The sequence below is a fragment of the Lactuca saligna genome, chromosome 2 (assembly GCF_052625555.1).
Source record: "Lactuca saligna cultivar CGN05327 chromosome 2, ASM5262555v1, whole genome shotgun sequence".
Classification (NCBI taxonomy): Eukaryota; Viridiplantae; Streptophyta; class Magnoliopsida; order Asterales; family Asteraceae; genus Lactuca; species Lactuca saligna.
In genome coordinates, this window is record NC_136418.1 from 38,359,589 (window position 1) to 38,431,677 (window position 72,089).

General features: G+C 37.5%; 1 protein-coding gene across 1 annotated transcript; it reads left to right on the top strand.

Annotated features, from left to right (window-relative positions):
- Positions 1 to 25,696: 25,696 nt before the first annotated feature.
- Positions 25,697 to 39,723, top strand: LOC145028838 (AT-hook motif nuclear-localized protein 1-like). The gene is made up of 5 exons (XM_078977561.1): positions 25,697 to 26,080; positions 29,060 to 29,127; positions 29,222 to 29,359; positions 38,705 to 38,860; positions 39,377 to 39,723. The coding sequence occupies exons 1-5, from the start codon at positions 25,708 to 25,710 to the stop codon at positions 39,488 to 39,490; spliced, it is 849 nt and encodes a 282-aa protein (XP_078833687.1). The 5' UTR covers positions 25,697 to 25,707; the 3' UTR covers positions 39,491 to 39,723.
- The last annotated feature ends 32,366 nt before the right edge of the window (positions 39,724 to 72,089 follow it).

Below are 72,089 nucleotides of genomic sequence, written 5' to 3' on the forward strand. Positions count from 1 at the left end.
TGTGGATAACGACCACAGACTGCTTCTAGACAGTCTCGTGGAACGCTAGCAGGTTCATAACCTGTAGGTGTTGTGAATGATGTGTTCACCGGTGTACTCTATCCCCCTCATGGTTGCCTTTAGGATGTCTATTAGTGAGGAAACCCCTTAGCAGTAATGTCCGTCCCGATGAAAATCCTAGATTAGGTCCCATGAGATAGTTGCTGTTTTAGGGACATAAAGTGAGGATAACGGGAATGGGTAATCGGGATAGTGATTGGTTGGTGAAATTAAATATAATTTATTTATTGTGGGTTGAAAACCCTATATGCTCACCAGGCTCCCAAGCCTGACCCACTCAGTTTTATTTGTATTACAGGAAGTGGCACAAGGGCGTAAGATGGATGAATCATCAAATTGTTTTGTTTACAAGTCTGTATATGTATATATTTGTTGAATGACTTGTAATGTTTTCGTTTATGCTTTATGGTTTGTATCGGAACATAACACCCCGAGTTTTAATTATATAATGAAAATGCATCTCTTGATGAAATGCTTTGATAAATATTATTTTATCATGTTTTGTTTTGGGAACGAATTCTGCAACACTTTTAAATCAAAAGGATTTACTCTGAAATTATTTTAAAAAGCATAAATGAAATCGGTCTTTTCTGGCCGTGATTTTGGGGATGTCACAGTTGGTATCAGAGCATTAGTTTAAGTGAACTAGGAATTTGTAGGATTTCTAGACTTAAACTTAGAATGCTAAGTAGAATTTTGAGATGTGTGTCTGTTGGATTTTAGACACGAGCACTAGTTTATTTTTAGAAAAGTTGCCTAAAATATTTTTATGTGCTAAATGTTATATGTTGCCATATATGATATTATTTGTTCGGATCTACGGTTTGTTGCCAACCGGATCTGAAGGTTTATGTGTTTAGGATTCTAAGCGTATGTATATGATATTAGAACTAGCATGTAATCGTTTCGGAGTGATAAGGATGATTTGAAATCTGTCATGAATGAAGATCTAAATTTCACCTTATTCGGTGTGTAGATCAAAAATGGTAAGAACTTCTTGGGCGCCAAACCGCCAAGTCTTTCTGGGAGCCCAAAGCTTGTTGAAATTATGGATTGGATCTCCGAAATGGAGATGGTATTTGAAAACCCTGGTAAAAGTGTAACAAAAGTAAACATCTATTTGATACATAGTTCGTATACAGCAAAAGTGTAACAAAAGTATAAAAGATGCGACTCTATATGCTTTGTCTTCTCAAAATCCTACGGGGTACCCATCTAATGGTTCCCTGAGAATACAAAAGATTTTTAAAGCGTATCAAAATTTAAGTTGGTGAGTTCATAATAATGTTTTTGTAGTGAAAACCCATCTTTGAATCTGTGAAAATGTTTGCAGGTTTTCCTAATAAAATCCAATATTTTCTTTAGTAGAGTAAAGTAGTCTTAAACCCTAAGACCCGAAATGTATGTTTGTTACCGTATCCTGTATTAGTATATGAAAATATTAGTTTGTATGCCTGGTTACCACCAGTTGTATTGTATAGTCTGTTCTATACGAAAACCTTTGTATGAAAACCCTAGCTACCACCAGTAATCCATAGTAGTTTTATCAATTAAAATAAAACCATGTATTTGTATTCAATGGAGTCCTCCAGTATAGTGCATAGTAGTTCTATAAACTAAAATAAAACTAATGAAGAATGAAATCCTGTACACATATTGTTAGTTTATACTGTTGTGAGTTTGGTATAACCATACTTTATATGACCTAGTGACCTCTACGATGTTCTTCAGGTGTCAGAACGGTAAGATATTTGTCACCCTAGGCATGCCTGCCTAACTATAGCTAGCAGTTTAGGTGTGGGATTGTTAGTCCCGAATAGATGTATTCGCAAATCTCATGCTCCCCCTCCAGGAGACTCTGGTTATACTGTGGTAGGATTTATTCCGCACCCCAAAGGGTACAATTGAAGCAATACCTCACAACCCTGTATTAACTAGTTTACGTGTAGTATTGTAGTGTTCTCTTGTACTTGCAATTATAGGTATACTTGTAGGATAAAATAATTATACTTAAATAATTATTTAATGTTGTACTCTTGTGTTCAACAAATAGTATCGTATGTCATAAACTACACCTATCATAGTTTATATATTTGTTAATGTATAAGCTCTGGAATTGATAAAAATGTGTGTTGAATCCCACACTATACCTATTATAGTTTGCATGTATGTTATGTATTCGATTCACGTATTGTTCTAAAAACTTTGCAATTATGGTTGTAGTTGAAAACTTCCCTTATTTTCTGCATGTTACAAAAGGTATAAAATATCTAAATATTTTATAAAAAGTTAGTGATCTCTAGGTTGTATCAATTGCATAAGTTTTAATTCTGTTGAAATCCTTTGTATAAATCACAAAATTATTCCATGTGATTGGCTTGTATTCTCCCCCTAAAAATGTTAATAATAGTAAAAGCGTAGGGGTATGAACTCACAATTGATTATGTGCATGTGCTCAACAGCAAAACCGGAAAGATGACCCTCGAGTTGGAGTACGCAGATTTAATGGTATCCTGATGATAATTAAACACATAATTATATTTTAATTAGCGAAACTATTAATTATAGTGATAGAAAACAATTGATTTTGGGTTAGAAATGTTACCGAGACTTGTTTGAAGTGGGAAAAGAGGGTTTTCAACCAAGGTTCACGGTTCAAATTTGTTTGCGGGCTGGGATCTAGGGTTTCCGATCGTGAACTGAGTTTGCGGCTGTGAACAGGTATGCGGCTATGAATGGTTTGCGGCTATAACCAGGTTTGCAGTAGTGAACTGGTTTGCAGCCCTTGAAGTTATGAAGGTTGTTCTTAGTGTTCTCGGTGTTCTTGGGGAAAAACTTGAAGATTTGAAGGTGTAACACCCGGTCTCAGGTACGCATTTCAATTTAAGTCAAACTTCATATTTTTACCATTGGAATCGGTGAGTTGAAGGCTCAACTCGTCGAGTAGGATCGACTCCGGGTCAGGGGATTAAGTGACCTACACGACGATTCAGAAGACCGAATCGGCGAGTAGAAGTTGTCTGAGTGAAACCCTGAATTGGAGGGTTTGCACCCTACTTTAAACAAATTATGAGGCTTTCACGCCAAAATCCATCACCCCCAAGTCCTATCCTCGAAACCCTAATCAGTTGTGAGAATCTTTGAGCTATATTGAGCCTTTGCATCTTGATTTGAAGCTAGAAGAAGGAAGGGAAGTTTGGTGAATCAAGGAGCAAGTCAATGGATTCCGAGTTTGGTTGCATTTCCAGTGTATTTGGGGTAAATAGCCCTTATCTTGACCTCCTATGTGTTAGATCTAAATTGGGAATTGAACCTAGGTATCTTTAGGGGCATTTCCATGTCAATTCGGATTCTAAGGTCTAATGTAGGGTAGAAGCTTCATATCTAGAACATTGGAGGGTCCTCATGGCATAAAGGTGCCATCTTTATGGCCACGAGAACCCCATGCATGTAATAAACCCCATTCTTAGTCCTTTAAGCTTAAATTTCCCATGCGTGGACGTAAAGTTGATGACTTTAGGTGTCATATCAGCGTTAGTAGCCCATATCTATCTTTTGGATGAGTTTTGCACCATAGAAACCGAGTTATAGACTTGGGCATAAGTCGACTCGACGAGTCGCTCAAGGGACTCGGCGAGTCGGGGGTTTGGCTCTCCAACCTTTTATGATTCAAAGGGATCCAGTTGAGTTTAGAAGGGATCTAGATGAGTCCAGTAGAAGGACTCAACGAAATAGACATAGTTATACACCTGGAAACCATGGGACTCGACAAGTCCAAGGCAATCTCCCAACCCATGAAGACGAACTCGACGAGATGTTCATACAACTTGCCGAGTCACAGACTAGTCACACTCATATGATGAAGATGAACTCGTCGAGCCAGATGAGGATAGTCCTGGTGTTATGTTTGAAGGAGAACTCATCAAGTTCTTGCTAGACTCGACGAGTAGAGTCAGGGTTAGGAACAGATGAAATAATAGGGACTTGGTGAGTCAGGTCAAATGGGGGTTGACTTTGACCAGGATGTTGACTTTAGCCAGGGCTAAAATGGTCATTTTACCCTAAGAGTAGTTATCGGTTGTTTACTAAGTACTTTTATTGATATTTATAGTCGGAGCAGCAGATAGAGATTCCTCACCCAAAGTTGCAGTACGAAAGAGTCTAAGGCACCAATGTCGGCCCGTTTAAGTAGTAGATTATGCAGGGATGAGCCCGATGTCGGGGATAACCCGATGCAATTTATATGTTTCCGGACTTCGGTCTGATGTTGGGGCGGTCCCGGGAAGTAGTTAAGTATGCTTGATGTCCTTGTGATTCATGCATGTATATGTGCTATATGTTAGGTGTCCCGGACTCCAGTCCGATGCCAAACAAGCCCAATGAAGTATATACGATTATGTTATATGTTATATGTTAAGTGTTCGAAGGAAAGCCCAATGTCGCGGCAAGCCCGATGTATGTTATTCATTATGCCATGTGTTATGTATTTCGGGGCAAGCCCGATGTATGCTAGTTTATGTGTTATCTGTTATTTGTTCCGGGCTTCAGTCCAATGTCGAGGCAAGCGCAATTCAAATTATGTGATTTTTTTATGCATATGTCCGGGTAAGCCAGATGCCAGGGTGAGCCCGACGCCCGATGTGGTCAGATGCCGGGGTGAGCCCGATGCCAGACAAGAGTCCGATGTCGGGATTAGTCCCGATGCAGTTGGGAGTAGTCTCAGAGTTATGTTATTTGTGATATATGTTTTGTATGGTGTATCGTAGTTTGGGGGAGATCACTAAGGTTCGCGCTTACAGTTTCAGTTTTGGTTTCAGGTACTTTAACTAACAAAGGGAAGGGCTCGAGTTCATGGCATGGCACACACCTAAGTTTTCAACCTGGGAGCTTTACTCTAATATTTTGATATGATATTATACTTTGGCAATGATATTATGGTTTTAATGTTGTTTTAAAAATGAAATTTTTGTGTAGTATTTTTGGGATGTTTCAAGTTGTTATCAGAGCCATGGTTTGAGGGATTCGGGTACACTCCCAGGTGTGTCTGAACTCAAACTAAGGAATTGGTATAAAGTTTTCAAAATAAAAGAGTTTTACAAAAAGTGAAAAGAATTTTTAGAAAGAAAAGAACTTTGCAAAGAGAAAAGGGTGTGGTGCATGCAATGAGCCGAGCTCAAGTAAGTACTCCCAAACTACTCATACAAGTTTATGCTATGTTATGATTATCAGCTTTATTAGAATAGCATTCTAGATTAGGACTAAGGATCTAGGAAGGATGCCTTATGTGCATGTTATATGTGATTCAGCTTTATGAGAACTACATGCTACTACAGATTAGTCAGGATGACAGCAAGAGTAGTAGATGCTTGAATATGTGTACTCAATGCCCAAATGTTGCTTACTTTGTGCTTTTAGGAGTTCTAGTTGTCTTTTGCTAACTAGTGAACGAATATGCTAAGTTACATATTACAAGGACTAAATAATTTCAAAAGTTTAGGTCTAACTCTATTTTGCAGCTCACGTCTGAGTTCAACCATTTTAGGGTAGGATCTCTCATTCGAAGAATTCTCTAGTCTGAGTAATATTTAATAGTATTCACGATCTAGTTAGGGGAAGAAAGCAGCGACTTCGTATGCAACTGATGGTGGAGAGTGAGTTGTTGATTACCGTAGGGCAAGCCTAGGATAAGAGTAGCAGAGAGCAGTAGCAGTAGAAGGGACTTAGTGTATTCAAAGCAGTTCTTCAGGAAAGTACGGATAGATGTGGAAGGCACTATGGACCCGTACTACTAAAAGCACAGAATCTGTACTCGAATCAAGGAAGGTTGAGATAAGAACAGGAAATTTGTAGTGTATGTGATCCCTCTATTTATATTAGTACTCTGACGTTTGTCATTATGTGTTTTCAAAATGGTGGTTCTGCGCCCTAGACCAGCAGTCGCCAGTTCAGGTGTCGGGGAGGGATCAGGTTCAGGCTTTGGAGTCGAGCATTTAGATGAGTAGACTAGAGAGTTCATCTCCTCAGAGATCACGTGTAGTTTACTTGTGCAAACCCCTTTGATCATTGGTTAGATCAAAGAGGGTATTCTGGAGCTTATGGATGAGACATTGAGTGCGTTTCGCACTGAGGTGGCGGCCATGATGCGGTCGCGCACGCTCACGTTCAGAGAGTTCAGGGCATGTGTAGCTCCTGATCACCAGGGGACCCGAGACCCCCTTGCTAGTACCAAATGGTTAGAAGATGTAGCCAATTCATTCCGCACCAGTAGGTGTCTCGAGGGGGACAAGGTTAGGTGCACGTCCTGTCTTCTGAAGAGCAGGGCACGTAACTGGTGGGAGGAGGTTGGGAGAGCCATTGGAGATGACACTGTTTTGGATGCTATGACCTGGAGTGATTTCACGACAAGGTTTAGAGCCGAGTTCGCACCTGTTATTGAGGTGCAACAGCTTGCTACGGAATTTCAGGACCTCCAGTAGACGAAGAAGACTGTGGCGAAGATTACCGCCAAGTTTAGGTAAAGGGCCCTTCTTGTTCTGTAGTATGTGGCAGATGAGGAGATAAAAAAGGCCCAATATCATGAGATGTTACGGAGTGATATCCGCCAGTTTGTGAGTCGATCCAACTGCAAGACGCTAGAGAATATGATAGCGAGGGCGAGAGAGAGAGAGAGAGAGAGAGAGAGAGAGAGTTGGATTTAGACATGGAGAGGAAGAGGAGGCCAGAGGGAGTTCAGTCAGGAGGTTCGGGAAAAAATCCTAAGGTACCAGATCACAGATCTCAGAGAAAACAGAGCCACAGTCGTTGTAGCAAATGCGGCAGGATGCACAAGGGAGCGTGCAACGCAGGGATTTCAGGTTACTACAATTACGGTCGAACTGGTCACATGAGCTGAGATTGAACAGCTATTACCACCACCACACCAGCATTAGACCTAATATGCTTTCAGTACAATCATAGGGGACACAATCGGTCCCAGTGCCCGAGCTTAAGAGCAGCAGGGAAGGTGGTATCGCCTTCTCCTGCCACCTTGAGGATTACAGATGGCCGTCAAGGCCGGGCTGATGCGGCTACGACATAGAGCAGGACTTTTCAACTTATTGCAAAGGAGGCACGAGCAGCTCCTGACGTGGTGACGGGTATGTATTTTCCTCTTATCTCTGTATTTGATATTGTTAGTTTCGCATTTTTATGTGTTTGTGTATAGGGTCGTTCTTAGTGAACGACATTTCAGCGATGGTATTGTTTGATTTGGGGGCTACCCGATCATTTGTATCGCTTGCACTTAGCAAGCGATTTAGCATACTTCCAGGGGAGCTACATTGCCCACTCGATGTTGAGATAATTGATGAAAAGACCTAGGGTGAGCAAACATCGCACCGAAACTAAAATCAACCGCAAAAACCGCATAAACTGCAACCGCAATAAAACGGATGGTGAGGTTTTCTGTTTTTCAAAAACCACAAATTTGTAGTGCGGTGCGGTTATTAGTATTTAAAAACCGCAAAAAAACCACACCGCATATATTATATGCAATTTTTGTTATTAATTATTAATATATTAAATATTAAAAATAAGATAAGTTTCATAGATGAAATATGGATAAAATACTAGAAGCCAAAAGTGTTGGTTTTTTGCTATGTTTAACTTTGAAAAAGGTGAAATTAGATAATTTTATGATATTTATTATTAATTACTATTGATTTGATGTTTTTAAGATATTAGTTGTTTGTGATTTAAGTTAATTGTCTTATACCTTATCGTTTTTTTATTATTACAAGTAATATGTTTGAACTTTTAAAACCATTTGAGTTCAAAACTGTGATTAAAAACCATAAAAAAATAACCGCACCAAATACATATGGTTAATAACCGCAACACAGAAAAAACAAAACCGCACCGCAAAAATGGATTAATCACATTTGCGGTTAGTGGTGAGGTTTTGGCTAATATTCGCACCGAACCGCACCGCACTCACCCCTATCAGGACCGTCAGGGTCACGAGAGTTCATAGAGGATGTACATTGCGGTTATTTGATGAGCAGTTCTCAGTAGATTTGGTTCCTATTCCACTGCAAGGGAATAAGGTTATAGTAGGTATGGACTGGTTGAGCCCTAATGGGGCAGTGATAGAATGTGAGCAGCAGCTTGTTAGAGTTCGCACTCCCAGTGGGGGAGAGTTAGTGATTCAGGGCGACAGGCCACAACGTGGACCAGTTTTCTATTCTGCATTGAGAGCGAGACGTCACATTCAGCAGGGTTGTGTGGGATATGTCGCATTTGTCACGGATACCCGGGATAAGGGTAAGGCGATAGACGATGATGTACCGATGGTATGAGAGTATCCGGATGTATTCTCGAAGAATTTGCCTAGGATACCTTTGGAAAGACAGGTTAAGTTCTGGATTGACCTGGTCCCTGGTGCGGCTCCGATCGCCAGGGAACCATATCTGTTGGCTCCTCCCAAGATGCAGGAGTTGTCTACGCAGCTGCAAGAGCTACTAGACAAGGGTTTTATCAGGCCGAGCAGCTCACCATTAGGAGCCTCGATCCTGTTTGTGAAGAAGAAGGATGGGTTGCATTGTATGTGCATAGATTTCCGGGAGCTAAATAAGGTAACGGTGAAGAACCGTTACCCGCTCCAGATGATAGATGATTTGTTGTACCAGCTACAGGGAGCATCTTGGTTTTCCAAGATTGATTTACGGTCCGGATATCACCAGATGCGGGTTAGAGATGATGATGTGCAGAAGACCGCTTTCAGGACCTGCAATGGTCATTATGAGTTTGTGGTGATGTCGTTTGGGATCACCAATTTTACGGCTGCGTTCATAGACCTCATGAACCACATATACAGACCGATGTTGGATCGGTCTGTGATAGTATTCATTGACGATATATTGGTTTATTCCAAGACTAAGGAGGAACATGAGGAGCACTTGAGAGAGGTGATAGAGACCTTGAGGTGGGAGAGACTTTTTGTAAAGTTCTCAAAGTGCAAGTTCTGGTTGCGCGAGGAGCAGTTTTTGGGGAACCTTGTCAATCAAAAGGGTATATTAGTGGATCCGGCCAAGATAGAGGTCGTGATGCAGTGGGAAGTCCCGAGGTCTCCATCCGAGATTCGGAGCATCTTGGGTTTGGCAGGGTATTACAGGAGATTCATCCAGGATTTCTCCTAGATAACAGTTCCGCTGACCCGACTGACCAAGAAGTCGGTGGTGTTTCGCTGGGGTCCTGAGCAGCAGATAGCCTTTGAGATGCTCAGGCAGCGACTGTGCGAGGCGCTGATGCACTGATTCTTACCCTACGAGAGGGAGTAGATGACTTTGTAGTCTACTATAACCCTTCGATCACAGGTATGGGAGCAATGTTGATGCAGTGGGGGTATGTGATAGCTTATTCCTTGAGATAGTTGAAGCCTCATGAGGCTAACTACCCGACGCATGATTTGGAGCTGGGGCCGGTAGTGTTTGCCCTCAAGATTTGACGGCATTAGCTTTATGGGGTCTGGTGTACTATCTACACAGACTACAAGAGCTTGAGGTACCTCATGGATCAGCCGAATCTGAACATGAGGTAGCATCGGTGGTTAGATTTAGTAAAGGATTACGATTGTGAGACCCTTTACCACCCGGGAAAGGCCAACATAGTGGCCGACGCCCTGAGCCGCAAGGTGGTAGTGGCTCCAATCCAAGATATATGTTTGAGGATGACAGTGATTTCTCCACTATTGGAGCAGATTAGGGAGGCGCAGGTTCAGGGCCTGAAGAAGAAGTGCCAGAAGTGTGATAGGATAGTGGACCTAGTAGCTTCGTTTGATTATGATAGTCGAGGATTGTTGACCCTGCATGGGAGGGTATGGGTACCGTATTGGGGCAGAGTACGGAAAGCATTGATGGATGAAGCCCACAAATCTCAGTTCTCCATCCGTCTAGGGGTGAAGAACATGTACAGAGATCTTCGACCCGATTACTAGTGGCCTTATATAAAGTGGGACGTAGCTTGGTAGGTGGAGAGCACCAGAGGCCCACAGCAAGATGCAACGTTAGACATTCCCGTATTGAAATGAGAGGATATCACTGTGGATTTCATTACTAAGCTTCCCAGGACCGTGTGTGGGGTTGATTCGACATGGGTCATCATGGATCGGTTGACCAAGGGCACCCATTTTATACCAATCCCAGACAGCATCTCAGCTGAGAAGTTAGCCGAGATTTATGTACGAGAGGTAGTGACATGTCACGGAGTGCCTGTCTCGGTGGTGTTGGACCGAGATGTCTGGTTTACTTCCAGGTTTTGAAAGCAGTTTCACAACAAGATTAGTACTCGTCTCCATTTACCACCGTCAGATGGACGGGAGTAACGAGAGGACGATTCATACTCTCGAGGACATGCTTCGGGCATGTGTGCTAGATTTTGGTGGCAGTTGGGATACGTATCTTCCGTTAGTGGAATTTATGTATAAAAACAGCTATCACTCCAGTATAGACCAACCTCCCTTCGAGATGCTCTACAGGAGGAAGTGTAGGACCCCAATCTGTTGGGGTGAGGTCAGCCAGAGAGTCATGGGGAGTACGGAGGTAGTACTCAAGACCACGGAGCAGATTCAGCATTTTCGGAGCATGCTCCAGACTCCTCGGAGTCAGTAGATGAGTTACGCCGACAAATGGTATTCAGATTTGGAGTTTCAGGTGGGCGACATGGTCCTCCTGAAAGTATCACCCTAGAAGGGAGTTATCATGTTTCAGCAGCGGATTAAGCTAGGCCCCAGGTTGATTGGTCCATTTAGGGTTTTGGCCTGGGTAGGTCTGGTTGAATCCCAAACTATACTTATTATAGTTTGCATGTATGTTATGTATTCGATTCATGTATTGTTCTAAAAGCTTTGCAATTGTGGTTGTAGTTGAAAACTTCCCTTATGCTCTGCATGTTACAAAAAGGATAAAATATCTAAATATTTTATAAAAAGGTAGTGATCTCTTGGTTGTATCAGTTGCATAAGTTTTTATTCTGTTGAAATCCTTTGTATAAATCATAAAAATTTTCCATTTTTCTATGTGATTGACTTGTATTCTCCCCCTAAAAACATTAAAAATAGTAAAAGCGTAGGGGTATGAACTCATAATTGATTATGTGCACGTGCTCAACAGCAACACCGGAAAGATGACCCTCGAGTTGGAGTACACAGAATTAACGGTATCCTAATGATAATTAAACACATAGTTATATTTTAATTAGCGAAACCATTAATTATAGTGTTAGAAAACAATTGATTTTGGGGTTAGGAATGTTACCGAGACTTGTTTGAAGTGGGAAAAGAGGGTATTCAACCAAGTTTCATGGTTCAAGGTTGTTTGCGGTTGGGATCTAGGGTTTGCGGTCGTGAACTGAGTTTGCGGCTGTGAACAGGTATGCGGCTGTGAACGGTTTGCAACTGTGAACACGTTTTCGGCTGTGCACAGGTTTGCAGTCGTGAACTGGTTTGCATCCCTTGAAGATATGAAGGCTATTCTTGGTGTTCTTGGTGTTCTTGGGGAACTACTTGAAGATTTGAAGGTGTAACACCTGGTCTCAGGTACGCATTTAAATTTAAGTCAAACTTCATATTTTTACCCTTGGACTCGGCAAGTTGAAGGCTCAACTCGTCGAGTAGGATCGACTCTGGGTCGGGGGATTAAGTGACCAACTTAACGAATCGGAAGACCGACTCGGCGAGTAGGAGTTGTCTGAGTGAAACCCTAAATTGGAGGGTTTGCACCATATTTAAATAACTTATGAGGCTTCCACCCTAGCCTTTATCACCCTCATGTCCTGTCCTCGAAACCCTAATAAGTTGTAAACATCTTTGAGCTATATTGTGCCTTTTCATCTTGATTTGAAGCTAGAAGAAGGAAGGGAAGTTTGGTGAATCAAGGAGCAAGTCATTGGATTCCGATTTTGGTTGCATTTCCAGTGTATTTGAGGTATGTAGCCCCTATCTTGACCTCCTATGTGTTATATCTAAATTGGGTATTGAACCTTGGCATCTTTGGGTGCATTTTCATGTCATCTCATATTCTAGGGTGTAATGTAGGGTACAAGGTTCAGATCTGGAACCTTAGAGGGTCCTCATGGCATAAAGGTGCAATCTTTATGGCCATGAGAACCCCATGCATGTAATAAATCCCATCTTTGGTCCTTTAAGCTTAAAAGTATCATGTATGGATGTAAAGTTCATGACTTTACGTGTTATATCGGCCTTATGAGCCCAGATCTCCCTTTTGGATGAGTTTTGCACAACAAAAATCTAGTTATGGACTTGGGCATAAGTCGACTCGATTAGTCGCTCATGGGACTCGGCGAGTCGAGGGTTTGGTTCTCCAAACTTTTATGATTTGAAGGGATCCAGTTGAGTTTAGAAGGGATCCAGATGAGACCAAAAGAAGGACTCAATGAAATAGACATAGTTATGGACCTGGAAACCATGGGACTTTGTGAGTGGATTAACAAACTCGGCGAGTCCAAGGCAATCTCCCAACCCATGAAGATGGACTCGACGAGTTGTTCATACAACTCAGCGAGTCACAGACTGGTCAGACTCATCTGATGAAAATGAACTCGACGAGTTCAAGAATGATCTCGGCGAGCCAGATGAGGATAGTCCTAATATTATGTTTGAAGGAGAACTCATCGAGTTCTTGCTAGACTCGATGAGTAGAGTCAGGATTGGGAACAGATTAAAGAATACGGACTCGACGATTTGGTGAACCAACTCGGTGAGTCAGGTCAACTGGGTGTTGACTTTGACCAGGATGTTGACTTTAGCCAGGGGTAAAATGGTCATTTTTCCCTAAGAGTAGTTATCACTTTTTGACTAAGTACATTTATGGATATTTTTAGCGGGAGAGTTGACAGAGCAGCAGACAGAGATTCCTCACCTAGATTTGCAGCAGTCAGTCACGCGAGGTGAGTTTTCCTCCAATAGGAACGGGTCTAAGGCACCAATGCCGACCTGTTTAAGTAGTAGAGTATGTCGGGGTGTGCCCGATGCCGAGGATAGCCCGATGCATTTTATATGTTTCCGGTTTTTGGTCCGATACAGGGGTGGTCCCGGGAAGTAGTTAAGTATGCTTGATGTCTTTGTGATTCATGCATGTATATGTGCTATATGTTAGGTGTCCTGGACTATGGTCCGATGTCAGGCAAGCCCGATGCAATATATGCGATTATGTTATACGTTTTGTGTTAAGTGTTCCAGGATAAGCCCGATTCCGGGGCAAGCCCGATGTATGTTAGTCATTATGCCATGTGTTATCTATTTCGAGGAAAGCCCGATTTATGCTAGTTTATGTGTTATCTGTTATTTGTTCCAGGCTTCGGTCCAATGTCGGGGCAATCCCGATGCAGATTATGTGATTATGTTATGTATGTGTTGGGGGTAAGCCCGATGTCGGGGTAAGCGCGATGGTGGGGTGAGCCTGAAGTCCGAAACTAACTGCATCGGACCGGAGTCCGGAAACTAACTGAGCATAACATAGCATAGCATAAACATATCAACTAGCATGAACACATAAACTGCATACTGCATCGGGTCGTAGCCCGGAACACATAACACATAAACATTGTCTGAGCCACAAAGGCATCAAACATTCTAACTACTGCATCGGACCGAGGTCCGAAAACTACTACTAATTAAACGGGCCGGCATTGTGGCCTTAGACCTGTTCCTACTGGAAGGAAACTCACCTCGTGATGCTGACTGCTAAACTGCTGAATGGGAAATCCCCGACTGCAGCTTCGGCTGCTTCCCAGCTATCATGGGAAATAAAATACTAAATTAGAATAGGGATTCCTTTATGGGTAAAATGACCATTTTACCCCTACTATGGTGTGGGTCACAAACATGGCCCAAATCCTTAATTCCTTCTAAGTCCCCCAAAGGCCCACTAAGAGTCCACTAATGGCCCAATTTTCCACATTAGGCCCAAATCTCATTATTGGGCCTAACACTAGGCACACACCCATACTTGGGCCATAACCCCTAACTTATGATGACCCCTTCGGCCCAAAAGGCTCTAAGTCCAAAGCACAACCCACACCGAGGCCCAAATGCTCGAAGCCCAAATTGACCAGGTACACAGGGCGTACACCAAGGTACGCTGAGCGTACTGGCTGCTGGCTTATACGCGGCGCGTAGTTCCTTGCACGCCCAACGTACAGCTCTGTTAAGCCAACATCTCATTAAGTGGTTAATAATCCAATCCAGAAGCTACAAATCATGATCCTAAGCTTATGCCATGACTTAAGCCATAAAGTTGCTTACTTGATGGCTTACAAGTCCCATAAACGCTCAAACTTCCACAAATAACATTCTACTTCCATGAAGCTAACTAGATCTCATTCATGGTTCCATAAAAGCCACAAAGATCGAAACTTTACTGCTTTGCGGACTCTTGAGCTTCAGGGATAGCAATCCCAAGCTCCAAAAACGAAGTTGCAAGATAAAGGTCCTTCCTTGGGACCTAAAAGGTCCAAACTTCCAAAAACTCCTAAATCTAAACATACAAGAGGAAAATTAGAAGCTTTATACCTCTTTTTAAAGCCAAATGTAGGAATGATCCCAGATCTATGAGCTCAAGGTTCTCAAGTTCTTCTTTTTCCATTTCTCTTCTTCTCCTTCTTCACAAAAATAAGCTCAAAGATCAAACACACACACAAGCAAGGAGCAAAGGGGATGAACTAGGGTTTCTCTGGAGTGAATGATAAGTGAGGAGGCCAAATGGGAGGCTATAATGGGGTTTAAATACACCTCAACCCTTAAAATTAGGGTTTGCCACCTGGTAGCATACGTTGGGCGTACCATATGGTACATTGCGCGTACGCTCAACCTCCCTGCGTTTCATTTAAGCAGTACGCCCAGCATAAAAGGGGTTACGCCCCGCGTACGGCTTATGGGTTGCTTACACCTTGGCTCAAACTAAAAGGCCCACTGTCAAGAGCATTTCAATTATAACCCAAAATAAAACCTGAGGATTTAAATAAATTTATACCTCGGAAAACGATCATTACAAATCTCCCCCATTTGAATCAGACTTCGTCCTTGAAGTCCGCCGCTACTGAACCTAAAAACAATTCTGGATAATTTTCCTGCATCTCCTTCTCTAATTCCCACGTCCACTCTGAACCCTTTCGGTGCTGCCACTGCACCTTCACTAGCTTAACTACCTTGTTCCTCAAGGTCCTTGTCTTCCGGTCCAGAATCGCGACCGGTCTCTCAATATAATTCAAGCTGCTATCAACCTGAATGTCCTCTAAGGGAACAACTGCTGACTCATCCACCAGACACTTCCTCCACTGGGAAACATGGAAAGTGTTGTGGATCTGGCTAAGCTCTGCCGGAAGATCCAACCGATAAGCAACCCGACCCACCCAGGCCAAAACCCTAAAAGAACCAATGAACCTGGGGCCTAGCTTTCCCCTCTTTCGAAACCTGATGACACCCTTCCAGGGTGATACCTTAAGGAGGACCATGTCGCCTACCTAAAACTCCAAGTCTGATCGACTCCTGTCGGCGTAACTCTTTTGCCGACTCTACGCAGTTTGTAGCCTACTACGTACCTATTGGATCAACTCTGTCGTCTTGAGGACCACTTCGGTGCTCCCAATGACATGCTGGCCGAACTAGCCCCAACAAATCGGGGTCCTACACTTCCTCCCATAGAGCATCTCGAAGGGAGGGCGGTCAATATTGGCATGATAACTGTTGTTATACGAAAATTCCGCTAACGGAAGATACGTATTCCAACTGCCACCAAAATCTAGGACACATGCCCTGAGCATGTCCTCAAGGGTCTTAATTTTCCTCACGCTCTGCCCGTCCGTCTGAGGGTGGAAAGCGGTGCTGAAATGGAGACGAGTACCCATCTCGTCATGAAACCGCTGCCAAAATCTGGAAGTAAAACGGATATCTCTATCTGACACCATAGAAACAAGCACCCCATGTCGTGCCACCACCTCTCGTACATAAATATCGGCTAGCTTCTCAGCCGATATGCTCTCCTGGATCGGTATAAAATGAGCACCCTTCGTTAACCGATCCACTATAACCCAAATCGCGTCCACTCCTCGTGCGGTCCTGGGAAGCTTAGTGATGAAATCCATGGTGATATCCTACCATTTCCATACAGGAATGTCTAACGACTGCATCTTTTCGTGAGGTCTCTGGTGCTCCGCCTTAACTTTCCTGCAAGTCAGGCACCTTTCCACGTACCAGGCCACATCCCGCTTCATGCAGGGCCACCAATAATCGGGTCTAAGATCTCTATACATCTTTGTTGCCCCTAGATGGATGGAGAATCGAGACTTATGAGCCTCTTCCATTAGCACTTTCCGTACTCCGCCCCAATACGGTACCCAGAACCTCCTATGAAGGGTCAACAATCCTCGACTATGATAGTCAAAGGAGCTACTCGGCCTACGATCCTCTCACACTTCTGCCTCTCCTCCTTGAGGCCCTCGGCCTGCGCCTCTTTAATTTGCTCCAGCAATGGAGTAATCACTGCCATCCTCAAACAAATATCTCTGATCGGGGCATCTGCTGCCTTGCGGCTCAGGGTGTTGGCCACTACGTTGGCCTTCCCTGGGTGATAAAGGATCTCACAGTCGTAATCCTTCAGCACATCTAACCATCGCCTCTGCCTCATGTTCACATTCGGCTGGTCCATGAGGTACCTCAAGCTCTTGTGATCCGTGTAAATGGTACAACGGACTCCATAGAGGTAATGTCTCCAAATCTTCAGGGCAAACACCACTGCCCCCAACTCTAAATCATGCGTAGGATAGTTCGCCTCATGAGGCTTCAACTGTCCCGAGGTGTAAGCTATCACACGGCCTCGCTGCATCAACACTACTCCCATACATGTGGTCGAAGCATCACAGTAGACTACAAAATCCTCTACTCCCTTTGGCAGGGTAAGAATCAATGCCTCACACAATTTCCGCCTGAGGGTCTCGAATGCTGCCTGCTGCTCAGGCCCCCAGCAAAACACCACCGACTTCTTAGTCAGTCGGGTGAGCAGTACAACTATCTTGGAGAAATCCTAGATGAATCTCATGTAGTACCCCGCTAAACCTAGGAAGCTCCTAATCTCAGATGGAGATCTCGGGACTTCCCACTACATCACGGCCTTTATCTTAGCCGGAACTACCAAAATACCCTTCTTGTTGACGACATGTCCAAAGAACTGCACCTCGCGCGACCAGAATTCACAGTTGGAGAACTTTGCAAAAAGTCTCTCCCTCCTCAAAATCTCTAGCACCACTCTCAGGTCCTCCTCGGGCTGCTCCTGAGTCTTGGAATACACCAAGATATCATTTATGAATACTATCACCAACCGATCCAGCATCGTCCTGCACACGCGGTTCATGAGATCCATGAACGCGGCTGGAGCATTGGTGAGCCCAAATGGCATCACCACGAACTCATAATGACCATACCGGGTCCTGAAAGAAGTCTTCTGCACATCCTTGCCTCTGACTCGCATCTGATGATACCCAGAGCATAAATCGATCTTGGAAAACCAAGATGCTCACTGTAGCTGATCAAACAAATCATCAATCCTCGGATGTGGGTAACGGTTCTTCACCGTTACCTTATTCAACTCCCGGTAATCTATACACATACGGTGTGACCCGTCCTTCTTCTTTACGAACAAAATCGATGCTCCCCATGGCGAACTGCTCGGCCTAATAAAACCCTTATCTAGCAGCTCATGCAGCTGCGTAGACAACTCCTACATCTCTGGGGGAGCCAACCGATACGGTGCCTTGGCTATCGGAGCTACACCATGGATTAGGTCAATCCTAAACTCGACCTGCCTCTCAGGAGGTAATCCAGGAAATTCCTCTGGAAATACATCCGGGTAGTGTCGCACTACCGGAACACCATCAACCGTCAACCTTCCCTTATCCCGAGCATCTATAATATAGGCAACATAACCGACACAACCCTGCTGGAAATAGCACCTCGCTCTCGTTGCTGAACACAAAATTGGTCCATGTTGTGGTCTCTCGTCCTGAATCACTAACTCTCCCCCACTGGGAGTGCGAACCCTCACCAACTGCAGCTCACAATCTATCACCGACCCATTGGGGCTCAGCCAATCCATGCCTACTATGACTTTATTCCCTCGCAGGGGAATAGGGACCAAGTCCACCGGAAACTTCTCATCGAACAACTGTAGAGAACATCCTCTTTGTACTCTTGCCACCCTAACGATCATGTCGGCTGCTATCTCAACCTCAAGTGGACAATCTAGCTCCCCCAGATCTCTACTAAACCTCTTGCTAAGCGCAAGTGAAACAAAGGATCGGGTAGCCCCTGGAACAAACAATACTGTAGCTGAAATGATGTTCACTGAGAACGACCCTGTCACCACGTTAGGAGTCGCTCGCGTCTCCTTTGTTGTCAGCTGAAAAGCCCTACTCTTTTTTGCCACTGGGGTCTCAGCTCGGCCCTGACGGCCATCTGAAATTCTCAAAGTAGCAGGAGAAGGTGCTGACACCTTCCCTGCAGCAACTAAACTCGAACACTGGGACTTTTTATGTCCCCTCTGATTGCACTGGAAGCAAATCAGATCTGATGCCGCAACGACGGTAGTAGTGGTTGTACAATCTCTGCTCATATGCCCAGTCCGACCGCACTTGTAGCAGCCGACACTCCTTGCCTTTGCACGCCCCCATCGTGCAATCTCCCACACTTGCCACACCGAGCGTGGCTCTGCTGACTCCTAGCTCTGTGATCTGAACCCCTGGGCTTTTTGACCGCACTCTTTGTACCTGGAGCCGCCTCCGGCTTCCTCTTTCTCTCCATCTCAAGTTCAATCTCTCTCTCTCTATATATATCTATCTCTTTCTCTCTTTCTCTCTCTCTATCTCTCTCTCTCTCTCCCTCTCTCTCGACCCTTAGAAATCATGTCATCCAACATTTTACAGCTGCACCGGCTCACAAACTGGCGGATATCAGTCTGCAGCATCTCATGAAAACGACCCTTCTTCATTTCCTCATCAGCCACATACTGAGGAACAAGAAGGGCCCTCTCCCTGAACTTGTCGGTAATCTCTGCCACTGTCTCTGTAGTCTGGGTAAGATCTTGAAACTCTCTGGCTATCTGCTGCACCTTAATGACCGGTGCGAACTTAGCTTTGAACCTGGTAGTAAAATCAGTCCAGGTCATAGCATCCAAAGCTGCGTCATCTCCAATGGCATGTCCAACCTCCTCCAACCAATCTCGTTCCCTGTCCTTCAGGAGACAGGATGCCAATCTGACCTTGTCCCCCTCGGTGCATCTGCTCGTGCGGAAAGCGTTGGCCACATTCACCAACCATCTAGTACTCGCTATGGGGTCCCGCGCCCCGTGATAATCCGGAGCTCCGCATGCACGGAACTTCCTAAAAGTAAGCATGCGCAACCCCATCATGGCCGCCACCTCATCACGGAAAGTGCTCAACCTCTCGTCCATCAACTCTAAGATATCCTCCCTGATGGAACCGAAGATCACAGGAGTCTTCTCAAGTATGGTGCGAGTAATCTTTGAAGAGAGAAACTCCCTAGTCTGCTCATCCAACTGCCCGGCCTCCGGGCCTGGTCCTGATCCCCCTCCGGCACCTGAACTGCTGACTGCTAGTCTAGGGCATAATACCACCATCCTAAAACACAACATAATAAACATAAGGAACACTGATATATCTCGAGGAATCACTACTACCACAAGTTTCCTGGTCTCATCTCAGCTTTCCTCGATTCGAGTACGAATCCTCTGCTTTTAGTAGTACGGGCCCATACTACCTTCCACATCTATCCGTACTTTCCTCAAGTATTTCCTTGACTCCACCAAGTCACTATTACTGCTAATAATCTCTGCTACTCACATCCTAGGCTTGCCCTAAGGAAATCTCTGACTCTACCCGATCCAGTCCTCTGCTGCTGAAAGCCTCCTTGTAATGCCAATTAGCCATCACCTGAATACCATCACATGCGGTGAGGATCAAATAATCATTCGAGTAAAAGACTTGTCCCTACAATGGTGAGACTCAAACAAGAGCTGCACAATAGGGCCAAATCTAACACTCTGAGATTATTCAACCATGTTCACATATGACGTGACGTATTCACCTAATGACTAACTCCCACCACTCAGAGTCCCACAAAGCACAAAGCAAGAAGCATTCAGACACAGGAGACTACTCAAGCAATTTTATCCTCTTAACAAGAAAGTGTACTAGCATACAATGCTAAGCTCAAACTATCAAGCATAACCTAAACATGCTATCGTTCTGCTGTATACTCAAAACTAGCATGCAATTCTCATAAAGCTGAAACAAATATAGCAGGAACATAAGGCATCCTCCTAGATCCTTAGTCCTATTCTAGCATGTTGTTCTACTGAAATTGAAATAGATAATCATAATATAACTTGTATGGTAATTTGGGAGTACTTACATGAGCTCGGCTGATCGCATGCACCACACCCTTTTCCTTTTATAAAAACTCTTCTTCTTTCTAAGTTCTTTTTCAAAAATCCTTTTCGAAAACATTTCTCTTTTGAAAATCTTTACCGTTTCCTTAGTTTGAGTTAAGACACACCAAAAATTGTATCTGAATCCCTTAAAACAAGGCTCTGATACCAACTTGTAACATCCCAAAATACGACCCAAAAATTTCTGTTTAATAATTACTAAAAACATCATGTCAATATCATAAAATAAAATCCATACATCAATATCTCAAAACCATAACAAAGTATCACGAGAAAACTGTATCAAGACTGTATCAAATCACATCTATGAAAAGCTAAATCAACTCCCAAGACAAACTGAAGTTGTGGTGTGTGCGATGCCATCAACCCGAGCTCTTCCCTTTACTTGCGGAAGTACCTGAAACCAAAACTGTAACTGTAAGCACAAAGCTTAGTGAGCTCCCCCAAACTACCACATACCATACAACAACATATAACACATACTGGGCCTTGCCCACTGCATCAGACCGAAGTATGGAAACTGCATCGATCTGAAGTCTGGAACTAACCAGTGCCTTGCCCTCTACATCGGACCGAAGTCCGGGACTATCTGCATCGGACCGAAGTCCGGAACTAACTAGGATGTTGTCCCCTGCATCGGACCGAAGTCCGGAACTAACTACATCGGACCGGAGTCCGGAAACTAACTGAGCATAACATAGCATAGCATAAACATATCAACTAGCATGAACACATAAACTGCACACTGCATCAGGTCGTAGCCTGGAACACATAACACATAAACACTGTCTGAGCCACAAAGGCATCAAACATTCTAACTACTGCATTGGACCGAGGTCCGAAAACTACTACTAATTAAACGGGCCGGCGTTGTGGCCTTAGACTCGTTCCTACTGGAAGGAAACTCACCTCGTGATGCTGACTACTAAACTCCTGAATGGGAAATCCCCGACTGCTGCTCCGGTTGCTTCCCAGCTATCATGGGAAATAAAATACTAAATCAGAATAGGGATTCCTCTATGGGTAAAATGAACATTTTACCCCTACAATAGTGTGGGTCACAAACATGGCCCAAATACTTAATTCCTTCTAAGTCGCCCAAAGGCCCACTAAGAGTCCACTAATGGCCCAAATTTCCACATTGGGCCCGAATCTCATTATTAGGCCTAATACTAGGCCCACACCCATACTTGGGCCATAACCCCTGACTTTTGATGACCCCTATGGCCCAAAAAGCTCTGAGTCCAAAGCACAATCCACACCGAGGCCCAAATGCTCGAAGCCCAAACTGACCAGGTACGCTGATTGTACTGGCTGTTAGCTTGTATGCGGCACGTACTTCATTGTACGCCCAGCATACAGCTCTGTTAAGCCAACATCTCATTAAGTGCTTAGTACTCTGATCCAGAAGCTACAAATCCAGATCCTAAGCTTATTCCAGGACTTAAGCCATAAAGTTACTTACTTGATGGCTTACAAGTCCCATAAAGGCTCAAACTTCCACAAATAACATTCTACTTCCATGAAGCTAACTAGATCTCATGCATGGTTCCATAAAAGCCAAAAAGATCAAAACTTTACTGCTATGGGGACTCTTGAGCTTCAAGGATAGCAATCCCAAGCTCCAAAAACAAAGTTGCAAGATAAAGGTCCTTCCTTTGGACCTAAAAGGTCCAAACTTCCAAAAACTCTTAGATCTAAACTTACAAGAGGAAAGTTGGAAGCTTTATACCTCTTTTGAATGCCAAATGAAGGAATGATCCCAGATCTATGAGCTCAAGGTGCTCAAGTTCTTCTTCTTCCACTTCTCTTCTTCTCCTTCTTCACAAAAATAAGCTCAAAGATCAAACACACACAAGTAAGGAGCAAAGGGGACGAACTATGGTTTCTCTGGAGTGAATGATAAGTGAGGAGGCCAAATGGGAGGCTATAATTGGGTTTAAATACGCCTCAACCCTTAAAATTAGGGTTTTCCACCTGGTCGCGTACGCTGGGCGTACCATAACGTACGCTGCGCGTACACTCAGCCTTCCCGCGTTTCATTTAAGCAGTACGCCTAGCGTACAAGGGATTACGCCCCGTGTATGGCTTATGGGCTGCTTACGCCTCGGCCCAAACTAAAAGGCCCACTCTCAAGAACAACTCAATTATAGCCCAAAATAAAACTTGAGAATTTAAATAAATTTATACCTTGGAAAACGATCGTTACACCTAGAGTTATGTTATTTGTGATATGTGTTTTGTATGGTATGTGGTAGTTTAGGGGAGCTCATTAAGCTTCATGATTACAGTTTAAGTTTTGGTTTCAGGTACTTCAGCTAGCAAAGGGAAGGACTCGAGCTGCTGAAATGACACACACCGCAATCTTCAGCCCGGGAGTTTTACTCTGATATTTTCATATGATATTCGATATGAGACTTGATATGTGATAGATAATATAACATTTTGAAACACATGGTTTATGATTTTTATACTTTGGCGATGATATTATGGTTTTAATATTGTTTTAAAAACGAAATTTTTGGGTAGTATTTTTGGGGTGTTTTAGAAGGTTTGATCTTGAAGATATGAATGTTCTTAGGAGGTTCTTGAGAGAGTTTTTGGGTGAAAAAGATGAAAAATGAGAAATCTCTCTGAGAAAAACCTTTATATCGGTCGGGTTTGTGGTTGGAATTGGGTTCTCGGTGGTAAACAGGTTTACGGCCCCACGGTTTGCGACACAAAGGTTTATGGCCATAAATGCATGGCTGAACGAGTTTCACTGATTCTTCGAGTGAAAACTTGATCTTTCGAGTGCTTTTGGTTCCGAAACTTATATAAATTTTATTTATACAATTTAAATGCTTTTCCAACCCTTATGAACTTAAAGGAATACACGAAATTTGGAAATTTGTTTAACAGAAACTTGACTTTTGATGACTGAAAATATTCAAGTTGTCACAATATAAAGATCTGAGCATCCGATTTTATCCGCCAATTATTTGCTAAAATGTTTGAATCAAATATTTCAACCAAATTTTTTGTAATCTTTGAACTATCATCTCTCTCATACTAGATTGGAATGATTTGAAATTTTTTTCTTCATGTTCTACTTTGTGTTAGCTACAAGTTAGGTTCTGAAGTCATTTTAATTGGATTAATATTATTTGAGTTACAGTCCTTCGAACATTGGATGTTACAGCTATATTTTTAGCACCTTTACTTTGTTTATAAAAATTTTGTGATCTTTGAACTGTCATATTTCCCACATTCTTGCTTGTAATAATATGACCTTTTCCTAACATATTTTCCTCTGTGTTACCTACAATGTTGGCTCTAGAATCATTGTAATTAGATTAAGTCGATTATTTGGATCAAGTGACTAGGGGGAATACTTGACCAAATGACTCGAGTATTACATTCTGTTAGAATAAATTAAAAGTCTTTAATGTCTAACACATTCTATTGGAATTTATAGTTTTATTCTTTTAGAATATAATAAAAGTTTTATTATTTTAAAGTTGATTATGTTTTCTTTTTGGATATAGATTTTGAAGACACTATCATTGATGTGGAAAAGAAGAAAACATGGAGAACGAGAGTATTCTAGCAGAATATATTTTGCCTGAATGTATAAAGTGTTTTTGTTATATTATGAGGTTTTTATTTTTAGTTTTTTTTAACCATTCTTAGTTTTAATCTTTAAGAATAAATATAATACTTAAACCATTAATAATCATTTTTTTAGAATGAATGTAATAATTGTTTAGTATTATTCTTTATGAATTAATGTAATTAATGATTCCTAAAAAATAAAATCTGTGTTATTTAGAAAATGTTATTCTTGATAATATGTTGTATAATTCTTCAAGTATGTTAATTATAAAAAATATATTGAATGAACCATATTCTGCAAGAATAAAATCAAAAATATATTTACTAGTTTATGTTTGACTCTTTGTCATTCTAAGAGAATAAAATCGGTTAGTATTAGAAATTATAATAGAATTAAATTTGAATCAATTTAAAAAATTCAGATTTCAAAAAAGGAAATTAATTATCCTTTAAAATCCGAAAATTTCCTTTTTTTAATATAGGTTAATTGACCAAAACACATTCCTGCAGAAATTTGTGTGATTATATTGTACATATTACCCTATTGTAATATCGTAAACTCTCAAATCATCATGTCCATTGATTTTCTTCATCCATTGGTCCAGAATTGTACTTATGGGCACACAATAGATGTAAGAAATAAAATAACCTAATCCTATATATATATATATATATATATATATATATATATATATATATATATATATATATATATATATATATATATATATAACTCTCAAATCATCATGTCCATTGATTTTCTTCATCCATTGGTCCAAAATTGTGCTTATAGGCACACAATAGATGTAAGAAATAAAATAACCTAACCCTATATATATATATATATATATATATATATATATATATATATATATATATATATATATATATATATATATATATATATATATATATATAGTAATTTAGTAAATTTAATATAAAAGTGATGTTCTTACATTCTTATTTTATTTATTGTTTTCAGATGAATATATATATATATATATATATATATATATATATATATATATATATATATATATATATATATATATATATATAACATGACTTTTAAAAAAAAACAACAAAAAAACAAAAACTTAATATAAATCTAACAATTCATTAATTATATAGTTGTACAATACAACACTTTAAAGAACTAACTGTTGTGTACAGAAAAAAATTGTTGTGTACGAATCAACTCCTTAAATTGAAACGTATAACGCATGCGGACAAGAATAACAAAATTTCAGGTTTATATATTTAACCACTAGTACATATATTGTATTTAGTTTCTTATTATAAATAAATAGAAAATCTAGCATATTAAATACAAATTAAAAGCAACCAAAAGTTATATGAGATCTATTTCATTAGATTATGTTTGACTTATACATAAAATAAAATAAAACATTAACAATTTATAAAATCTCGAAAATAACTTATTTTGGACATATCTCCCCTCATTAAAGCTCTCTTCCTTATATATAATCGAATACAACATCCTTATATTCAACTCTTTGTAATGAAACAAGTATTGCAAATGGAGGCCACTAAGATCAATGGTTCTGATAATTCAAAAGGAAACAACTCTGGAAACGATTCTCCATTGAGTTCTGGTGGAATCAAAGATTATACTGGAGGATCAGAATTGGTAATTCATGTTAGCAGTGGTGATGTTGGTGCTACTAGAAATGTGGTTAGTGCTCCAGTGGTGAGAAGGAAGAGAGGGAGGCCAAGAAAAGATAAGTCTAATGAGAAGATAAGAAGGCCATATGTATCACCACCGACACTGCATGCTAGGAATTTACGGCCACGGCCGACGATCCATCTGGTACCTTCTGATTGTATTGCTTGCAAAGGAGGAAGATGGCAACCACCTGTTTCCGTTCATCCACCTTTGCTCAATTCATTGTGTAAGTTCGAAGTAATCTTTTCCAATCTATTTTTATTTACTCATATCATTTCTCCTTTCGAGGAAGTTTTAGAACACGTAATCACCAATTTTTTAGAAATTATCACCACACCTTTTGTTCAAGATATACTGTAAATATATAGTGAAAATATGAGGATCTTTAAATCATGAGTATAGATTTTTTCTGTGGAGAAATTATCTACATTTCGGGAAATATTTATTTACATTTCACCAAAAATATATACCATTTTGCGAGATAAATAGCACAATGAAAAGTTTTTGTCATGATGATCATTTATCATTAAATTTCACATATAACAAATATTGATCTTACCAACACCGACCAATCTGACTATCTGGCGGATCGGTGTTGGTAAGATCGATACGATAACATTATCAGATTGGCTAAAAAGACCCCATTTTACAATATAGACATCTTAATTTAATTGTAAAATATTTTTATTAGTTTAAATTGCATTGTTTTCTGAAAAAGTTGATTATAAGTAGTTAATTATAGATTGATTTTTTAAAAAGTGATCAACAGGGTGTCCAAGATATGTCTTATTAGCAACACCCTTTAGAAGCGTTGTGCGAAAATTAAGGCACCAAAATTTTTTGTATAAAATATTAGTAGGAAATTTTGCTACCTCTAATCTCAAAACTTAAATTTGCTAAAAAAAACATCTACTAAATTCATTACCATAACATTATATCTTCAGTCATTAGTAATAAGTTGTAACTGTTATAAGCAATTTAAAAAAAAAAAAAAAAAAAAAAAAAAAAAAAAAAAAAAAAGCTAAAAAGTCAACGGATTATTAATTTCTAAATATCGTCTTTCGATAAGTTTTAGAAGCAAATTCATCTATTACAATTTCATAATTAATATTATCAATAAATTCTTTCTCAATTGAAATTAAAGTCAAAGCTTTTAATCTATTTTGAGACATGGTCGAGCTCAAATAAACTTTTAAAAGCTTTTGTTTTACAAAATTTATTTTTGTTGATGTAAGTGTAATAGGAATACTGCTAGACAACAACTTAGACAAGTGTTTATCACTTTTAAGAAATTTACTATTTTATTAGTTGTATTATTTTCGATTGGTAAATCTTTTTGTAACAATTTTAGTTTGTTGGATAAATCATCTGCATCGACGTTTTAGATATGACTATTTTGCAACCTTTTTCCAAGATTGTTGCAACAAGTGTATAACATACTAGTATTCAGTGACTTCTAACTTTTTTGTTGTAAATGAAAAACCAAAAATGTGTTCATATTATTTGTATTGTTCAAACATTTACTCCGATGAAACTAATAGTTCGTCAACTATATATACAAAATTTTAAATCATGAAGGACTCTTGATGTGAAAGTTTATTTACCGGTTCAAATGACCCAACTTCACACTCGTTAAAATGTCTTTTTTTTTAATCTTATTTTATTATTTTTCTCAAAAAACACCTGATGATTTCTTAAATTAAAGGTTATAACTCTCGCACAATCCAAAGCCTTTTCAAACACATTCTATCTATAGTGTTTAAAAAAACTCAATAAGTGTTTTTACGTTACTAAATGCCTCATCAACACATATAGTCTCTGATTGAAGTTGTTTTTACAAGTTATTTACTTTAGTCAATACATATGATATCGTATAATCATACACATCATAAAGTAAAATATGTCAAGTTCATACTATGTACACTGTGTTAGACAAGTAGTTTCATTTTTTTTTTTATCTTTATTTAGGTATCCTCATGAACAAGTTTATACAAAGTTTATGTTTATTTCTAAAGCTTTCAATCATACTTTCCCACCTTGTAGTTGACAAAAATTTGAAAGTAAGACTGGGGCAAAGTGCATTTTAGAATTTACGATTAGAATTTGATTTTTGGTTTTAATTTTTTTCGGGGTAAAGAGTATTTTATAAAATATGAAATTGTTTGTTAAAATTTATATTAGAATCATATTTTTATTTTTCATTGGATATGGGCATTTTCCTTAAACTGGTGATAAATTTTAAAATTTATGAGTAGATTTTGATCTTTTGATACTCTTTGATTCTTTTCATAATATTTCAAGATTGCAAACAAATATTACATTATATATATACAAATAACCAACACCACTAATTTTATTTAATGATGAAACACAAAAATGTATTTTACAAAATTACAAAAATGTTTTTTACAAATTTAATAATAACAAACAAAAATGTATTATATATATATATATATATATATATATATATATATATATATATATATATATCTTTTACAAAATTACAAAAACTATAACTATAAATTTGTCATACAATTCGGAGGCCCATTAAAATCGGAGGCTCCATGCGACCGCACCGTTTGCACACCCAGGGCCATATTGTCACACCGATCATCTAAAAAAACATATGTTTGTTCGGGCTTAGCATATACAAAAATGGGTGTTCCATATTTTTTGAGTCATTTACCAAGTTATTTTAGTATTATCAGTTATTTTTTATTTATTTTGATAGTTTCCTTTGGCGTTTAAGATTTCTATGGTTTTAGACTGATTATAAATAAAAGATTTGTCATCAAATTTATAATGTTTCTTAAGGATTTATAAAAATTAAGACTATTTTCAAGAGTAAGGACTGCTCTTATTGTTCTTCATGTTCGTCTAATCGGTCATTATATTATGTGTCATACACCATCAGTTAGCACCAAAGCTCATCTGCTCGGCCATAGAAGACCTTTTGTAGCTACAAACATTTGGAACGCACGACATGACAATGAGTTATTTTTATTATAGATTCCCAAATTAAATACAATTGTTAAGTGTTGTAACACCTCCAACTTTAGTTATTGTTGTGAATATCAATTAAGAAGTGTATTCACTAACCTGTAGTTGGAAAACATTCAGTAAATATCAATTCATTTTTTTGTAAGTTAGCTATATCATTTCACATTTGATTTAGTTAAATGTATAATGGTTAATTTTGTTGTAGGTGAAACGAATTCATACACAACCGGAATGGACTTTAAGCCACATGTGATAGTGGTTTCTCCTGGAGAGGTAGCTATTTGCAAAAGCTCTTATGTTTGAAACTTAATTAAATATTTTGTGTAATTGTTGATCAATGATTATTTTTTATCATTAAACTGTGTAGGATGTAACTAGAAAAATACTTGCTCTTTTTCAAACCGGTCCAAGATGCATCTCCATTTTATCAGCAAATGGTATCGTTTATAATGTCATGCTTCGTCAGCCAGGTTATGGTGCAAGAGATGTTTTGCTGAAATATGAGGTATTTAAATACTCGTATTCAAATAATTTCTTGCTGCATATCAATCTTATTTATTCTGCTTATAAAATTATTACATATTATGAAACCAGAGATTGGGATATGAAGCTTAACTAACACAATCTAATAAAAAATTTGGATTAAAATGTGGATGGAAAAGGCGTTTGCTTTCACACGCTTTTGCTCTCTTATTTAAAGAAAAGTGTCTTTCTTATATTGTGTAAATCATGATTGATGCTTGTAGTCTTTGCCATGTGGTAAGCCATATCGGCATGAAAGTAATAATAAATATTTGAAATAAAAAGAAATGAAAAAAAAAGATAAATATATGTATATATTATTCGATATGTAGATTAAAAAAAAAAAAAAAAAAAAAAAAAAAAAACCTATAGTGGTGATTTACAAATGAGAATTGTTTGCAAGAGTCTATAAACGATATTTATAAGTTTGTAAACACAACCTTTTATATTTGCTAGAGTAATTTTCCATTTCATTACTCATGTAGTCGTAATTACTATATATTATGCCGAATCTATATCTTACATCGATGCGATATGGTCTTGTCAACATCTATATATGTTGGAAAATTCATTAGGGTTCGTTTGAAGAGTTAATATAAGGCTCCATTTATATCTTACACAATATCTACTCCACATCGGCACCCTAATAGCTTAACATAACCTTTTTTATCCTCAATCCTTCTCGAGCATCTGTCTTTGAAGGGGAGTATTAGTTTATCTCATATCAGTACGACACGGTACAATAAGTGTTCATATGTTAGAGTCCAGCTCTCCTCACAAGGGAACTTTTTTAGAGAGACAATCCTGCCCTCCACATATATGTTACACTGTCTTAATTAGAGTGAACGTTTGTACCCCTATGATTCATCGCATCATTGTTAGTTCTCATTGAGCCTCTATCTCTAAGAAAAGTGTTAGTACCCCTATGTTTGTACCTCTATGTAGTGCCCCTAGGTCCGGGGTTTCCAAAGGGGCAACGTCCCTTTGGCAGGGTCTAGAGGCAGTGCCCTAGCGGGTCCAGGGGCATAGCCCCTAGCTGGGGTCCCGCTATTTACATAATGGAAAAATCGAATTGTTGAGGGAGATTATGGTAAAATTGACTAAAATCGTCAATTTTGGAAACCAATGATTTCCTCATTAATTTCGGATTCCCTTGACTTATTTTCAAAGAAACCAATGATGGCCAACCGTACATCTCGTTTGTTATATAAACAACTCTCCTCTTGAGGAGAAACGATCATTCTTTTAGCTCTCGTTTATTTATAGAAACTCAGAATATTCTAGCAATTTGGCTTACATTTTCTGTGACTAGATTTAGAAGTATCCCCTTAGGATTATCCTAGATTACGTTTCTTGTAACCCATGCATATGATGGAATATCAGTTCGGAAAATGTTTACACAATCTAAGGGGTATCCAGATCTCCACATAAACCCTACCAAAATTTCTAACAATATATATATCCAGTTCTCCATATTTTCGGTTCTGTCAATCAAAAGTGAAACTTTTATTAGTTTTCTATAAACGATGTTCGACACTTGCTATCTTTCTCGTGTGTCCATCAAGCATTTTATCCTCTTGATGCTTACTTATTTTTTCTTTCATCAGTGGGAAATGAAAAGCCATCACTACGATCAAAGATAGATAACTATAGGTCCATTAATCGAATGAGTTATAAGCAATGATAAGACACATGGGAAATTATGCTTAACAATTTTCATTTTGATTTAATTATAAAAGAAACCAAGTGAATATATGATGGTCTAACTAAGGCCGTCTGCAATGCTTGTCACGAACAACACAACCATGAAGACTATCACGAAACACGAACTGGTGGTGTACTAGTGACGAGCACCTACAGAGAGAGGAAGAAGAAGAGGGCCGGCTGAGAGAGGCAATGTTCGTGGTCCTTCGTCTTCCCCACCACGACCACGAAGGTCCGGTGTGCACGGACAACGCTTGTGACCACGTAGACCATGAGCCCTTTACTTACCGGTATACCAGACGGCCTTAAAAGCTATTGATCTATTCAAAGTAAGGTGATGTAAAGAATTAAAAAGGTATTTTGAAATTTGTATAAATTTTAAGGCTAAGTTTGAACATGCATTATATCGGTCTATACTAAATTTACATTTTTTGGTCTATAGAAACATAACTTAGACCAACTACGTGCATCTACTTCCCCATTTCAGTGAACTATTATTAAAGCATTGGTACAATTATAAGACCGCGAGTTGTCTAACACTTAGGAAGAAAAAACATTTTAGTAAAATAAAATTAATAAATTTTATAAGAATTATTTTCAAACAATGTCTTTAAAAATGTGAATACTTCATCACATTTTACAATACAAAGTAGAAAATCAAACCATTATCACAGTTCCATCATAGAGTATTCAACTAGCCATGGTAGGGATTAAGTCGGGTTCTTCGAAAAGAAAAGTTTAAGTAGTTTTGAAACAAATGTCGATCAAAGCTTGAATGAATATTTGACAGCTGGAGTACAGATGGGGGTTTGATGTGTTTTTAGGATGACTTGTTTTCTTTAAGCCTTGATTGGTGGTTTAAAAAATTGATTTGAATCTTTAAGGTAAATAATAAGGGTTGTATAGTTATTGTAAAAAGGATTATGTGAAAACTATTCGGGAGATTTATCCCTAATATGTCATGATTTTTGAATAAGGATATGATATTTCTTTCCGAGAGATAATTAGTTGGTGAACGGGTGTAGTTAAATTGGTGAAGTGAAATTGGATTTTAAGGTGGATAAGAAACTTGTATTATATTTAGTGGATATATGGGAATGAATACTATGGTTTTGGAGTGTTATTTGATTGATACTGATAAAATGAAAGGGTGTTGTTAAATTGACACTCTTACATGTCATTTAAATATTTTTATTAAAAGTCAATCTATAATAAATTATTTATAATTATTTTTTTGTAAATCAATTCAAATTCAACCGATAAATAAATCTTAAAAATCAAATAGAGTGTCTATATGAAAATATAAAATGTCTATTTAAACAACCTATAATAAACTATTTATCTTGAGGGTTAGTTATATGGGTTTTATGGTTCATTGGAATTTAAGCATACATGTTGACAATATCCAATGGTAAATTTGAGCACGAGGTGGTGTTTTGTATGTGTATGTATCTTTTTGCGTTGGGTAATATGGGATGACAATCTTTGAAAATAGCTTTTTAGTTCTTTCTTGGGTCTTGATTTTTACATTTGAATTCTCGTTAAGAATCGTTGACAATAAACATTAAACCGTAAGCATGACCATAAATAATTTTATATTAATTACTCTTTGACTTCCCATTATATCTTTGATACTCTACTTTTGATTTTTCAATAATAACTTGACTTTTTAATTACCCCTCTATTTATGGTCTCCAATATCTATTTTGCTTATCATTATCATTATATATTTATAAAGGAAATATTTTTCCTTTCACCACATTCATTTGAAACTCCAATAACTTTTTAATTTCTTTATAATAATAATTATAATATGGTTAATTAGGTTAAATGAATATCAAATCTAAAGTGTAATCATATATAAACTATATTTCAATATTAAAATAAAATCTTTACTATTACTTATAAAGTAATTTTTTTTAACTTTTAACATATTATAATAAATTTATTAGTTTTAATATATTGTTGAATGTAAACTATTATCATGTTAGAGATATAATTTTGGAACAATTTGTATAAAATACTTAAATTATTAATTTAAATATAACATTACAGTCAACTTAAATACAAATTTTAATTTAAATTAAATAACCCAAAAAATATTTTGTAAATAGTTAAAAGTGATAAATTGTAACATCTTTCTGATAATGATTATAAGTTTGTTAATAAGGTTAAATAAATATCAAATATAAAGTGTAATCATAAATAAACTAAATTTTAATATTAAAATAATATTTTTACTTCTATTTATCAAGTTATGTCTTTAACTTTTAACATATTATACTTAATTTACTAGATTTAATAGGTTGTTATATGTAAACCATTATCAGTTTAAAGCTACAACTTTTGAACAATTTGGACAAAATACTTAAATTATTAGTTTAAATATAACATTACAATGTCAACTTAAATATGAATTTCAGTTTCACTTAAAAAACCAAAAAATATTTTGTAAATAGTTCAAAGTGATAAATTGTAGTGATAAATGCGAAAACTAAATTGTAATCTTAATTAAACTAAAATATTTCCTAAATATATTTTTATAATTGCTATAAGTTTTCAAATAAGTAACTTAAAATAACATACAATAACAATAGTTAAAAATAACTCTATATAAATGATTATATTGTTACCTTTAAAATCAAAAAATAATGTTTGATGTTTTAAATAATTATAATGGTAGAAATTAAAATATTAAGCAGATAAATTTTAAAAAATTAATTAACAATAACAACGACTATAAATAACATTAAACCATATATTATATTTAATTTTATTCATTTGTAATTCGTGGGTATAAGTCATTCAAATGATTGAGATTGTGAAGTTATAATAGATGTATATGTTATCATATAATTCAAAATAATAAATATATTATATGAATTTAGTATACAAATTATTATATCAAATTTAACAACAACGTTACTGTTATATTAAAAAAAAAACATATATTTGTAAAGACTTCAACTATATAAGTTTTTTTGCACATTTCAATATCAACTTAAATATAAATTTCAGTTTCAATTAAAAGGCACAAAAATATTTTGTAAATAGTTAAAAGTGATAAATATAAAAAACTAAATTGTAATATCAATTTAACAAAAATATTTCATAAAGATATTTTTATAATCATTAAAAGTTTCCAAATAAGTAGCTTAAAATAACTTACAATAACAATAAAAACAACTATATATAAATAATTATATTGTTACTTTTAAAATAAAAAAATAATGTTTGATTTTTAAATAATTATAATGATAGAAATTAAAATATTAAACAAATAAATTTTAAAGAATTAATTAACAATAACAAAAACTATAATAACATTAAACCATATATTATATTTAATTTTATTTTTGTCTAACTCGCGAGTAGAAGTCATTCAAACGATTAAGATTATGAAGTTATAATAGATGTATATATTATCATATAACTCAAAATAATCAATATATTATATCAATTTAGTATACAAATTATTAGATCAAATTTAACAGCAACGTTATTGTTATATTAAAAAAACATATATTTGTAAAGATTTCAACAATATGGATGTTTATGTGCAACGCGCTGGCATCCACCTAGTTTAATTTATAAAAGTTGAACCATTCCCATGTAAAATAGATATTTTGAATTTATAAAAATGCTATAATTTATTCCATACAAAACAAAGTGCTTAGGAATTCCAAAGTTATGCATAATCCTTATATGTCTTGAATTTTTTTTGGAAAACAACGAATAGAATAATAACCCACATCAAGAAGATGTGAAGAAAATTACAAATAGTACAGAGAGAATAAAAATGAAAGAAGAACCGGAGGAAATTTACAAACAAAGGAAATAACATAAATTCCAAACTCTCCAATCCATTGTTTTGAATGATCCCCTATTCTTGCACCATATAAATGTTATTGCTTTTATTCTTTCCATTGTATTCGCCAAGACTATTGGAGTTTTTTCATAAATTTTGTTTCTATCAATCCATATCCACCATAAAACTCCACTTAATATCACATTTAACATTATTCTTTTAAATTTACACTTAGACCATCGTGAGATGAAGATGAGCATATTTTCAACTGAATGAAATCTGTCACATCTAATTTCATACCAAGCAAGGATCGAATCCATGACTACCATCATTATAGGGCATGATAGCAAAACATGACCACTTGTCTCCTCCTCCATATTACACACTCCACACGTGGTAGTTGGAATTGTACCCCCCCCCCCCCCCCCCCCCCCCGCCTATTTCTTAATGTCACTGCAAATGGTATTCTTCCAGGCTTTGCTCTCCAAATGAAGCATATAATCAATCTTAAAAAGGATCATCTTACCCCAGTCAAAATGGTCCATCATTGACGACATGGCCTGCCGGTTCTAATTGTTCACGTAATAGACACATCATAAACCTATCATCTCTCACGAAATTAGAAACCCAACAGCAGTCGATCGAATTCCACGAAACTATTTCCTTGGGATCAATGTTAAAAGTCGTCAAACAATTACGTGTTTTTATTATGTTTTTCCACACGCGGGTGTTCTATCTGTTAGCAAAATCAGACCAATGCTTCCCATCTAAAGTATGGGTACATTGAATCGAATGACTTTTATCCACAAATATGAGTCATCAGTTTCAAATGTCACGTCCATTTAGCCAACAAAAAAAAATTCAGGGCTTTAATAGACCCAAGTCTGATGCCACCGACCTTTTTTTGCACTATAATCTTATCACATTTAACCTAATTGATTCTTTTTTTTTTTTTTTTTTTTTTTTTTTTTTTTTTTTTAATATTCTCTACATCAAATGAATTTCCTTCTGATTTTTTTTTTGAGAATATCAATTACACCGTTTGGAACTACAAATATGGACATAAAGAATGTGGGGAGATTACAAGCACCGCTTTTAAAAGTGTTACTCTATCGCCAAAGCTCAATGATTTCACTTTCCATGAAGACAATTTGGAATGAAACTATTCAATAACCGGCCTCCATGTATTTTTTTATTCATATTCTCACCCACGGGGATACCAAGGTAAGTGAATAGGATCGACGATGGTTTACATCCAATAAAGGCAGACCAATTCGATATTCCCATGGAGGATGCACCCACTCCAAACACTTTCGACTTTTTGAAGTTCACTTTCAACCCAGACGAGATATGAAAGCATTGTAAGATCTTTGCCAAGTTAGCGATGTTTGGTCTCGCTCATTCTCCTATGAACAATGCATCCTCTGCATAAAATAAGTGGGACAAACACATGTTAGAATTTGGAAATTTTATCCCGTCAAACACGCCTTTTTCCACTGCTGTCTTCGTAGCTTAATTTAGTCCTTCCATGAATAGAAATGGGATACTAATTACTCGCACACTTTAAAATCCTTTATAAAAATAGTTGCATTATAAACACCTCTTGAGTATATTTTATCTACACAACCTTTCCGAACATCCTTATGAACTATACAATTTAATATATCTTAATTAAGCACTCTATTTAAAACACTTTATTAGGAAACACTCGCATATTAGAAACATCTTATTTACCATTGTTCTCTCAAACTAATAACCATCACGTATTTGAAAAATCATATTATTTAAAACACCATTTTGAATTGAACATCTTTTACACATAAACAAATAAACTTTTCATAACATGACATTTACAACAAAAACAATATAAAAAAGAATACAAACACAACACTGAATTACACACTTAGGAAAAACATAACTACAATAACAAAATGAAATGATATAGACTCGTTATTTCTCATATTCCAAGCCCTTTCTCCTAATAATCATCATACTCATATAAATTTGGCTTTAATCTCCTTTATGTTTTTCGTAGGTTATCACAAATAAATACTCACAATAGCAAAGCCTTATATACCACACAATGACTTATAAGAACCACGTATATTTCTTTTGAGAATGTTCTAGAGTTACAATCTAACCATCAAAATAAAGTTGAGATCAATGCCTAATCTCAAGTTTATGAGCCAAAGAAATCATATCACCTCTAATCCCATACGAGTAGATACTACATGTATATTATCTATGTCTCATATTAAGTGATACTTAGGAACACTAGAGTTAAACACACTCCCCAAATGAAGTTAGATAATTTATTCATTGCTTTCAAATCAGGTAATTCAAGACTTTTCCTTTTTAAGATTTTAGTAGACAACATTTTTCTCTTTAACAAAGAAAATAAATATACACATCACTTTATTTCTTATATTTAACATCTTATCGATATATCAAACGAATAAAGATATACAACTATTAATTTCACAAACACTATATTAGTTTTTGATAATAACATAATTAAAGACATACACACACTCTTCTTAAGTTCACAGCATTCTCTTGTTATGTAAAGAAAAATAACAGAATACAATATACATATACACTTCGTAAGTTTAGAATACTTATTATTTTTATTCTAATGTATAAGTAAAGAACCACACTTAATTTTTAAATATATGTATATTATCATCACATTAATGTAGCAAAAAAAAAAAAAAAAGGAATATGCCATGAATAACAATCATATGCTAAAAATACAATGTCATTATCGTTGATATTGTAAGGTCGCCGCTACACAACATAAAAATGTGGAAAACCAGTCCAAAAGGCCGGTCATCTTATCATATTTGATTCCAACTCACGCAGAATAACTTTCAATGATCTACTAACATATTAGAAACAATGCTTTAAAACATATATAATACCATTAAAACAACTAAATTAACTATTAGAATCCAATGTAAAATTCCAATTCAAATATATTATTCACTTATGATTTCCCTATACTCCTATGAATAATATGAGAAAATGAGGTTCTTGTAAAAACCAAGTGTTTTATTCCTTTTCTAAAGTTCTCTTGGTTATAAAATCTCAATCTAACTTCGATTTATTCAAGAGTCGCCACCATATGAAAGCCCACCATTTAGAATAATCCCAAATCACTTTGATAAAGTCAATCCCTTTGAATGATTATCACAGGATTTGTAGTGTATTAAATACTAGAACACCTTAACCCTCTTTAACAAATTTAATACCCTAGTTTTGGAACATCCTAAACAATAAAGGTTCAAAAGATATAAAAAGTGCACTTACAATGCATTTTACATTAAGTTTCACCTTAGAAGGTTTCATCTTAAATCATTAAAACATATTCAATACCCGATGAACTCACCCCCCAAAACAAAAAGTACAGATAATCAACCGAGCTTTGATACAATGAAAACTAACAAATAAAAAACATATAACAGTTAGGGTTTCGTATTGTTATCAAAAAGAAGTACAAATACAATAGAAGAGAACGACATAATATATAGACTAGTTAATTAGGGTTTGCTAGCAAAAAAGCCCCAATTATAAAACCCAATACAAGATAAAAACCAAAATCTTATTAAGAGAGAGAGAGAGAGAGAGAGAGAGAGAGAGAGAGAGAGAGAGAGAGAGAGAGAGAGAGAGAGAGAGAGGTTAATAAAATTTCTCATATGCCACATGACGTATCTAAGGATAAAAAAAAATTGTTCGGGTTCAAGTTAATATCACTATCGTTTAGTCGTTTCTATATCACTTGATATAATAATGAACTAATATTTACTTTTGATGCAGGAACAATATGAGATTCTGCGTTTATCAGGCTCATACACCATTTCTGAGGATGGTAGAATCCAAACAGAAGGTTTTAATGTCTTGTTGGCATGCTCTGATGGTCATGTAATTGGTGGCACCCTATCTGGTTCTCTGTTGGCTGCTACACCAGTCCAAGTAAGAATTCATTTGAATTTTGCACTAATTAAAACTTAAGTGACCCTTCAACTGATCTTATTATCGACACTTAATTTATTTCTACGTATAGTATGTAAGAAGTGTTTATTTATTTTTAATTCGCACTTCAAAATATTTCAACATCAGTATTTCGTATTCTATATAACTCAATCAATTTTATTTATAATGTATCAAAAACTTTACAATGTTTAATAAAATATTATAGAAACATTTAGAATATCTATTTAAGAGATAGAAAACTTTTTTTTTTCCATTGAAAAGTTCAATGACCATTGAATTCAAACTCATTGAATGTCATCGTGACCCCTCATAATGGTAGAGTTTCATCCTATCGAATCAAAACTAGAATTTTCAATTCAGTCAGCTTTTCCATTAAACTTACCATTGTGGATGCTCTCAAAATTTAACCATTTAAAAACAATTCGGTTTTACTCTAATGAAGCAAGATAAAAATTATACTTAGTAAATAACTTTTGTCTATATTGAATATGGCAGATGGTTGTAGGAAGCTTTATCCCAAATGATTACAAGAACAAGCCTAAGAAGAAGCATCAATATGGACTTAGAAAGCCACATTCATATCAATATTTAAATACTGAAGCGGAGTAGTATGCATGAAACTTATGGTCGGAGTTTTCATATTGGTTGCCTAATTTCAGTTTAATTTTCTAATTTGAGTCTTGAATGACAGGCTTAAATTACGAACTTGGATATTCTAGGTGTTATTTCAAAACTGGTTTTGTTGGTATTGATTGGTCCATAGATTCTCATTTTGCAAACTCCGAACATCATGCAAATGGGAATAATAGTATGGACGAACTTTAAATGCTCAATAAGTTTTTTCTGAGTGGAACTATATATTTTGATTTAGTTTTTTGGTGTTCCATTTTATATCATGCATAATAATTGAATAATTGAAGCAAATTTTAAGGTTTTTTTTTTAAAACCGGCAAATATAATACTATATATAAAAAAATCACCAGAGTCTAACAAGTGGCTAGACAAGGGGAACAAAGTAATAAAGTTTTACAAACAGGAAAACAGACAAGAACACCATTCAGCCCAAACATATGAGCGCATATATCTCTCCTAAACTTCAACCATGTGAGTATAACAGATTTTATACTATCAACCACCTTTTCAGCCGGATTCCTAGATCCATTAAATATTCTATCACATCTGGACCTCCAAATCCACTGAGGCTGTGTTTAGCACGCCACAGCTAGATGATAAGCTAGCTTATTTTTCAAGCTTTTTTATGTTGTCGTGTTTGGTAAGCCAAAAAGTAGCTTATAAGCTAGCTTTTTGAAAAGCTACTTAGACTAGCTTTTTAAGAGTTTTTTTAAAATTTTCCAAATACACCCCTTAATTAATTATAGAAACACATATTCTTACATGTCCTTTTATGTAATTTTATATATTTCAGCTAGTTTTACCAAACGTTATTTTTTATCAGCTAGCTTTTTATTTAACAGCTAGCTTTTCAGCCATCAGCTAGCTTTTTCAGCTAACAGCTAGCTTTTCAGCTAGTCCGCCAAACATAGCCTAAAGGGAGCCATAACAAATACTGATAAGATTCCTCCATTTCTTGGCATAACAATACGAGTGAGCATCAAGTTTAATAACATCGCCAACCTTGTTTAATGGTGGTTTGGATAAACCACACCAAGCCAGCACCATGCTCCATATCTCGTTTATCAGTCCCCTTGCTTCAAGCTCTGTCAATAACACCTATTGATTGTGTGTTCCTGGAATCCTCAATCCTTCTCCTTACGAAATCCACATGGAAGACACCATCACCGGACATTAGGCACGTCCAGCGTCACTACAGTCAGATGGCTTAAAATCCCCAATAAGTGTTGTGAGCGATCGAAGTTCCTACCTCTGAGAAACACTCGAAGGAACAATAGACCAATCCCATATACATCCGACTGCAGACAATCTATCTTCAACATTGCAGTGCTCGCTCTTCTCTAGATAGTACAGCTCTGGGAAATCAGTTTTAAGGGGGGCGGACCGATCCATCTTTCAAAGTGTTATTAGTTTGGTCATTATGACAACTTTTTGTTTGATAATATCCAAGATTTGTATATTATTATTATTATTATTATTATTATTATTATTATTATTATGTTCTTGTTAGTTAGGGGGTGTTTGGCTTAGCTTTTCATAGCCAAAAGTGCTTTTTGGAAAAGAAAAAAAAACAAAAGATATTTGGCAAACTAGTTTTAGAAGCTACTTTTGAAGTTATTACATAAGGAAAAGAAACTTTTTGGAAAAGTCAGAAAATCTTGATTTTTTGTAACTTTTCCAAAAAGAACTTTTGGGGTTTGAAAACCTAAGCCAAACACCCCCTTAAAATACTAGGTATCCAAGTTACCAATAAAACAAATTTACAAAAAACCTTTAGTCTTTTATGCTTAACCTAATGGGTATATATATATATATATATATATTGTACGTACTCATATATAAAGAAATGTACTTAATATATCAATTTTTTAAGTAAAGTTTGTATAAATAATACATAGGCTAAAAACATAAAAGTTTTGTGAAATTTAGGTATTATAGACTCAGAATCTGTGATCTTTACTTCACTTCCTGTCCTTGTTTGGTTGTTGATTTGGAGTTAGGATCACTTATTCAAAGGTCTATCTTACTTCTATTTCATATAACTGGTATACACTACACAACTATTGTCATAACTAATAAAGATCCTCTTATATTTATCTTAGGTATTACGTCTATTTATATAAGATTCTTATACTCCTTTTCTCATGTAGATATCATGGTTGGATTCCATCATCATGGCGACCCGTACTTTCCACCCCACGACAATGTTGGATGGCTTGAAGCAAAGTCCGATGATGAGCATCATATCCCTTTGGATGATCATCACGCAGAAGGCTTCTCGGATGGATCTGACTCTGAGCCCGAAGTCAGCAACCTACCTCAAGTAGGTCAAGCCCCAATTAACAACCCCTGACCAACGTTTCAGGTTCTCACACCCCTGTGGGCAACAAACTTGAACCGATGGAGCGATGAACAAGGTCAACCCTTACCCTACAACGGGGACCGAAGCTTCTGCAACATAAGCGAGGGTGGCTCGGCTGACCGAGACCTACCCATCATGATCTGTAGGATTGCTCGGAACGTAGAGCAAGGTCGAGCAGCCATCGGCGGAGTAGTGGAGATTGATGCCAATACTGGTGTCAACACGGTCCCTATTCACCATCTTGAAGAGGCGATGGAAAGGACCAGAAGGACCAATGAGACTCTGCGGCAACAGCTAGCTGCCTCACGAGCTGAAGTCACAGAACTTCGAGTTCGCCAGAGGGCTCATGAACGACACCTCTAAGAAGTGGTCCGTCAGATGGAAGACCTTAGGGTTCGCCCGAGGAATTCCCATCGCCGTTAGAAGATGTCTAACACATCTTTTCTTTTGATTAAGGAATAGCCTTTCGTATCTGTGCTCTATGAAGCACTTGTTTGTAAAATATTCCTATCTTTCAGTACACTATCTAGTCTACTAAGTTGTCAAACATTTTCCCTCATATGGTTTGATGTAAGACCTACTGTTAGGTCGTTTTTCCCGAACTCCTTTACATCAGTAATACCAGTAATATTGGCAGTTAGCTAATCTATTGGAAAAAATATGTACTCTTGAGTTTTTCCTACTCTTCTGCTATACTTCTATTTCAAAACACACACTCATTCAACTGTTGGACTATGGCGATTTAGCCCATGGAACACTCTCATTATGCTTACAATTGATTCTAACCACCATGTACATCTTTCCTTTAAATTTATAGTTGAAGGATGCCTCCTCGCAAATCAACAAGGCGTAATCCTCCGAGTACTCCAACTCCAATACCACCTCCTCCACAGTTCGATGCGGCAGCTCTGAATGTTGCGGTTGTGGCTACGACCATGGCTCAATATCACTCTACTGATGCCAGCAGAGGTGGAACCCCTGTTAACTCTACTCAAGGTGAACTCCTTGTGCGCTCGAGAGAGTGCTCCTACAAGGACTTCACTAACTGCAAGCCAAAGTCCTTCAAAGGGACTGGCGGAGTCATTACCCTCTCGCAATGGTTCGAAAAGACGGAGTTGGTCTTTGAAATTTGCTCATGCCCTACCACGAGTAAGGTCAAGTTTGCCGCTTGAAACTTTGAGGAGAAATCCCTGACATGGTGGAACAGCCATGTCAAGTCACTCACTCTTGTAGTGGCAAACGACATGGGTTGGGAAACTATGAAAGACCTCATGATTGAGGAGTATTGCCCGAGGGGGGAGATCCATAAGTTGGAATAGGAGTTGTGGAGCCTAACCATTAAGGGCTCCAACATAGTCGCGTATACCACCAGGTTCAGTGAACTGGTGTCCCTCTGTCCCAACATGGTTCCCAATGAGGGAAAGAAAATCGAAAGGTACATCTAGGGGCTGGTGCCTCCGTATCAGGGAAATGTCTTAACTTCACACCATGCTACCTTCGACAGTGCCAAACGTTTGGCACAGCGACTCATCGATCATGGAGTCAAATCCCCATCATCAACAACAACCCTGGCCATCTCAGAACCCTCCAAACCTGCTGACAATAAGCGGATGTTCTGGGATGACAAGAAGAAACAACGAGCTGCTAAAAATCAGAGAGTCGAGGCGGTTCATGCTGCGATCAAACCTACCGTTGCTACTCCAAATAGGAAGTATGCTGGAAGTTTTTCAAAGTGCAACAAATGTAACTTCCACCACAACGGACCCTACCGTGAAATGCAGTGCTCTAATTGCAACAAGAAAGGACACACTGTTCGTTTCTGCAAATCTCCGACAAGGCCGATCACCCAATTTCCCGATGCTGGTGTGGGCCAGGCTTGCTACGGATGTGGCGATGTTGGCCACTACAAAAAGGATTGCCCCAAAGCAAGAAATACTGGTGGAGCACGAAGAGTTCTGTCTATAGGCCACGGGGAAGCAGTTGTTGACCTTATGGTGGTAACTGGTATGTTTCTCCTTGATAACTCTTATACATGCATATTGTTTGATAGTAAAGTGGAGAGAAGCTTCGTAAGTCATAAATTTGCTCTCCTACTTAAACAAAAACCACACACACTTAAGGAACCATTCACTTTAGAAATGGATAATGGGAAAACTGAGAGCACGAATAGCATGTACATAGGTTGTACCTTAACTCTAGATAGCCATTCATTTCCAGTCGACCTCATGTCGGTCTCGATTAAAAGCTTCGACATCATCATCAGCATGGATTGGTTGAGTCTTCATTGTGCTGACATCATGTGCTACGAGAAAGCAATCTGTCTAAACCTGCCGGCTAATGAAACTCTCATCATCTACGACGACAAACCCGGTACGAGTCTTCGTATCATCTCAAGTATTCAAGCACAGAAGTATCTACGTAAGGAATATTGTGCATTCCTTGCTCACATTGTCGATACGAGCCTAGAAACGAAGGAACTAAAGAACATTCCGGTAGTGAGCGACTTTCCCGACATCTTTCCAGAAGAACTACCAGGATTACCTCCGCAACGACAGGTCGAGTTCAGCATTGACTTAGTCCCAGGAACTACCCCAGTTGCCAAATCGCCCTATCGATTAGCACCAGCTGAGATGCAGGAACTATCAGGTCAACTTAACGAACTACTCAGCAAGGGCTTTATTAGACCAAGCTTCTCACCCTGGGGAGCATCGGTCTTGTTCGTTAAGAAGAAAGGCGGATCATTCTGTATTTGTATCGACTACAGAGAACTCAACAAACTGACGGTCAAAAATCGTTACCCTCTGCCTCGTATAGATGATTTATTTGACCAACTGCAAGGGGCGAGTTACCTTTCCAAAATTGATCTAAGATCCAGATATCACCAATTACAAGTGCTAGAGGAGGATGTTCCAAAGAGATCCTTCCGAACTCGTTACGGATACTACGAGTTCGTGGTGATGCCATTCGGATTGACCAATGCGCCCGCAGTATTCATGGACTTAATGAATAGAGTATATCGCCCTTACTTGGATCAATTCATCATCGTCTTCATCATCGTCTTCATTGATGACATCCTGATCTACTCTCGAAGTGAGGAAGAGCATGGCGATCACCTGCGACAAGTTCTAGGAACTTTACAAACGAAGAAACTCTATGCGAAGTTCTCTAAATGTGAATTTTGGATTTGAAGATTCAAATTCTTAGGACACGTGGTTAGAGAAGAGGGAATCCACATAGACCCATCCAAAATTAAGGCCATTGAGAACTGGTTAGCACCGAAAATGCCTACAGAAATTCGTCAATTTCTAGGTCTCGCTGGCTACTACCGCAGATTCATACAGAATTTCTCTTGGGTTGCGAAACGTCTTACTACACTAACCCAGAAAGGAGTGGCCTTTGACTGGGAAGAGAAACAAGAAAAAGTGTTTCAAACGCTGAAGTAAGCCTTATGCACCGCACCGATACTATCCCTTCCCAAAGGGATAGAATACTTCGTTGTATTATGCGATGCATCCAACCAAGGGCTCGGTTGTGTTCTGATGCAACGAGTTAAGGTCGTCACCTATGCCTTGAGACAACTGAAGACACACGAAGTCAACTACACCACACACAATCGTGAGTTGGGGGCATTTGTGTTTGCCCTGAAAATCTGGAGATACTATCTGTATGGTACGAAGAGCACTATCTTTACAGACCACAAGAGTTTACAACACAAATTCGGTCAGAATGAGCTCAACATGAGACAACGATGGTGGGTTGAACTACTCAACGACTACGAATGTGAAATTCATTATCATCTGGGAAAAGCCAATGTGGTAGCAAACGCCCTAAGTCGGAAAGAATATTCTGGTCGAAGGGTCAAATCCTTGACAATGACTATCCATTCAGACTACTCTACACAAATTCAGGAGGCTCAACTTGAAGCCGCGAAACCTGAAAACGTGGCGGGTGAATCCCTTAGAGGAATGGATAAGAATTTAGAAGCCAAGGGTGGTGGGGCCTTATATATCATGGACCGGATCTGGACACTGAAACACGGTGGCTTCCGAGACTTGGTCATGACCGAGGCGCACAACACTCGGTATTCCATCCACCTAGGTTCAGATAAGATGTATCTGGATCTTAAAAAGCTATACTGGTGGCCTAACATGAAAGCAGAGATTGCTACCTTCGTAAGTAAATGCCTTACTTGCGCAAAGGTTAAGGTCGAATACCAAAAACCCTCCGGTTTATTACAGCAAACAGAGATACCAGAATGGAAGTGGGAGCGGATCACTATGGATTTCATAACCAAGTTTCCCAAGACAACGGGTGGACTTGATACCATATGGGTCATTGTCGATAGATTGACCAATTCTGCACACCTCCTGCCTATCAAAGAAACTGACAAGACGGAGAAGCTTACGAGAACATACATTAGGGAAATCGTACGACTACATGGTGTTCCTATATCCATTATCTCCGATAGAGATAGTAGGTTCACTTCAAGGTTCTGGAAGTCCCTACAAAGCTCCCTAGGAACGAGGATGTACATGAGTACAACCTACCATCCTCAGACTGATGGACAAAGTGAGAGAACCATCCAAACACTGGAAGATATGTTGAGAGCCTGTGTGATCGACTTTGGAAAGGCATGGGATACTCACTTACCCCTTGTCGAATTTTCCTATAATAACAATTATCACACGAGCATCAAGGCTGCTCCATTTGAAGCCCTATATGGCCGGAAGTGTAGATCCCTTATGTGTTAGGCTGAGGTGGGTGACACGCAGTTAGATAAAGGACGAGTAACGGACAACACTCTCACAGGTCCTGAAATCATTCGAGAAGCTAACAAGCGAAGGAAACCTTTAGAATTCCAAGTGGGTAGCGTGGGAACAAATACACTCATGATTTAACATGAGAAACAACACCATACACTTCATCGACGCCAGAATAATAACAAATAAAAGGATAGTTCATCACTTGCTTTTGGTTGATTGTAGCTAACAGTCGCAAATGGGGTGGTCAGCACGTATACTAATTATACACGACTTCCTCGCTCACACAGGATTAACGGTTACAGTTTAGAGGATTTCTGCTAAGATCCCCAATCTTAGTTCATGAATATAATTACTCATGTAGACTTTGACGGCTTCCTATAACTCTAATAACAAAAGCATTTTCATGTCTAAAACCTTAAGTTACTAGACTATGCTTTTAAACATTACTCCTAACTTCATAATATTTAGGCAGTATAACAACTATATCTAGAAGTAAAAGCCAGGTTTTATCTTGACCTAAAACTAATAATAACAACATATAACGTTTCTAGTTTTATCTTGACGTAAAACTATCAATAACAATACCATGTTTTATCTTGACATAAAACTAACTGATGAGTTGAAAATACTCTTTGATCGATTAGATCTTACATAGGTTTATCAGAATCATGCAAACAAAATAACAAACAAGAGAATGAACCAACAATGAGCTGAATGATTCAATATATTCACGCCTCAGCAGAGCGCGACGAAGAACTTCCGCTGTAGAGGCTTTTAGGGTTACAATCGATAGAAACAAAAACATTATGAATGATCGATTAAACGCTACGTACCAAGATGCATGCAAGCATCTATAAATACTAAAACCCTAAATAATAAATCACGGATTGACAAGCCCAATCCGGATACAAAACTGGGCTAAGAAACGAGCCCAAGACACAACACATATTGAACCCAACAATCTCCCCCTTTGCATCAATTGAGGCGAGACCTTACTTCGGCTTACTTGCACCTGCGGCACCAACTTTCTTCACAGTCTTGAACAAGCAAGGAATAATGGCCAGAAGTGTTTGTCTGAAATGAATATACCAGTTGATCATGTCGTTGAAGTATTTTATTATCACTTTCAGAATTTTGCTTGCATCGATTGATGATCCCCAGAACATGCTCCAAGCAGGAAGTGGTGTAAAGATGTTTGTCAGCTAAAGCGAATAGACATTTCTAACTTTCTGCCCTGGTGAACATGACTGAGTTTCGCTTTGGGTCAATCTTCCCCATCTGCATTCTATTCAAATCGCTTGCAGAACCAACTGGAGTGATAGTAGGCTTCTTTCTGAGGACACTTGCAACTTCTTGATCTAACTTGGCAAACTCCAAAATGTAGCACACCAACATCCTTTTGAAATGATCTATGATCGGCCCATATTCCATTTCATTGATGAGGAGGATGTTGTGCAGGATTATCCAGTCCTAAGGATTTAGATTGGGAAGATCAGCGAGAGAGATGGCATGTTCGGTTTTTTCGGACCCCCTTAAGACCTTGAATCTGACATTTGTGAAGTTACCCTCCCGAACGGGTTTGAGAACCTGAACGTTGATTATCTTCTGTGCACTCCATGTTTGATACTGAGGTTGAGCAGTCCTCAGATAGAAATTGATAAGTTCCCTATCAACCTTCGAGTGAGGATGAAGGACTTCAGCTATGTGGGAGAATGCAAGAAAGATGAAAGCCTTTCGGGTCAAGGGCATGTCAAACTGAGAATCAACCGAATTGACCCGGTCCAAGGAGATCACGGGTTCAAGCCAAAGGATGCTGGGGGGACTCGATAGCTTCTTTGACAAGCTCTTCAAGAGTCCAAGGAGGAAATAAAGTTTTTCGACTTTTAAGTAGATCATGAGCCTCCTTTATCTTCCTTTCATTAGCTTCGGCCTCCCTAGCAATCCGAGCATTTGTATCAAGCTCCTTCTCCCTAGCCTGTTTCTTCAGAATGTCAGCAATAGTTTCTTTATCTTCACTTCCATCACTGTCATTAAGAACCCGTTTGCCTTGTCTTGAGCATCCGAACCTGATGCAGGAACAGTTGTTGGTTCGGTTGCTTTAGATGGAACTGATGAAGAAACTGGAAGTGGTTGAGATTGAGTTTTGGAAATAGGAGGAGGTTGAGATTGAGCTGTACCCTTTGAAGTCTTTTCTCCCCCTTGTTTCGGAGGCTCCACTTGCTCAGGAAGCCCCTCAATTCGGCTAAGCAAGGCAATAGAAGGAGCAAGCTTCTCAGCAAGAGTTCGCCTCACCGAGTAGTTGAGAATCGGATCATGGGCTTCAATGATATTAGAGAGGGCTCCGTGGACATCCGAAACACAACTTTTGATCACAACTTTATCCAACCAAAGAGAGTCGACCTCCTTCTCTGCTTGGGAGAGTTGATGACTTGTAAGTTGGAGCTCAGATGTTTTGCGGGCAAGTTCATCCTTTGAAGAAGATTCCATTGCAAGGGTTTGTTGGAATTTGAGTAGACGATCTTCAACGGATGACTGAAAAGATTGGTTATCTTCTTTGAGGGTTTGACGAAGACTGGCAAAGTGCTGTTTTTCTGTTTCTAGGGAAGTGGCCAGCTTCTCCACAACTGAATGAACCTCTGTGGCATTAGTTTTGTCTGCCCCTACAAAGATTCCAGAAAGATGTTAGCATCTTGAAATAGCTTTTCGACTTTTTCGGTCGCAACAACACAAGCCTTTGTGGATTTGTTGATGGCAGCAGTAGCGGAGTTGTTTGAGGTTTCATGTGCCTTGGTGAAAGTGTCCACCATCCCCTTAATGGCGGCTTCTGAGATATTGGACATTGAAGAAGAGGAAGAAGCGACAAGATTATCAATCTTCTCGTGGAGTTCCTTATGTGCTTTTTGGTGACAGGAGCATCATCATCATCATCATCATCGCTTTGAACCTGGTATGGGCTGTAGTAAATGGAATCGAAGGTCATATCTTCCCCTCCTAGAAATGTCTCTGTTTCAGCTGAGTGAGTGGGAGATAAGGGAGATGTGGATGGTCCAGTTGTGGGAGTAGGTTCGGGTGTTGAAGTTGGTTCGGGTGTAGGTGTTGGTTCGCGTGCTGAAGTACGATCCCCCATATCGGATACGTTGGTTCGAACTCCAGTGGTTGTTGTTTTGGTGGCTTCAGAGAAAATGGGTGGTGGTATAGGGATAGAAGTGGGTGGAATGTGATTAGATGTAGTTATGGGGGGAATAGAAATAGATGAGGTTATGATGGGAATGGAAACAGATATAGTGATAGGTGGAGAAGAAATAGGTTCGGTTGTAACAGGTACCTCATGTATAGGAGAACGACGAGGAGAGTCACCTCGAATCGACTCTTCAGAGTCTGAACCTTCATCGTCTGAATTGCTCAAGGAAGAAGTAAGAACAAGTTTACACTTAGGTTGTGTTTTCTTCTTCTTCGGTGGAGGTGATTGGGCTGCTTTTGTCAACTTTCGCTTCTTAGGAGTAGGGCCTTTTGCTCTTTTTGCAGCTTTCTTGATTTTCCCCTTCTCTGGTTTCTTGCCCCTGGTGGCAAGTTTGTCTGCTTCATTAATAGACTGAAGCATCTCGGGTGTCAACTCTCTCGGATCTGAAGGAGGAAACTCCTTGTAGTTTTTGAAGATCCTGCTCTCCTTGGATACACCAGCATACATGGACTCTGGAATTGAGCCAACAAAAATGAATTTGGATGGATCAGTCACAATAATCTTGGTGGTATGAAACACACCAATCGAGGAAAGAGGATAATTGGCCACAGTGGGGACATGATATTTATCCATATCCCATTTGGTGATGATCGTCCAAAACCTGGCATAAGAGATTTCAGTGTGCCGAGAGGTAGAGCCTAGGCTTTGAATCAACTGTTGCCACATGACCGAGCCGTAATCAAGGTTGATCCCATTATACTGACCATAAAGGATGGTCATGAATAATCGGCTGGCCGCGTCAGAACCTACACTCCACTCAGATAAACCCTTGAATAGAGTCGTGTAAAAGCCATTCCACTGAGGAGGAAGGCATGACTTCTTGAATTTCGTCACGGTCGTAAGGATTTCTGTGTAACCCATGTTGTAAAACACGGAGACGAGTTGACCCACAAAGATTGAATCAGGGTTAACCCTCGATTCGTCAAGTTCAAACCCTAGAAGCCAGCAAAATCGCTGCTTGGAGATGGAGGATTTGTTGTTAAGAATGTCGAAGTAAATACGATCAACATATTTGTCGTAGTGAGCGGTGGAGAAAACCTGCAAGAGACATTCCATAGGTACGATTTCAACCTTGGAGAGTGCGAGAATTAGTGGAGAGTATTTGAGACACTCCACTATGGGATACATAAATGCATCATAGGATATTGGGTTGAGATCGATGGCCAGGCTTTGCTGTGGTCTGATTGGAAGAATGGTAGATCGGGAAGAGGTTTCATGGACTGAGGAGGAATCCGCCATTGTTGAACACTTCAAAGAAGAAAATGAATAGTGGGAGAAAAACCTTTGTTTGATTTGTGGGTTGCGATGAAGAGGGAAAACATCCGGGGTTGACCCCTTTATATCGGTTATGGAGGAGAGAGAAAAATCCGCCCCCAAATCTTCTCGGAACTCGGAACGGCACTTGATGTGATTGAAAATTGACAGTTGGCGTCCCCGATGATTACGCATGAGAGAGAATATTGTTTCCTTTTAGCACGCGTGCCCATAAAATCACTGTTGAAGCCATTAATCTTCCGGCTGAGTCAACATCTTATCTTTTAAATGAGCTGTCATCAGTAAAGAGAAGCAAGGACTTATAAAAACCGCAGCGTTTCCTTGTTGAGTACATTATCAATAACCATAGCTTCATAAGGGAAAGTAGTTGGTAGAGATCCGAACCAGACTTTTGGAAAATCAAAGATTTTCATGCATAGAGTGTCAAAGATAAAGAAATAAAGCTATATCTACGTGGGAATTTGTGATGTCAATATAGACATGAAACAATGGATCCCGGGCACGAATCTCTTCCTTCAAAGTTAAGAGAAACTTTAAAGTGTCTTTGTGGTTTCCTGTTGAATTACGATCAAGCACCTGTTAAGAAGTGTTTGAAAGGCATCTTTTGATGAGGCTTAGAAGGGTGGCTTTTGCTTCGGTTCAGAATTCCGGATCTTGACATAAGATCGAAACTGAACGAAGTACTTGTGAGACCGATGTGATCTGTTGAACAAGTAGATTTGGAATAAATTTAGTGACTTGTTGGAAATTTGTTTGGTGTGAAATCCCAAAAAAAATTAAAACTGGATTCTAGAGGAAGAAATGTTATGGTATCTAACAATTTCATAAGAATCACACAAAAAGAAAATTTGAGAATTTCATGGTACGACCACTTAGGTGGATTCATTAATTCATGGGTGAAATCTAGAGCAATTTTAATTGTTCACCATCAATGCATTGTGGGTTTCACTTAGCACGTAGTGACACGAAGCTAAGATCATAAACATAGAGATTGTGTAACCATAAACCTTAGTGGTTATATATGAGAGTCTCAAGGGTTACATAAATGAACCGAAATATAATGGAGAAAAATATTTAAGGTGTTGTAAAGAAACCAAAGTACCTCCGCTATAGAAGAGTGACCAAGCAGAAAACTCTTAACTCATATGAGAAAAGAGTAAGGTAGCTCATGATTAAAATAAATTTAACAGCCTAATTGGGAAGACAAGGTTTGTGTATACCCAGTCAGTAAGGCTTTATTCAAAATCAAACGAGGCTTTGGACAACATGCAGCAGCATGCTTCTAGGGACACTTAGCTAGTAAAAAGTGTGAGAATGATACCTGCCCTTTGAATATTCCAGAAACCGCTAATGTGAACAGAAGAGAAGACAAAAGAGAGAAAATATTTTTGGAGTTTTGATATGTTAGAAAAGAGAGGAACAAAACAAAAGTGTACAACCATAAACATCACCTTTTTAAGATAAGCGAAAACAAGTTTTGTGGGACCGAACCCGAAATAGACCGAGCGTTCGGTTCATTTCGGTTCCCGTGTGAACTACGCCCGATAGAGACCGAGCCTTTGGTTCATTTCGCTTTCAACTTTTAGTTTTGAGAAGGTGTTTTTGGTACTGACTCCGATTCAATCATACCTAGGCCTTGCAGGATTTTATTGAAACTTACTTCAAGAAGGGATTTGGTGAAGGTGTCGGCCAGTTGATCAGTGGTTCGAACAAAGTGTATTTCGACGTTTCCATCTTCCACATGATACTTAATAAATTGATTCCTTAGTGCTATATGCTTGGTCTTGGAGTGTTGCATTGGGTTATGACAGATCCTAATTGCACTTTCTGAGTCACAGTATAGTGGGATCTTTTTCATATTGAGTCCATAATCCCGGAGTTGGCTTTGGATCCAAATCACTTGTGATGTGCAGAAGCCGGCTGCAATATACTCTGCTTCGGCTGTAGATAGAGAAACACATGCTTGTTTCTTTGATTGCCAGCTAACTAACTTTCCGTCTAGGAATTGGCAGCCTCCTGTGGTGCTTTTTCGATCTAGACCGCATCCGCCTAAGTCTGCATTTGAGTAGGCTTGAATAAAGAAGCCTAAGTTTTAGGGATACCAGAGACCGAGATAGGTGGTTCGCTTCAAATATCGTAAAATATTCTTCACTGCCAGCATATGTGGTTCGCGAGGATTTGCTTGAAACCTGGCACAATAGCATACTGAAAACATTATATCGGGACTGCTAGCTGTGAGGTACATTAGGGAACCAATCATTTGGCGATATAGCGTGATGTCGACTGCCGGTTTTTTCCAAAGATGGTGTGAGCTTGGTGTCGAACGCCATACGGACTTTTACCTTTGAATCTCCCATCATGCCGAATTTGGCAAGGAGAGTCTTCGTGTATGCTTCCTGGTTAATAAAGATACCTTCGGGTCCCCGTCTAATTTTTAAACCAAGGAAAAAGTTAATTGGACCCATTGAGCTCATTTCAAATTTAGTCTCCATCAACTTCCTGAATTCAGCTGTTAGGATGAGATTCGTGGAGCCGAAGATGATATCATCGACATAGATTTGAACAATCATAAGGTGGTTACCTTCCTTTTTACGAAAGTAGTTTGGGTCAACCGAACCTTGTTTAAATTTAGACATCTTTAAAAACTTAGTTAAAGTTTCATACCATGCCCTAGGGGCTTGTTTCAGACCATAAACTGCCTTATCCAAGATGTAGCAGTGATTTGGATGATTTTCATTTTCAAAGTCAGGAGGTTGTTCCACGTACACGGTTTCTTCAAGTTCGCCATTCAGAAAGGCACACTTCACATCCATCTGGTAGACCTCAAAGTTTTTGTGTGGGGAATAGGCAAGAAATATTCGAACTGATTTCAATCTTGCAACTGGAGCGAATGTCTCTTTGTAATCGATTCCTTCTTCTTGGCAATATCCTTTCACCACTAACCGAGCCTTATTCCGGATCACATTGCCCTCCTTGTCCAGATTGTTTCTGAATACTCATTTGAGACCGACAACTGAGGCATCTTCCGGTATTGGAATAAGTCTCCAGACCTTATTTCTTTCGAACTCATTAAGTTCGTCTTGCATCGCCTGAACCCAATCAGAATGATCGAGAGCTGTATTGACGGTCTTTGGCTCTGTTTTAGAGATGAATGAATTAAATATACAAAATTCTACTTTGGAGAATAAAGCAGTTTGCTTCGCTTTTAGTTGTGATAGAGTTAGAACCGTTTCTGATGCATCACCCACTATTTGAGATACTGGGTGATCTCTGGTCCATTTGTTGAGAGGAGTATAATTTGGATCATAAGAGGGATCCAACTCAGCAATTACTTCTACTTCCAACTCTGATTGTAAATCATCATCATAAAGCTTATTGGAACTTTCCCCCTTGATAGATGATGAAACATGTGGATGTGAACCAAAAAATCCTTCTTCTATTTGGCTTACCGGCTGTTTCGGACCTTCGGGTGTTATAGGACTTTCTGTTTCTTCTGGACTGTTAGTTGCTACAGGACTTTTGGGTGTACCTGGGCTTTTGGGTTGTACCGGACTTTCGGGTGCAACTGGGCTTTCGGGTCTTTCCGGACATTCGGGTCTGTCAAAGATTGGATTCTCCCCCTGGATTTGTGAGTCATCTAGATCTGAAGAGACTTGATTCTGCCCCTCAACTGAAGTATTGCTTTGAGGAGGTTCGTTTCTAACTGGTTCTTCTTCTGTCATTCGTTTGGCTGCATCTTCAACAATCTTTTTAAGGCGATCTACTTTGTTGTCTGCAGCTCCAGCTTCAGAATGAATTCCCTTCTCAGTTTCATCGAATAAATCCATGAACTGGTCAAAAAGATTGGCGATTGATGCTGTGTCCTGACCGGTTTGAGAGAAAATCTCTCCAATTGTCCCTACAGTAGACTTCAACTTCTTGACATAATTGTCATCAAACGTCACATAATAGGTTTCTTCAATACATTTAGAATGCTTATTCAGAACCCTGTATGCCTTTGAAGTAAGAGAGTATCCTACAAAGATTCCTTCATCAGCTTTGACATCGAATTTGTTGCGATGCTCTTTGGAGTTGAAGATGAAGCACCTCGAGCCGAACACATGGAAGAACTTGACATTCGGTTTCCTGTTGTTAAGAATCTCATAGGGGGTGAGAGAAAAATGCTTATTGAGATAAGACCTGTTTTGAGTATAGCAAGCTGCGGCAATGGCATCTACCCAGAAATATAGAGGAAGAGACGCAAAATTCAGCATGGTTCGGGCTGCCTCATACAGGGACCGATTTTGCCTTTCGACAATTATGTTCTGTTGAGGAGCATAGGGGGATGATAAATTGTGGCTCGTGCCTTTGTCTGCTAAGAAATCTTCTAATTCTTTGTTCTTGAATTCTAGTCCATTGTCGCTCCTGATGTTTCGAACGACTTTTCTCAGTTGCACTTCAACCTGCTTGATAAAGATCTTCAGCTTGGGAGTTGCCTCAGATTTAAGTTTTAGAAAGAACACCCAAGTAAACCTTGAGAAGTCATTAACAATAACAGGAATGTATTTGTTACCGCCAATGGTCTCAATTGATGATGGACCACATAAGTCGATGTGAAGCAACTCATGTGGTTCAACAACTTTTGTATTCATGATTGTTAGGTGACTTTGGCGACTTTGTTTCCCCATTTCACAAGCAGCACATAAATGTTCTCGATCGAACTTGAGCAGTGGAAGACCCCGAACATGATCACCGATGACCAGCTTGTTGATGTCTTTGAAGTTGAGGTGTGAGAGCCTTCGGTGCCACAACTAGCTTTCGTCTGAATGAGCTTTAGACAATAGACATATGGCTGGTTTTCCTTTGATTGGGTTGAGATTTAGAGGGAACATTTCACCTTTTCTTTCTGACTTGAGAATCACTTTGTTGGTCCTTTTCTCTATTATTTCTGAACCTTCGTCATCGAATGAAACTTTGAGACCTGTACCTCCCACCAGTTGAGACACACTGATGAGATTATGCTGCAATCCATCTACATAAGCCACCTTCCTGATTGTAAAATACCCATTAGTTATCATCCCATAACCCTTGATCGTTCCATAGGAGTTGTTACCAAACTTGACGTTACCACCGTTTTGAAGGGGCCAAAACTCCCTTAGTTCTTCCTTTCTTCCTGTCATGTGACGCGAGCAGCCACTGTCTATATACCATTCTTCGTTGAACTGCTCGTCACTTATAACCTACAAAAATTAAGCAGATTTAGGAACCCAAAGTTTCTTGGGTCCTTTTGAGCCTTTCACAGAAACAGGAATAGCAAGAGAAGCATCAACAAGATAAGTTCATTTTATTAAGGTTGTTTTATCTTTCCTCTTAATAGTAAACACTTTGATTTTATTAGGGTTAGTTTCAAGTGTTTTGGATTTAGGTTCAGGAGTTTGCACTTTTGCATGCTTTCTGTCTTCATTTGCTGAGGAAATCTTGCTTTTTTCCTTTCAAATCCTTCATCGATTGAGAGCGTGGTGTAGGACACGAATTAGGTTTAGAAGAGAAATGAGAACGAGAAGAATTAGAGGAATAGAATTTAGAATGAGAATATTTCCTGACTTCAAGTTTGAAATGATCCTTTTGGTTTTGATCATTTGAGGGACCGAAGCTGAACCTTCGGTTGCTATCTGTTGATGGACCGAAACTGCCTTTTCGGTTGTTGTGAGTTGTTGGACCGAAACTGGATTTTCGGTTGCTGTTGTTATCAAAACCGAACCTATTCATTTGGTCTTGTACTTTTTGTTGCCCGAAAGTCTTCTTTCGGTTCTTTTGGTCCAACCGACCGAAGCTCCTTTTATCTTTATTCTCTTCTCCTTTTAGCTTGGAGTTTCTATTAAAGTGAGTGCAGTGAGGATTTTGGGAGCGCCAAAATTGTTTTCGCTCTGATAGATTTTTCTTGTATCTCAGATTCCTCTGGTGCTTTTGATTGTTCACCTGTTTCGGTTGTTTGTGAATATTTGCCTTCTGTTTCGGCTTCTGAACAACATGTTCACTTTTCATGGAAGAGGTTTCGCTTGTTGAGGAGATGCATTCTACTGTAACCTCTTTTGTTCCGCTGGTACTAGGTACGTCGTAGTTGGTAGGTTTATTTAGTGGTTCAGCTACGTATCTACGTTTGGCCTTCCATGATGTTCGCTCCGACAAACCAATTGTTTCATCTGCATTGTCTATCGGTGCTGACTAGAAATACTCATCACAACCATCTGCATTATCTTCATTCACCAGCGCAGTGAGTTCGGCTATCTGATGTTCGGTTACTCCTGTGACCTTATAAACTTGATTGGGAGTGGTTCTGACCTTTTGGTAAACAACGGATTTTTCTTTAAGAACTGGGAACTTACTTTTGGATAAATGAGCGAATTGCACAAAATTTTCAGAAATCAAATTTTTGTGGTTTTCAGGTTCGCTCTTAGTAAACTCTGAACAGTCAACCTCATCCTCTACAGAGATTTCACTCATGTCATCGTCCTCATTAAGTTCAGATGCATTTTCAACATCAATTTTATTTTCTGAACTTAATTTGGTACTCAAAGAGTCAAATTTTGTATGGTTTCGGCTCTGAGTTTCAACTTGTCACTTTCATCCAAAAGGTCTTTGAGCATGTTCTTATCGTCTTTGGACTTAATAAATGATTCAATTTTGTCGAGACCAAACATATAAGTGGGACTTACATCATCTGAAGATACAACACTTTCACATTTGTATGCTTCGGCATCGATTTCATCCTCCTTTAGCTCAAGAAAGGGCAAAATCATGCGATGTATTTTCTGGCCTATTTCACAGTTCAAATGCAGTTGTGTAATGTTAGTATAAAGTCTTTTTGCAATCAAACAAAAAACGTTTCTTTGTTTTAACAATTTAAGATTGTCTCTTTGCAAATAGATGATTTCATCCCTAGACCTAACCAGCTCCAAATCCTTCTACTCAATCCACATTCTTCGCTCCTCACTCTTGGATGACACCCTGCTCATTTGGTTAATGAGATTAGAATTCGTGACACGCGTTTGAGTTAAACAACTATCTAGATTTGAAATTCTTGAATTCAAGTTATTTAATTCTTTTTGATACGATGTTTGTGGGATTTTAAACGAAACAAAAATGGATTGTACCTTCATCTAGTTCATTGATCCGCACACTGAGAGGCTTCGCTGTAAAGCACACATCCTCTTGCTCCTTTGTCACTTCGTATCCACCATCAGTATTATATCCCCTCATTTGGGATACATCTTTCACCATCAAGCATCTTCCATTAGCGTCACCACTCTTCGCCACATAAGCCTTTCCATGAGTAGGCTTTCTCACTTCATCATCTTCTGAGTCGGTCGACATTACCTGTACGCCACTGAACTCATCATCATCTACCGAACCCTGCAGAATTAAAGCATTCATGGAGGGATTAGTAGCAGCTATCTTCCTTTTAACCTCCTCCAGTCTTTTCAGGAGACTCGCTTCTTCATCCTTCTCATCATCCTTCTCCGCCATTTTCTTTAACACGCAATCTATTGCATAGTGATTTTTCCCTCCACAGTAAAAACAGTTGACACCAGAATCAGCTTCACCCTTCGCTTCTTTCTTTGGCTCTTCAATCTTCGGCTCCTCTTTTGCTTTCTTAGAGCTGTAGCTTCCTTGCCAATTTTGATTCTTGTTGGTAGGAAACTTATTCTTGATGAACCGCCTGGGATTTGACACCATCATGGCATAGTCTTCAGATGTCAGATCGTAGTCTCCCAAATTCAGATCTTCTTCTTCTTTTGCTGCGCTCTTACCCTTTGACATAAGGGCCAAGGACCCAAAGTTTGAGACCACGCTTTTCTCTTGCAACACAGTCTTTTCCTGGGATTTCAGAATCCCCACAAGTTTCGCCAAAGAATATGACTTAAACTGCTCATGTGCTTTAACTATCGACACAACCGCCCTCCATTCGGGTCTTAAGCCATTTAAGAAAGTAACCTTCTATTCGATGAGCTTTCTTTCTATATCATGTTTGATCATGTTACTAAGAAGATGATTGAACCGATCGAACGTTTGTGTAACAGCTTCCTCTGGCTTCTGCTTGAACTCTCCAAATTCTGAGAGAAGTAGGGTCTGAATCGAGTGCTCTAGATCTTCATCTGTGGAATATAGTTCTCGCAGCCGATCCCATATTTCCTTTGCTATACTACATGAACTTACCAATCGAAACGTGTCAGATTGAAGGGTGAATCGAATCAGTCTCAATGCTTTAATGTTGCATTGAAACTTTTCCTTTTCGTCCTGAGCGATGTGCATCACATCTTTTAGGAGATCATTGTACTCCTTCTGAGTTTTAATGATTCTTGAAGTGCTTGAATGAGCGAATGGGCCAACTGTGATTGCTTCCCATATAAGATACCCATTATCTTCTGATTTAATAAAGTAATCTTCGAAATGGTGTGTCCACACTTCGTAGTCTTGAACGTAGAGGATTGGGATCTTGGTTGTTGATCCGATGCTGTTAGAGATGTTGATGGGATTGGATTGAGAATCGTCCATGCTTGATCGTTTAACCTGTTATAAGATCATACTTTGTAATACGTAATATTAGGGCAAGATTAATAATTAATGGGATAGTTAATTAAGGAGTGACCACTACTAGAAAACAGGCCTTTAAGGATGCGCAAACAATGACACGCGCTGATAGAGGATACTCATTTGTGTGTGCCCTAAAAAATAATGTCAGTTTTCAAAATTTTGAAGGATAGAAGACACGCATTTGTGCGCGCCTTAAAATTACTGTCGGAAAAGAAAAAAAAAGAAGATGCGGAGGGCGCCTTTCATTAGATGTGTGTCATCTAAGTATGTCGCTTTATAATTTTTTTAATGAAACACGCATTTTAAGCGGGATTTCACCCGCCTATTGGATGCCAAAAACTAAAACCCCCCGCCTCTTTCGATTAGCAAGAAAAAGCCCTAGGGCCTTCGTCTTCATAGCATAATTGCTCTGGATTTCATGATCAAATGCCTCACGCCAACGATGATAACGATCAGCATAAAGAATCCAAATACGTGAAATAGAGGCAAGGGATGATTGAAGGGACGATTCTACTGCTTTTTTCAAGAACCCTATTCAACATATGCCAGACTCTCACACATGCACAGACTTATCGCTATCTCTCTCTCTCTCTCTCTCTCTCTCTCAAACACACACAAAATTGAAGGGACGATTATAGGGCTTTTTTTCAAAACGTAAAGTAGTGCTCTCTACAACATAAGCATCATTGACGTTTTTTCCTTTGTTATGATTCATCATTGAATTGAGGTGGGTAGGGTTAGCGAGAATATGACCAATGTTCGACCACCACTACTACAAAGTATGAAAGCACTATATATTCTGTTCAGATTTTGCGTATCGCAGTCTCTTATTCTCCATTCTTATTATTTATCTTTTTTTGTTTTACAGGTGAGGCTGTATGGTGGTGTTTGAAGGTTGTTAAGGGATTGTGAGGATATTAACCACCACACCGATTATCAAACATTTAAAAGAAAATAGGGTCATGATCCATGGTTTAACTTAGACAGGAAGGATCGTGAAGCTTTATTAAATCAAAGGTGATTTATTTATTATTATTATTATTATTATTGTTTACTTTTGTAGTATATTGGTGGAGCTAAAATATTTTGTTTCTGTTTAAGGGCTATTGTGCTCCAGCATCACCAAACAGTGGTTTGGATTTTCTAGGACTCATGCCATCCGTTCATCACCTCCCTACCACGAGATCTTACAGTTCTGCCCAATCCACCCATTCACTCATCTTTTGCCCAATCCACCCATTCACTCATCTTTTCTGTCAACATCTTATGCCTCCACTATTCCCTTGAAGGTGATTTCATTTTCGGATTTTGATTATGTGCGCTCTAATTTGTATTATGTTTTAACTTTGCTATCAACATCGTATTGTTTAATTAATATAAGTGTTTTCTCTAATTTGGGTGATTTTTAGTTGCACGCCAACTGTTTGTTTAAATGTCTACACACCGATTTCTTTAGTGAAAATGAAGTGGATAGCATACACATATGGTAGCTCATATTATTGACTATTTGTTTGTGTGTAGTAGGATTATGAAGATTCTTCCAATCAATGCAAGGGTACATAGATTTTGGACTATCAGTTTTTTTTAACCAGGTACCTAGAGCATGACAGATGAAGAAGATGTCCTATGTGACCAACATTGTTCTCTTCCGGTAATTGTTATTTCTCTCCATTTTTTTAGCATTACACATGTATTAGTATGAATTGTGCAAAGTTGTGAAAATTTCATCCTCATCATGGTAAAATAAATAGCTATAGAAAGCTTATGTTTTGGCTCTTTTGCAGTTTAATAGGTGTCAACTGCTGGATATAACTAGGTACCGGAAATAACTAGGTGTCGGATATAACAGACAGGCAGTAGCTAATCATGTAAATATTTAATTCACATATAATTTAATAAATATCATTAGATTGTTAATTTTTTTTTATCATTCTAAATAACTACAGAGAACAATGTTGAATAATTTACACCAAAAAGTGCTCATTTACGATGCCTAATGGTGGTTTGAAGTTATATTTTGAGCCAAAGGTAGAAACTGCTTGTATAATAATAATATATGTTTAGTGAAATGAATATCTTTAACTTAATTTATTCATATTGCTGATTTTGGACTTGCTCGATTCACTTCTGAAACCGATACCCATGTGCCCTCGGAACCGACAAAACCAGTTCCGGATACGCACTTATTAAAAAATTTCAAACTAAATTTAGATATAAAAAACAAGTTCATGTTTATGGAGTGTTTAGATATAAAAAACAATATCCTACATCCATCCCTTCCTTTAACAACATTTTATTTCTCAAAATATCTTCAGGTTGTTTGATCAAATAAGTCATTTATGGAGTGTTCTGTTGATGCATCATTTTAAAAGGGAATGCTGGAACACACAGCTGCAGCTCTTCAGCAAACCGAGTCAACTCATTTTCCTCTAATAATTGCTTTGAGGGTAAAAACTAAAAAGTCATGACCTTCATTTTTGTTCTTTCTGTAATCATTATTTACTATTTTACCCTTTTGACTGTTCACATGACACAATCAATTCGGCATCCTTCATGACTCAAACATTAAGCGGTAAACTAGCTAATAGTCAGAGGAAGTTGGTAGCCCTTTCACTTTCAGGGGAAAATTTGGAATCAGTGAATCCTTTGATCTCCCAAATCAACAACGGACCTTTAGACAGTTTCCATGATAAGGTTAGTTTACTTATTTTGTTACCTTTCTAAATTATTTATATAAAATCACAAAAAAAAAATAGAAGAAAAATCTCAAAAACAAACTTTTACCTTGGATTCATTTGCTGATACAGTATTGTGTATCATTCCAGACACAATATCAAGAGAACGAATGGAGTATATTCCTTTTGTTTTTCCCCTATTTTGTTTCGTTTAGAAGAAACCTGGGAAATAGGAAACCAGTTAAAGGAAAAAGTGTAGACCAAAAGAGGATATAGACTTAACGTCCTTTTTTTTAACAAAGCGGGCCAAAAAAGAATTATTCCTTTTGGATCATATACAAAAATACTATAGAACAGGGATAATGAAATCCAATAAATATATAAATCTAATCAAGTGGTTATGGCAACATATGGTCAAGTGCATTCTTGAAATCTGGTTTGGGTTCAGACCATTTAACATCTAGCAGTGGGCGTTTTGGTAATATTCCTTTGCTTCTTACTACCAACCCACACCATACCGTGCCTTTTTGCTTATTTATATACAACCATTCTCTACCAAATACACTAGTCTTGATTAATTCCTCTAGTTGTGCTTCACTAATTCATCATCTCAGTAGCTACATGGTTGCTGCTCAGGTTTTTCTCCCTTTTAGATGTTGCAGACATGTCTTCCTTCTTGTATCATGTTATTTTGTTTACATTATAACCAATTACATACGCTTAAAATAATATACATCTTTTTAATTTCCTCCTCTAATGATTAATATCATTGAATGTTCTCATAATTAGATCCGACAACTACTATAGACAATAGTTGTTCATCATTCTAAGTCAGATATTTGTTCATGTGATAATTCAGGTGATTTTTTGTGAAAAATTCTATAACAATCGTTAATCTCATACTCCTTTATTATTTCACTTATAATAATTCAAGTCTTTGATTTTTTATTTTTTATATAATTTTAACAGATAGCATCATTGGCTATTAGAACTGGAAATGGGCTTCTACTTGAAGGGGGAAAAGAAGCCAAACGATCCAATGCTATCTTGCACAAGGTTAATTTAGTAAATTCAACCAGTCTAAATTTCGAAACTCATTGTTGCTAATTTCTTTTCTTTTCTTTTTTTTTTTCAAATTTCATGATTATTACTTCAGTAATCCCGAAAACAATTGGTAAAGAGCTTATTACACTTGTGACTTCTTGAGAACAAATTCCTCAACTCCTTAAGGTTTGAAATCTTATTTATATATTTAACCGAAATACATGATTCCAATTCCATTTCCGTTTCTAATTCCACTGCAGCTTGATGGTGTAATCGATCTTGTGATTCCAAGAGGCAGCAACAATCTTGTTTTCGAAATTAAATCTTCAATCAAAATTCCTGTTCTAGGTCATGCTATTTAGATCTTAAATCTTAATTTCTAATGATGACATCATCGATGATGTCATAAATCTTTTTTTTAAACTTTCCATTTGAATTTGTCATGTCTGTCTTGACAAATCTGTCGATATAGAAATGGCAGAAAACATAGTTTTGAATTCAAAAACAGGTTACCCATCTACATGTAATGCTATGGTATTCATTTTTTTTAAAAACACTGTATGATGTTTTCTATTTTCTATTTTTTTTTTATTTTTTTAAATTGGAAACACTTCTTCTTCATAAGGATTTGTTGCAAGATGGTATTGGTAATCAGCTTATGAAAGATCTTTACACAAAAAGGTAAGCATTATAATATATAACCCAAATTTTAATTAATGATTTTAGTTTAATGATCTTTTAAAAGCTTCTGGAGCTGGAAACATTGTTTTGATTTCATCTGTTGCAGGTCTTGTTCACGTTTCTGTTGGGTCTGTTTATAGTGTCACCAAAGGTATGGTTTGTTTGGCTCCATATTTTATATCTGATTTCATCTGGAAACAGCTAGCTGTTGTATCTATTCAGACTAGGCTTAGAGCAATGGTTCCAAGAGATGAGTTCAGAAAAAGAAGAAACAAGGCTGCAACTATAGTTCAGGTACTATGGATGAATTATGTTTGTAAAGTATTTAAGAAAATGATTAGAAACAAGGGTGAATTTGTACAGATTAGTTAGCTACTTGCAGGTTGATCTTAAATAAGCAAAGGGGCAATGGATTGTATTTTTTGTATCTAATTCGTTTGTAAACTTTTGTTACAACTTCTATTGATTTGTTTTATCTTTCCATGGAACGATTATTTGTATGACGTTAAATTTATGCAATGGATTCTATTTTTTGTATATGATATTTTATTTTCTATTATGAAACATTAAATACAAATTTAATTTGAAAATAAGTAAATCTATAAATAATATTTTTTTAAGCATTTAAAATTATGATACGCAAAAATGTGTGTCGTCTTCATTTATAACATGGCCTTTCTTGACAGTGGCTTTCTTGATACGCATTGCGTGTCATTAACACGCGCGTCGTAAGGTTACGACACGCGAATGCGTGTCGTTTTCCTTTATGACAGGGCCTTCCTTGATACGCATTCCGTGTCGTAAATGCGCGTCATAATTGCGTGTTGTAAATGAGCATCGTAAATGCGCATCGTCTCTCTTTATGACAGGGCCTTCCTCGACGCGCATTTGCGCGTCGTCTGAGCCTTTTACGACGCGCAATGAGCATCGTAAAAGGCTGTTTTTCTAGTAGTGGACGACTCAATAAATATCAATGAATGCGGAATGAACCCTAATCACTTCTTTGATAGAAGAGATGTGTATGAATTACACAGCCTCCTGCTCTCATACCAATTGATGAGTTGAAAATACTCTTTGATCAATTAGATCTTACACAAGTTTATCAGAATCATGCAAAGAAAATAACAAACAAGATAATGAACCAACAATGAGCTGAATGATTCAATATATTCACGCCTCAGCAGAGCTCGATGAAGAACTTCCGCTGTAGAGGCTTTTAGGGTTACAATTGATAGAAACAAAAACGTTATGAATGATCGACTAAAACGCTACGTACCAAGATGAATGCAAGCATCTATAAATACTAAAACCCTAAATATTAAATCACAGATTGACAAGCCCAATCCGGATACAAAACTGGGCTAAGAAACGAGCCCAAGACGCAACACATATTGAACCCAACACTAACAATAACAACATATAACATATCCGGCCAGTTTTATCTTGACATAAAACTAATAATAACAACATACTATATAACTTAACATTTAGAGCTTTCGAATATTACTTCGGTATTATATCGCACACAACATATATGCAGAATCCTAAGTATAACTCAAGATCTACATTAATAAATTAACATACTGATAAGTTAATAATAGCTGTATGTATTCAAAATGTTATATTTAGAAAAATGTTAAATTAACATGCATTTTCCCCCGAAATATTAGAAACTGGGGCCGTGAAACTCACCCTAGTAGCGTGATTTTATGATATCTAAGCAAAACGGTCAGCGTGCGAGATCGTCAGGGCTCGGGATGCAAGATCGCCTCAGCAAAGGAGAGAAAGGGAAGAAGTTTTTGGTGTAAGAATGGCTGAAGTCGGACCTTCTATTTATAGTAGGAATTTAGGACTCTCACATCGTGAGTGTCATAAGGCTCACGTCGTGAGTCTTGCATGATCACCCTGTAGACTTGCCATTTGCGTCCCTAGCTTCAGAAGGTGGCCATGTGACTCCTCACGTAGTGAAAAACACCTTGTTCACGTCTTGACTTTGGATCCTATCCTCTCGCCGCCTCGTCACACCTTCTCGATTCTGAAATGTCGCAAAATGACTCCTCACATCATGAGTGTCATAAAACTCACGTCGTGAATTTATTTAGCTTAGGGTTTCTAAAAGCTAAATCTCCGGAAGGCCATAAATTTTGCATACGAACTCCGTTTTTGACGTTCTTTATATGCATGCGTAGGTATTTACGAGTACTACAACTCTCTTTTAGACTTAAATATATAATTATAAGTCTATTTTAAATTTCTCTTATTATAAAGATTTATAGTGTTCAGTTATTATAATGTCTTCATGCCACTAGTACAAAAATGAGTTATGGTCACACCAAAAAATTGTGACCATATGCCTATAGTCACAACTTTTTTTTTCATTGAAAGTGTCACCGAAGGCCATGCCATTTTAGACACCATACGACCACTTTTAAGTTTAGTGGTTATATCATATGAAAAACTATGACCATAGCATAAAAGTGTGGCTATAGGGTGAAGTTTTTTGTTGTTGTAATCTATCATTTTATCCAATATTGTGACTATAAACCCTTTATAGACACACCTTCTAGTTATTTTAGTGACGATCTTTCATGGAATGGTCACATGAAGTTTTTTTTCACTGTGGCGTATTGATAATAATTCGTCACACAAAATAATGTTCATTATGACTATTGACTATCGTTTAGAGACACAAAATTAAGCGAAATATGACCATATTCAACAAATGGCAACATGAATTTATTTGCACTATGACGTTTTGCTAATAATTTGTCACACACAAAAAAAAATATGACTATTAACAATCTTTTAGACACGCTCATAATAAAATAAATCATGACCATGTTCCCAAAATGGTCACATAAATTTATAATTTCAATGACCAAAAGTATTTTAAAGACACATACTATTTTTTTAACTATGTTCATCCAATAACTTTCAGCCACATATGTATAATTTATCATGACCATTGCTATGATTCAAACATATAAAAAGTTGTAAGTGTGGCTATTTTATATCTTTTCTACATAGAAAATCAATTAAACATGACTGTAATTGATTTATAGACACAAAAGTATATATAACAGTGGCTAATATTCATCTTATGAACATAACAATTTGTTTGAAGTATGACCGGTTTTATCATTTAGACATTAAAATTTTTCAGAGTGTGACTATTGGTTTTATTATAGTCACATATACATACTTAAACCATAGTTGCAAATGTCGTATAGTTACATAATGTTTTTATAACTATGACTATTATAGAACATACAGCCACATGAATGTAGAAATAAGTGACATATGTTAAGATTTTGACACACATTTATCTACATTGACAATACTATTTAGTTTTTAGTCATGTATACTAAATTGAAGCATGACTATAAAATCATTGTAGATACACAACTAATGTTTATTGTCCTTATTGTTTAGTGTTTAGCCACACAAATTTTTCATAACCATAACATTTGTTATCCTTTAGACACACCTATAGTTTTTAGTGTCTCTATTGATCATAATTTAGATATCGCGAATCAATACAATCGTAACCATTAGTGTTGTATCGACACTCAAATTCATTCACCGTGACTACATTTACCCTATTGTGATATTACTTATAATCACATGATTATTAAATAGAGTGACATGTGTATCTTTTCTGAGGACACAAAAATTTTCAATGTTGTATTTCTTTTACTTTTAGTGACACATGTTTAATTAAAAGTGACTATAAAACACTTGTAGACACATATTGTGTTTCTATCATGACTATTGTTAACCCTTTAGTCACACGACACATTTTTTTGTAAAGTAACAATTCTATACATTTTAGTGATAAAATATAATAAAACATGATGGTAAAATGATTACAGACACATGGAATAAAAAACAATGTTAAATAAATGTAACCATAAATGGACAATGTGAAACGATAAAAAAAAGATCAATATTAATAATAATTCAAATGAAATTTCTCATATATAATTTCCCTAGTTAAAAGGTAAAAATTCTTGTAATCAAAACAAGTTTACTTAAATATGTTAAAGAAAGGAAAAAAGGCATAAACCAAAAACTAGATTTGTTTAGTCTTGTTGAAAGTGCTCCTTGTATGCTTGCCAAGGCTCTGTCTTGTTATAAAACTTTTTTTTTGCTTCTTGGAGCTTTTACATTCATCATCTTGAGTTGATCTCATTCGTGGTATCTGTAGCAACATTGAACCAAACTTGAATAACTAATAATTTAAAAAACTAATTTCCAAAAGAAAAAAGTTAAATGCATAATGTATTTAATAGAAGAAACAAACCTTTTTGTCACATTTGACAAGGTATTTGGGCCATGCAACAAAAGTTTTATGTGCCTCCTCAACTGTTTTGATATCACCGTTTTGATATGGTAAAAATGCAGCTCCCTTTATCACTTCATCAATTGATACTTTATAGCAGTCGTCTTGAAGTGGAACTCCATGAATGGCTTGTCTTTCTGAAGAAATGTAAACTGTACCATAAGCAACGTTGCTTCTATTATCTGGATATTGTAGAATGCACTTCGTCGTCTTCATTGTCTACAATGATTGCACATATTTAGATAAAAAAGAATAAACACATATTTATATTTGCATTTTAAAATACATACCTGTGGGAGTTTTGGTGAATGAGTATCTTTTGTTTTTGGATGTGAATTTGTAGTCACACTCTTAGATTCAACGGTTATTTTTCCGGTTTTTGTTATTACCTAGAAAACAATAATTCAATAATATATGGAAATCAGAAAATACTACAAAAAATATTAAAATCAATGAATTTTTCAAATAATTACTTACAAAATACTACAAAAAATATTAAAATCTATGAACTTATCAAATAATTACTTACTCGTGTAACTGGTTCATTTGTCATTGCTTTATCTGTGATAGGTGTTTTCTCTATGATAGTATTAGTAACAGGAGTACCATGAGATTCAACATTCTTGTCCACTGAAAAGACCTACAAAATTGAAGGAAAAGGGTCAATTTATGAAATAAATGCATTTTGCAAAAACAATAACAATTCACTTACTTGTGTTGGAGACTGGTTCGGATGAGATGTTAGATTTGGTATCATTGTTCCTTGTGATTCAAGATGAGCTAAAACTAGCTTTAGTGTTTTATCTTGTTCTCTCACCTTTGTTGACAACGCTTTAAGTTCTTCATCTCTTTTCTGGAGCTCAAGTCTCTCATTCTGTAGTTCAAACTTTAGGTCCGCAATTTGTTCTTTTGAAGATCCTTTGGTTCTAGGAATATTGAAATATCTACTAGCAGTCACACCTGTGCCAACCCCTTTTAAGAATCCACCATTATCCTTGCCAAAGACTAATGACATGGCATCCATCCCAGGATCAAGCTTCACATCTCCATATTTAATTTGTTTTTCATGTTCCACCTGTACACAAAAAGATATCAAAATAACATCGTCAATATTTATTTAACAAGTCACATTTGTTATAGTAATCAAATAACCAAGGTGAAAGTTTCAATAACTTACTAGTTTTTTTGCCATGAGTTTTACATTAGCATCTTCTATTTCGCCTGCTTTGTTTTCACGTCCTTTACACCACATTAATGACCGGAGTGGTATTTCATCTTTGGCAAGTACTTTATTATTTACCTAGTAATCATAGTTGTCAACTCGTAAAAGTCACGATATATACATATATATATATATATATATATATATATATATATATATATATATATATATATATATATATATATATATATATATATATATATATATATATATTACTCCTATTTATACTAAACATGAAAGAAACATAGTTAAATACATCCAATGGAAAAACAAAACTTAAGCAAATAGCAAGACTTAAAATAATGAAACTTTTCCCAAAATACCCCTGGCATTAAAATTATCCCAGTTTTTAATTACTCCAACAGTGGTGGCACATTAAATTCACTTTTTTGTAAAGAATGTACTTCAAAACTTGAAAGTATAATGCTCTAATTGGTAGTTCCACTTTCACAATTTTAAGTAACAAACACATGAGACATACATAATTGAATAAAATATAGAACTTACCAATTTCTCTCTTAAACCCGTATATCCTCCCCGTCCCATCCGGTGATTATAATTCGACTTAGAACGCGCTTCTATCGTCTTTGTCGACATATCCTTCCAAAAAATAAATTCACGGATCTTATAAGTATTTTTTATTTTAAGAAACTATAAAATAAAAGTGATAATGAAAAAAAAGGAATTTAACCTTGAATTGTTCAGACTGTGTGTGTTCAACGAACTTGTCCCAATGATCTTGGCTAAGGATTATTGTACGATATCGTTTAGGAATTATTTTAAGCTTGGTGGTATTCCCTAAGTTGGGCTTTATGTACTTTGCGTACAATTTTCTTCTAAAATTCCGTAGAAGGATACCAAGCCGATTCATTATATATTTTCTTCGACTATCTTCAATTTCATAAAAACGCTAAAATACGAATCACTAATATGTTAGGCGTTGAATCATGAATGAAATTGCATTGGAGAAAAACAATAACATATGGGCTACATATGGACTATCTCTTCCCGTAGTTTTTCCTTGACTTCTTTTGTTACCTTCTTCCAGTTGAAAACACTAACTCCTACCCTTTCCCGTACTAGGTCTCCCAGATAACTAGGTAGTTGTGATCTATACTTCCATGAAAACCTTCCAAATTCATCAAACTTTACACGTTTTTTTCTTCCACCAGAATTTGTATGTTCGGTCCGTAACTTTGGCAATCGAGTCAATCCCCTATTCCTTGTTTTATTTGTAGTCTTTGTGTTGCTATCGGAATCACTGTTGCTATCGGAATCACTGGAAGTGTAATCAGATTTGTCTTCATGTTCTGAATCATCTAGATCAGATCCATCATATTGGTCCTCCTCCTCCATTTCCAATATAGGTACATCTTCAATCAATGTGTTTTCTCCTTCCATAATGCTTAATTAAACATGAAAAAATAACATACAAGGTATATTAGTATGTCATTAAGGAATAAGACACCATACAATGATATTTAATATAAAATTTTGATTTAGGCTTTTCATCAAACAATTGGTGTGCAACAAGCACACTGCAGGGGCAATATGGTCCAAAATTGTGAAATTCCATAATATTTTGCAATAAAAACATATTGCAGGTTCCGATATTAACCAAAACTGTAAAAATTAACATTTTTTATTATAAAAATACTGCAGGGGCAATATGGTCATAATTTTTTGCTGTAAAAACAGTTTACTAGATATATGGGTTGTAATAAATGTTTATTACCAATGATATATTGAGCAACGATACTTGATTGTTTTGCAAATATGACTAACAGCAACTACAGGTTCAATTTTGCAGCAATTATTCTGTAATGAAAAACCTTAAATACACCTCTATAGTAAAATTGTCAAAAGTCGATAACCCATTTCATCAAAGGTATAATAATGAAACGAAATAAAATAAAATCAAAAACCAAAATATAAAACTTACAAATTGCAACAGTAGAAAACGTTTATCAGTGGCGAACAGAGAACCAATAAAGATGTGGAGTCGTCTAAACGAGTACCCTAGCAATGATTTTGGCGATGCGTATGACATCAATGGATATACATTTCGTACAAAATGTCGTGAAGGTAAAGTTCATCAGAACAGCGGGATTAGTGTAGTGGCAACTGACACGCATATTTCTAATGAAGTTGTAACCTATGACCAAAACTCTTATTATGGGGTTGTAAAAGAGATATGGGTAATAGATTATCATTTTAAAAAAATTCCTCTTTTCATGTGTGACTGGGTTGACAATAAAAACGGAGTCAAGAAGGATCCGGTTGGGTACACCTTGGTTGAACTTGGTAGGTTAGGCCACAAAGATGATCCATTCATATTGGCCTCACAAGCACGACAAGTGTTCTACGTTACAGACCAACTGAATAAAAAATGGTCA

What these genes read in the sequence shown, in the direction of transcription:
- LOC145028838 (XM_078977561.1), top strand. Translation starts at nt 25,708, where the DNA reads ATGGAGGCCACTAAGATCAATGGTTCTGATAATTCAAAAGGAAACAAC. An exon ending in TAGTGGTTTCTCCTGGAGAG is followed by an intron (nt 29,128 to 29,221) that starts GTAGCTATTTGC and finishes TAAACTGTGTAG; the next exon opens with GATGTAACTAGAAAAATACT. An exon ending in TGGCTGCTACACCAGTCCAA is followed by an intron (nt 38,861 to 39,376) that starts GTAAGAATTCAT and finishes TGAATATGGCAG; the next exon opens with ATGGTTGTAGGAAGCTTTAT.